The sequence below is a fragment of the Lactuca saligna genome, chromosome 8, assembly GCF_052625555.1.
Source record: "Lactuca saligna cultivar CGN05327 chromosome 8, ASM5262555v1, whole genome shotgun sequence".
NCBI classification, from domain to species: domain Eukaryota; kingdom Viridiplantae; phylum Streptophyta; class Magnoliopsida; order Asterales; family Asteraceae; genus Lactuca; species Lactuca saligna.
Genome location: NC_136424.1, coordinates 78,764,589 through 78,836,677, shown reverse-complemented (window position 1 = coordinate 78,836,677; position 72,089 = coordinate 78,764,589). Strand labels below are relative to the sequence as shown.

Genomic DNA, 72,089 nt, shown 5'->3' with positions numbered 1-72,089 from the left:
TTTCTGAGAGGTTTCAACCAAACAATCTTTGGCAAAATGGTTACCAAGACCACATTTATGACAAACTATATTGGGTTTGTCTGATTTCAGAATTTCTTGGGGTTCTGAGGAGTGACTTGAGATGTTGGGTCGGTATGCAGGTGGGTTTTCTTTGGGAAATAGTTGAGGATTATTTTGATGAGGAGCTTGAAATCGGTTCTGATAAGGTTTATGACTGGGATTCTAGGCATGTTTGTACTTCATGGACAATAGTGTGAATTCTTGTTGAAAGTGCAGTCCGGACTCAGCTGGATCGAGATCATGATTTTCTTCAAATGAATGGTTCTAAATAGGTGGAGTGGGTGGGGTAGGAATTGTTGGGTGAACAAAATAGGTGGGATAGTTCCAAAAGGATCTCGCACATGTTTCATCGTAATTAGTGGGTTAACACAACTAATCAATGCAAGAGGACCTCCTGACAGTTCTCTTAACATTTGAGCAATGTTAGATTCACGCACTTATAGTTCATCAAAATGTTGATAAAGCTTCAGTTTCTTTAGAGATTTGTAACTCTGAAGACATGACTTGATGTTCCCACATCCTTTTTTGAAACTATTGATAAACTTCAGATTGTACTAAAAGAGGAATCATGACTATACCGTGTGTTGTTCACATCAATTTTGTACCTATTTGAAGCTGAGACTAACCGAAGTTAGATGCTTATCCTTCATGCTCTCGGACCCTTCGAACAAGTCCTAAAGAGTGTCCAAAATCTCTTTTGCAGATTTGCACAACTTAATGTTCTCAAAAAGAGACAGAGGAGCACCAAACACTGAGGACCTTCATGCAATATGTTCTGCATGAAGTTTTTCAATAATTGAATCAGTAAGAGGTGTAGGATGTTGTTCTTCCTTACCCATGAGAGTAGCAACAACATCTCTTACTATTTGTCTCACTAGAACATGAGGACCTTCTTTCACAGATCTCCATATTTTTTCACATTTTTCCTTACCAAGTAAAAATCTTTCCATCCTAACTTTCCAGTGATCATACTCTTCAACAGCTAGCAATAGGGCACGAAAAAGGAATCCATGCTATTTGCTATTTGAATCGAATACATTTGTTGATTGTGATGATAGGGGCAGCCATCAAAGTTAAAGTCTTGGGGCAGAAGCAGTATATAGAAGAAACTTTTATCCTGAACATAGAAATGATTGAGATATGAAGGTAATCTCAGATCAAGTATAATCTATTCTTATTGATTCAAAGGATAACCACTCAAGCTCTGATACCAATTGAAAGTATGAAATTCGGTGCGCGGACAACTTTTGAAAAATCAAACCTTGAATTAACTTAAGATCAATGTCTGATGCTAATATATTGTTCTAGTCAAGTCTGGTAACCCAATCTTGTCTTGAATTATGAAAATCAACAAAGTGTTGAACAAAATATTTTAGTAGTGTAAAATGAGCATGAGCAAAGTAAAGACAATCTAAGAACAAGAAGAAAGATGGTGAAAAAGATTTGACTTGCAAGGGAATTGGTAATTGATGTGAAGAGAATATTGCTACTTCTTGCTTACAATGCATGAAATACCATCTACTTAAATAGTAAAGGAAAGGCATCGTACAAATCGTGAACATTCTATCAACTAGATAAAACAACAAACTAACCAAATCTGACACATAAGATTTACTTGATTTTGTCCTATGATCTGTTCAATAAATAAAAAAGACAAGGAGCATTTAATGCTTGTACGTACTCTATCACATCATAAGACTAACTTCATAATGTCGTGGAAATGTCTTCATCTTGGAAGAAGACAGACTTCGGAACTCTTCACATCTCTGACTGGATTGACTTTGGATCTATTTTCACTTGGACTGCTGGAGGTTCACTTCTATGCATCAACAATCACCCAATGTGATCTCATGCGCTCTTCGTTACAATGTTTACACACAAAAAAGGCATGTGTGAACTTCACGTTGTCATCTTAAGAGGAGATGTTTTTGAATATAATAATGACATATATATATATATATATATATATATATATATATATATATATATATATATATATAGTAATGTCCGTGTTTCTCCTAAGCTTTATTTTGATTATTGAATAGATAGGGTCAACAATTGTAACATATTTTAAAGTAATGAAGAAGGTTTATTTTAGTATTATATAACTTACGTGTAAATTATATGCGATATACGTGCTTATAACAATATAATAAAATAGGAATAAAATACGCATCTAAAATAAAATAATAATTAGACCCAATATCTCTGAAGAAAGTTGAAGTAGTCGTAACAAGTATTCCGGAGATATAAGGAACGATGAAATCGGACTTATAATGAAGAAGTTATGTCCGATGAAGTTACAAGATTAAACCGGCAAGACTCGGTGTATAATAAAATGTAATTTTTAACAAAATACTTTTAACCATAATGATCTACAAAAAGTCATAGTAGACGTTAAACCAAGAGCGTACATATAGAGAACGTCCAAATCTGACTTCATTTGAGGAAGGTATGATTTGTCTATGAATCAACATAGTAGTGTACAACTTAGAAATCGAACTTTAGATCGATTGATTATTAACCAACACAATCTAAACAAGAATTGAAGATCTTGTTAGTAAGTGATCAACGATGTAAAGATAGTTCAAAATGGATGTTGAATGACAAAGTTATGAATTTTTAACAGACTTTAACTGTCTAAGACTGTTTAAATATAACTTTAAAAATAAAGTCAAAATTAGTTGACGAAGACTAAATAAAAGTTATAGATCATGTCGATAGCTACACGTGGATATAAAAACGTCAAAAAGGAGCTTATATGAAAAAGTTATGGATTTTACAAGAGAATTAATATTCGGATTAACATGAGGGAGACATGTGTCACGATCGGCACCACACCTTCTTCCCTATGACATGCGATCTAGTGCTAACACATAGACCACAATATATGCAACATAAGTTGAGTACACCCAGTGTATTAGGCACCGGCCAACCTTTAAATAGAATTCTATTTGCACTCTTTTCCTCACACCATTCCATTCTAATCTGTCCCCCTCCCCTCGAAGGCCTCAATGCCTTTATCTAACACTTCCTAGGTGTTATCAATGAAGCTACGGAGTGCCATATGCTTACCGTACATTACGTATAAGATTTGTTTAAGTTCATTATCATTATTATGAACCTATAAAAAAGATTTATCAGTGATTCCAAGTTGTTATACTGATTAATCTAATTATGGGAGAGGTGTCTAGATTGTTCATGTTGGCTTGGTTGTTGGATTTCAGAAAGGTTATACGCTAAAATGATCCTGCCTCCCAACTGTCCTGCTTGGCTAATCCTTACTTGATATATATTGAAGTAGACTTTGAATTAATGATGAATCTACACTAATAAATAGTCTCAATAAATATTAAACTAAGACTTAGTGATAAATATACTAGGTTACGTCAAAGTAACAGACAATTTCTAGAAGCGATGTGTTGTCCGAATTTTGAATCATCACCTTAACAAGTGAGTGCATAGTTACTTTCATCTTACACATAGATATGAAGTATTTAATATAAATTACATACTATATGTGCCTATTTTCTATGTTACTGATATCTATGTTGGATGAACGATTTATACATGTTTGACTTGATTTAAAATGTATATATGTTTTATACCTATAATTATGTTGGGTAAAGATGGGTAGATGAAAGATGATGTAGATGATGAAATATAAAAGAAGAGATAAATGATAAGAGGCCTTGAATTTAAAGATGATATAGTCATCTAGTGGGGTATAGATGATGACCACGGACTATTCTAGACAGTCCAGTGAAACACTAGCAGGCTTGCAACCTGTAGGTGTTTTTAAACTACGTGTTCACCAAGTGTACTCAATCCCCCTCATGGTTGCCTTACTGACATATATTGTCGGGGAATACCCTAAGCATTATTGTCTATCCTGAAGATAATCCATAGGACATGTCCCTTAAATTAGATGATTTAGGGACAAAAAGTGAGGATAACGGGAATGGGTAATCAGGTAGAATGATTTGATAATGATAAAGAATTTAATTATTGTGGGTTAAAAATGTTATGTGCTCACCATGATCCCAAGCCTGACACACTTAGCTTCTTATATTATAGGTAGTGGCATAAGAGAAAAGTGTGATGATCGGATGAGAGATTTATAGATTATAGGCCAGTAGAATAATAGATGTTTGTAAGGACTATGTCCTTTCCGTTTATGTAATGTCCCAAAATAGTAATAAAATTTTTCATTAGAAATCCATTCAAATAATTCATTAATTGTTTAGAACCGATAGCAATCTAGGTATTAATCTTAAGAATATAATTTATTTCAAAGCGAAAACCATGAAGGGAGGATGTTGTGCCATCACATTGGGCCCTTCCCTTTGGAACTGGAAGTACCTGAAACCATAAACACAAATTGTAAGCATAAACCTTAGTGAGTTCCCTAAAATACCAAATACCACACCTGAAAGAAGATATACGCTACTAGCCAAATCATAGTATTTCCGCTCAGTGTCGAGTCCCAAAATCCCGATGTTTCATACAAATGCCAAGGGCCAGATCCTGGTCTTTCATATAACTGACAGGGGTTAATCCTGATCTTTCATACAAATGCCAAAGGTCCAATCCTGCTCCTCCACATACTCAATTCAAGGCATTCAAAATTATAAACAACAAACAATAGGATGGCATTGGTGCCTTCGACCCATGGATCTAGTGAGGAAACTCACCTCAATTTCTGAAAACCCTTGGAAAACGCTTGGGCTGTTGGACTGGAGAAATCCCTATGCTAACTAAACAATAGAGTCCCAATTAATAATTAAGACACATCCTAAATAAAAAAACCTACAACACTTGCCTAATGTCCAAGATAAAATGGGCCAATCTAATCTTTTTAGGCCCATAAAATCCTAGAACCAAACCTAAGGCCGATCCAAGGTCCAAAATGAGCCAATCATCTGAAGTGGCCCAACAGAAAAAAAGTCTGTGGTCCAGCCCAACTAGAAAGCCCAACAACTAAGGCACAAAACACACCTCGAGATGGACTGGTGTTACACTCAGGGTACCAACTAGTACGCACAACCTACTCGGTAGAAGTGGATGGATCATGACTGGGATGCAGTATGCGCGACATACAGGAAGTTATGCACTACATATGTACCCCTCATGCAAACCATGAAAAATGTCTTAAAGCCATAAGAATCAATGACCAAAACTTAACAATGAACCACACTAAGACCCCTAAGGCCATAAAGTTGCAAACTTTATGCCTTAGAATGGCTACAAGAAGCCCAACACTAAAATCATAACTTACTTCACCCTTTTCTATGCCCTAACTCACGGATTGGGACAAATTAAGGTTCAAGCTTGCAACTTTATGACTTGAGATGACTTAAAACATCTAAAAGGACACCTTTTAGGCTTTGGAGTACCTTCTACTCACCAAGCACTTGACATTGGGACAAAAAGATGAAAAACCAAGGCTTATCCAAGATCTAATGAAACATAAACCAAGTTTGGTGATTTATACCTCCAAATAGTGCCTAATCAAGAGGAGATGATGGATCCAAAGTCTTTAGAGAAAAGCTTACACCTTGAAGGTAATTCTTCACAATGAAAGGAGCACACAACTCACTTCAAAGGCTCAAAATTCTAAAAATGAACGAGGGTTTGCAAGGAGGGTCGATATTGGGATGGAGGCTGATAAATGGAAATGCCTTGAGATAACGAGGTTTAAGTAGTGCACAATACCTAAATATTAGGGTTTTTGGTATGGACCGCTTATGCCCGGCGTACAGGAGTACACACAGCGTACTGGCACGGGACGAAGTACGCTTAACGTACAAAGGCGTACGCTGCGCGTACTCGAGAAATTCTAAAAGTCACGGATTTTGACATCGGGACCCTTCTTGAAACAAATAAAAACTCAAGATTCCAAAAGCAAACCTTGAAAAATAGATGCTACAAATCTCCCCCACTTGAACTACATTTCGCCCTTGAAGTCTGTTATCGTGAATAAATCTTGGTGTCGCATCTCCGCCTAGAGTTCCCTTGTCCATTTGGAATCCTTCCGATGTTGCAACTAGACCTTAACCAATGACACTTTCTTGTTACATAGAACATTCGAATTTTGGTCTAAGATCGCCACCAATCTCTCCACATATTTCAGTCGATCATCGACCTGAATATCATCTTGAGGAACAACTGTAAACTCATCGGCCGCATACTTCAAAAAATGCAACACATGGAATGTGTTATGTATCTGACTAAGCTCATCAGGAAAATCCAGCCGGTTTGCTACCTTGCCCACTTTGGCCAAAATCCTGAAAAGTACGATAAATCTGGGGCTTAGTTTTCCCCGCCTCCGAAAGTCGATAAAAACTTTCCAAGGTGATACTTTCAAGAGCACCAAGTCTCGTACCTAAAATTCGAGGTCTAAATGCCACCGATCAGCATAATTTTTTTGTTGGCTTTGCATGACTCGCAACTTGTCGCGCACCTGCTGAATCAACTTTGTGGTCTTGAGTAAAACTTCTGTACTCCCCATGACTTGATGCTCAGACTCCTCCTAAAAAACTGGGGTACTTCACCTTCTTCCATACAACATCTCTTATAGCGGTCGGTCAATACTCGCATCCTAACTGTTGATCTAGGAGAACTCGACCAGTAGAAGGTAAGTGTCCTAAATTCCTTCGAATTCCAACACACAAGCCCATACTATATCTTCGAGTGTCTGGATTGTTTGCTCACTCTGGTTATCAGTATGAGGGTGGTATGTGTTGGATAAGGTGTCTAAGTCCATAACTATTTCTGGTATGTACTTGACCCGACTCGGCATGGTCCATTTGGGTTGCATGGCACCATGCAATTGGATAAACTAAATGAGAGAAATAACACTTGGAGATTATTAATATATTATAAGTTCTAATATATTAGTAATATTATTTGATTAGTTTGATCAAGAATTAATTTAGAATTAATAAAGTGATCAAAAAGAGAACTAATTAAATATATGGGTTGATTATGTAAATCATCCATATCTTGTATAGTGGGCTAAGAGGCTCCATGGATTATCAAGTTGGGTTCCACCCATAGGATGCTCCATGGGAGTTACAAACCCATGGGTCATGGAAATGAAGAGTCATGACACATTAGGGTTTACATGGTGTAACCCTAGATGTGTCAACACTATATAAGAATCATATTCTCCACCAAAAATCGGTTACACTAAGGAAACAAGAGGGCTTGGCCGATTTCAAGAAGTGTGCATTCTCTCAAAAGTCTTTCCAAGAGCATTTGGTGTTGTGTGAAGCATTTGAGGCATCACACTTGGGGTGCTAGGCTCATAAGGTTTCAAGGAACATAACCAACAACAAGGTAAGTTATTCTATCTATCATTCAAGTTAAAATTGTTCCCCATGTATGCTAGTTAGGAATATAGCCTTGGAATTCAACTTTGCATGATAATTAGACAAACATAGATCCAAGGTTATTAGGGTTGCATGTACACTTAGGAAGTGTTAGAATGCTCAAAACCCAACAGTAATATCAGAGCCTAGGCTTGTTTGTTTGTTATTTGTGCTAAAAAGTTGAAGAAAGTCGAAAAACTTGTTGTCTGACTGCTGGACTCGTCGAGTTCACTTGTATCTTCAACCTACTCATCGAGTAGGTTAATGCACTCGGCGAGTAGGGTCGACAGAGTGCAGATTTTCGACTTTAGTTGTTGGAAATGGATTAGAGACATTACCCTAAACTGTTTTGGTACTTGAAAACTTGTTTTAGATGGTCTAATGTCTTTGCTAATTCATTTACAACAACTAGTTATCAAAATTACAAAGTTTTAAGTGTAATTTTGATTTATGAATGTGTTCATATTCATGTTCTTGTTCTTATGATGTTTTAGATGATCATAGGAATTATTTGTAACCTATGTGGTAGATTAATTCTTGATCATAATGTGTTTTAATGGAGTCCATAACTTGTCCTCAAGTTATGGAAAACCAAGAGTCACACTTGAATTAAAACCATTAAAAGAACACAAGAGTTAGGAAAATGAAGAGTCTTCATTTTATTACTCTATTAAACTCATAAGTTACAAGAAATGAAAAGTTTTGAAAGTTAGAAAACTTGCCCTCAAGTTTTGGAACAAGTAAAGTCTTATTAAAACTTTAGTTCCAACCCTTGGAATTTTAAAAGTTAAAATTCAATCCTTATACTTATATTATGATGATTTAATAATTATATATATATGTATAAGAACAAAGTTGTCTTACCGCTAGTACGCCTCATTCACGAAGCCGGTCTATAAGGTGGGTATAAGGTTGTTGCCTATAAAATGGTGACTTAATGGGTGTCTACTCTCACCCACCGCTTGCTTGACTGGTGGAGGGTCGTTAGCCGAATGGGTAAGACAAGGACTTATAAATTCTCATTAAAAGTATGATAAATATTGTAAAGTAACTAAATGTTTTATTAAATTCCCAATCTTAGTTACTTTAGGAAAATGTGAATAAGGTGCTAATCCATGAAATTACACTTTACACTTTGTCTAAGTCGTTGGTGGAGCGTGTGTGGTTAACCGGCACACTAACTTGGACTTAACAAGGTAGGTAAAGGGTGACTTAAGGTTTATTATAGTACCGGTGGAGCGTGTGTGGTTTACCGGAACATCGATTGAGTGATAAACTTTAAGGGTACCAAGTGATTTGCATGGTTACTTCACACCTCGTTTTGTGATCCTCGGTATCCCAGTCACAAAACTTGGAGGGCACACTCGAGATTGAAACATGCCTTTGAAAAGCTCATTGAATCTCAAAGAATCTAGGAATTTCTAAGAACCAATCAAAAACCTTATACTTAAATGTTTCAGTTTTCGTGGTGGAAATTGGTGAATCGTCATTCACCTACCTTTCAAATATGTTATAGCTTGGATTACGGCATACCTCTTCTAAGTTATAATATATTGTGATTGGATCCTAGCCTTAATATTACATTTGGGTGTTTTATTAAGGACTCTCTTAATATCTAAACTAATCTTGTCCTCTTCCTTCAGATGTCTTCAAACAATGCTGCGTCTGGCTCTAATCCTAATGACTCCTTTACCCTTATGAACTTGTGTGGGAAAGTCACTTTTGATGGATCCAACTTCAACGAGTGGATCAGAAACATCAGGATGATTACCCGCTACGAGGACAAAGAATATGTCCTTGACAAGGAGCTTAAGGAGATTGATGAGACCACTGCAACTCCTCAGGAGATCGCTGACTTTCAGGCACATGAAAGGGATGCTACAAAAGTAGCATGCATCATGATGGCCACGATGACAGCGGAACTCCAAAAGTCCTATGAGGATTTCTACCCTTATGAAATGCACCAAGATTTGATGGAAAGATACCATCAAAGTGCACGACAAGAGAGGTACGAAATCATTTGCTCCATGATAACAACCATGATGAAGGACGGGGATTCCGTCACGAGCCACATGCAGAAAATGCAAAGGTATGTGGATCGATTGCTGAAGCTTAATGTGAACTTCCCTGAGGAGCTTGCAATAGATATAATTTTGCGCTCCTTGCCATCGTGCTATGATCAATTCCGCATGATATATCACATGAATAAGGAAGAGGTCACCCTCAGCAAACTTCAGGGACTTCTCAAGACCGCAGAATCAAGTCTTAAGGGGAAGTCGGTTGTTAACACTCCTACTCCAAACTCCACTCCGGTTTTGGCAATCGGGAAAAGTCGAGGGAAGAAGAGAAAGAGTTCTTCGAAGGGTACCAAGGTTAGGACCCTTGATGGTTCTTCTTCAAGTGGAACCAAGAAAGGTTTCGTCACTCCTTCTTCTAACCCAAAAGAGGTTGAATGCTTCTATTGCCATGAAAAATCACATTGGAAGCGGAACTGCCCAAAATACCAGCAAGATCTTAAGGATGGGAAAGTTAAACCCAACCATGCAGGTATTTACACTATCATTTCTAATAACTCACCCCATTCGAAATCTTGGGTCCTTGATACCGGTTGTGGTATTCACATTTGTTGTGACTTGCGGGGACTAAGAAGAAGTGAGAATGTGGAGCAAGGAAGAATAAACTTAATCATGGGGAATAGGAAAGTTACACCTGTCACCAAGATTGGAGTTTATACTTTATCGCTAAGTAGTGGGTTAAATTTAGATTTGAATAAATGTTGTTATTCGCCAGAAATGGCAAGAAATATTATTTCCTTTCATGCATTGTATAAACAAGGTTTCACCTTTTCATTTGATAATGAAGTTGGTTCTATTAATGCTTTCTTTAATAATGTTCTTTATTTTAAAGCATTACCTTGTGATGGTGTGTATGAAGCTGTATCTGTTGTAGATAACTTAGGAAATAATGTTTTGTGTATTGATTCTCCTAATAATAATAACTTAGATAAAGCATCATTATGGCATTGTCGTCTTGGACATATAAGCAAGAAACGCATAGGCCAACTCCAAAAGGATGGAGTCTTGGAGTCGTTTGACCTAAAGTCAAATGATAGTTGCGAATCATGCTTACTTGGAAAAATGACGAAGTCACCCTTCACAGGCTCGTGTGAGAGGGGTGAAGGTTTGTTGGACCTTGTACACACGGATGTGTGTGGACCATTCAAACATGCCACAAGGGATGCTAATCGTTATTGTTTGACTTTTACTGATGATTACAGTAGGTATGGATATGTCTACTTAATCAAACATAAGTCAGAGACTTTCGAGAGGTTTAAGGAATTTAAACAGGAAGTCGAGAATCAATTGGGCAGGAACATTAAGATGCTTCGATCCGATCGAGGAGGTGAGTATCTTAGTTTAGAGTTCCTCGACTATCTTAGGGAATGTGGGATTGTCTCACAATTGACACCTCCCAGGACACCGTAGTTGAATGGTGTGGCTGAGAGGCGTAATCGAACCTTGTTAGACATGGTTCGTTCCATGATGAGTCGAGCTACGCTACCAATCTCATTTTGGGGGTATGCCTTAGAGACTGTCGCCCATATTCTTAATCTAGTCCCTACAAAGAAAGTTGCCAAAACTCCTCACGAGATGTAAACTGGTAAAGTACCTAAACTAGACCACATCAAGATTTGGGGTTGCGAGGCTTTTGTGAGACGCGAGACTCAGGATAATCTCGAACCTCGAAGCGAGAGGTGTATTTTCATCGGCTACCCACAGTAATCCTTTGGTTACCTCTTCTACAGACCTAGTGACAATGTGGTCTTTGTAGCAAGAAGAGGAGTCTTTTGAGAAAGAGAGTTTATAAGCCAAGGAGAAAGTGGGAGGAAAATTGATCTTGAAGAAATTCAAGAGTCAAGTGGTGAAGGAACTTCAAACTCTAGCCCTCAACTTGAGGAGGAAACTCCTGTTGAACCAATTGATGAATTTGTACCTCTGAGGCATTCCACGAGAGTTAGGAGTGCACCTGAGCATTATTATGGATTCCATATTACTGCAGAAGGTGAGACACTTATTAGTGATAGGACACTAGTAAGTCAAGATGACCCTAACAGCTATGAGGAAGCCATGGCAGGCCCCGAGTCTGCTAAATGGAAAGAGGCTATGGATAGTGAGATACAATCCATGTATGACAATCAAGTTTGGAACTTGGTTGAAAATGTACCAGGTTGTAAGACGGTGGGGTGCAAATGGATCTTCAAGAAGAAGACCGACATGGATGGTAATGTACACACTTATAAGGCTAGACTGGTTGCAAAGGGGTTCTCACAAATTCCTGGAGTGGATTATGATGAGACCTTTTCTCCGGTAGCCAAGATTAAGTCTATTAGGGTTATGTTAACCATAGCCGCATTTCATGACTATGAAATTTGGCAAATGGATGTCAAAACCGCTTTCCTTAATGGAAAATTGGCTGAAGATGTTTACATGAGTCAGCCAGAAGGTTTTGTCAGTAGCGAGTACCCTAATAGAGTGTGTAAGCTTGAGAAATCCATCTATGGATTAAAGCAAGCACCTCGCAGATGGAATCTTTGCTTTGATGAAAAGGTCAAGGAATTTGGCTTTTCTAGGAGTGAAGATGAATCTTGTGTGTATGTCAAGGCTAGTGGGAGTATAGTTAGCTTTTTGGTTTTGTATGTGGATGATATACTACTCATAGGAAACGACATTCCAACCATGCAGGAAGTAAAGTCCTGGCTTGGGAAGTGTTTCGCTATGAAGGACCTTGGTGAAGCTGCCTATATTTTAGGGATAAGGATCTTGAGAGATCGGAGTAAAAGACTAATTGGACTTAGTCAGAGTACCTACTTGGATAAGGTGCTGAAGAGATTCAGCATGCAGGACTCCAAGAAAGGAGAGTTGCCCATCCAGAGTAACGCCAAATTGAGTAAGACACAAAGCCCTAGCACTGAGGCTGAGATAGAAGAAATGAGTCGAATACCTTATGCTTCGGCTGTAGGATCGATCATGTATGCTATGACGTGTACTCGACCTGATGTAGCTTTTGCCTTGAGCATGGTTAGCAGGTTTCAGGGGAACCCTGGCAAGGCACACTGGACTGCGGTAAAGAATATTCTCAAGTACCTACGAAGGACTAAGGACTGGGTCCTTACCCTCGGTGGGAGTGATGACTTGAGAGTTGCAGGGTATAGTGATGCTAGCTTCCAGACTGATAGGGATAATTTCCGCTCTCAGTCGGGCTGGGTCTTTACCCTAAACGGAGGAGCAGTTTCTTGGAAGACTTCCAAGCAAGAGACAGTGGCTGATTCAACTTGCGAATCAGAGTATATTGCAGCGAGCGAGGCGGCAAAGGAGGAGATATGGCTGAAGAACTCCATTGGAGACCATGGAGTTGTACCAGCTATTAAAGAGCCAATGGAAATTTTCTGTGATAGTGAAAGCGCTGTTGCCTTAGCCAAGGAACCAAGGGATCACGGGAGATCCAGACACATCGACAGAAAATACCATTTCATCAGACATCGGATCGAAGAAGGACTCCTCGTGGCAAAGAGGGTATCATCAGATGAGAATCCGGCAGATCCCCTCACAAAGGGACTGACTCGAGTTAAGTATCTTCAGCATGCTCGGAGCATAGGGCTGAAGGATGATATTAGATTTAGTAGTTAGATAACCTCGAAATTTGTAAAGTGTAATTGACATTTGATGATGAATAAAAAGTGTTTTATTCATGAGTAAAGTGTTGCTATCTCTTGTCGATCGTTAACTATATTTGTTTTGCATGTTTTGACTTCCAGAATAATGTATGTTTGGTATAACATATTATTCAAACCTCCACAGTCGGTCATATGTCGGAAGTAGGTATGAATCAAGACTGTCATGTTTGGTTGTAGAGGTCTTGGACAAGGCTACAACAATCATGAGTGCTCATAAGTTCTGAGCATTGGACTCAACCCACGCTCACTGGAATCACTTCATGGAACTATATCTCGAGTGATCGTGAGATGGTAATATCATATAAGTCTTCAAACCTAGAGATATGATTTGTTACTTACAAGTTGCTTATGCATTGATTGTACGAAAATGCATTGGTAACTCGATGTTATAAATCGTGCTCTTGTGTGTAATTCAATGAGTGGTAGAACAAACATATGAGTCGAAGTTTATCTGTTCCTTCTTGGATTAGAAGCTGATATCTGGGCCCCTCGATGATTTTGTTTTGACCCATGTACCGGGCCCGGTCAGAACTAAGTTGATGTGTTCAATTAAGTTCTTTGTCAAACAAATCGGAAATCGGGAAACAAACTGTTGGACAATAAGTAAGACATTGTTCCATGTATTTGTCCGACTGATATCTAGAACAAAGGATTATATGATCACTTATCTTAAATGGCATACCATCATCTTCTCAGTTCCGAGAAACCTTGAAAAGAGCTATGATTGCCGATCGGTTCCTGAAGTCATACTTGCAGTAATAGTTATTAGACTTATCCAAGTGGGAGACTGTTGGATAAGGTGTCTAAGTCCATAACTATTTCTGGTATGTACTTGACCCGACTCGGCATGGTCCATTTGGGTTGCATGGCACCATGCAATTGGATAGACTAAATGAGAGAAATAAAACTTGGAGATTATTAATATATTATAAGTTCTAATATATTAATAATATTATTTGATTATTTTGATCAAGAATTAATTTAGAATTAATAAAGTGATCACCAAGAGAACTAATTAAATATATGGGTTGATTATGTAAATCATCCATATCTTGTATAGTGGGCTAAGAGGCTCCATGGATTATCAAGTTGGGTTCCACCCATAGGATACTCCATGGGAGTTACAAACCCATGGGTCATGGAAATGAAGAGTCATGACACATTAGGGTTTACATGGTGTAACCCTAGATGTGTCAACACTATATAAGAATCGTATTCTCTACCAAAAATCGGTTACACTAAGGAAACAAGAGGGCTTGGCCGATTTCAAGAAGTGTGCATTCTCTCAAAAGTCTTTCCAAGAGCATTTGGTGTTGTGTGAAGCATTTGAGGCATCACACTTGGGGTGCTAGGCTCATAAGGTTTCAAGGAACATAACCAACAACAAGGTAAGTTATTCTATCTATCATTCAAGTTAAAATTGTTCCCCATGTATGCTAGTTAGGAATATAGCCTTGGAATTCAACTTTGCATGATAATTAGACAAACATAGATCCAAGGTTATTAGAGTTGCATGTACACTTAGGAAGTGTTAGAATGCTCAAAACCCAACAGTATGATGTACTGAAATGCAACCGAGTACCTAAATCCTCATGGAACTTCCTCCAAAACCTGGAGGTGACACGTACATTCTGGAACAAGACCATCAAAACTTGCATTGCATTCCTGACTACCACCTCCTAGACATAAATGTCAACTAACTTCTCTACGAATATGTTCTTGAAAATCGGAATAAAATGCTCACTCTTGGTCAGTCTATCCACAATGAACCAGATAGAATCAACACCACCTCCCGTCCTTGGCACTTTCGTGATAAAACCCATAGTGATATCCTCCCATTTCCAGATGGGAATGGGTAAAGGTTGCATCTTGCCATGGGGTCTCTGATGCTCGGCCTTGACCTTCCGGTAGGTCAAGCAATGTTCAACAAACCAAACTATCTCCTTCTTAATATAGGGATACCAATAGCTCAATCTTAGATCCCTATACATCTCCGTGGCCCCTGGATGAATAGAAAACTTTGACTTATGCGCCTCCTCAAGAACTGATTGCTCACTCCACCCGATGCCGGAACCCAAACCCTACCACACTGAGTCAACAAACCTTGATTATCTCTGACAAATAAGGGAATTTGTCCTCTGGTCCGCTTGGTGTTCCAATTTTCCTTTTTCAACCCCTCCACTTGAGCCTTCTTGATCAAATCCAACAAAGGTGAAGCACCAGTCATCCTCAAACAGATATCTTGGATAGACAACCATACGGCCTTGCAGCTCAAGGCATCGACCACCATATTGGCCTTTCTAGGGTGGTACATGATTTCATAATCAAAATCATTACTACATCCAACCATCTCCGCTACCGCATATTCAGGTTCGGATGGACCATCAAATACCTCAAACTCTTATGGTACACCAAACAACATAAAAAAAATGCCTCTCGATCTTGAGGGAAAACACCACGGCCCCCAACTCCAAATAATGCGTGGGTTAGTTTGCCTCATGAGGCTTCAGCTGCCTCAAAGTGTAAGCAATCATGTGACCCCTGAGCATAAGAGAAACTCCCAAACCCATAATAGAGGCATCACAGTAAACAAAAAAATCATCCAAACCCTCATGGAGTGCGACAATCGGGGCCTCACACAATCTTTGTGTAACATCCGGAATCCCAGGTATATTATTCTAATATTTTCTTTTTTTGAAATTTGTGAAGGAACTTGGAGAGTTGATGCTTAGAGTCGTCGAGTAGGGTCGCGTTTGATCATCCGGGTTTGCGTTGGACTCGGCGAGTCCATGCTGTTTAATGAAACCCTAATCCTCCGGGGTTGGAGCCTATTTAAGGGCACTCTTAGCCTTCCATTGCAGCTACCAGTCCCTTGAGAGCACCCTAAGTGAGATAGATCGTTTGGGAGGAAGGAGAAGCCATATTTGACCTTTCGATCTTTGGTTTAGCAAGAAGAAGGTGATCAAGAGCAAGAGGAGACTGAAGGAGGTGTGGTTCTAGTGGTTTCAGAGTTAAGATACTTCAACTTGAGGTATTTATTTGGAGCTTCTTCAGTTTTGGTATTGATACCTAGAGTTAGGGTTTTCTAACCACCTTTGAGGATGTTTATGTGGTGCAATTGGTCCCTTATTGAGTTTATGCTTTGGATCTGGACTCAAAGAGGTCCAGAGACCTTAACCCTTGGAGCTTTATGAGTTATCTTGGGAGTTATGAGCTTAGGATGCCATTTTAGGGCTAAAATCTCCAAATGATACCATCTAGATGATATATGAGTGTCAAGGTCTGGACTTTACGTGATTATTATGCTTGGGAAGGACAAATCTATGGATTTGAGGAACAGATCTGACCTCAGGAGGTCAATGGAGTTTGTGCATGGCATGTACTCGCCGAGTTGTTCTTGAGACTCGGCGAGTTGAGTCTGGGTAGCCCGCGATTCGTACCTGGGGACTCGTTGGGTAAAGGGAGGGACTCGACGTGTTAAATGGGACTAAAGAGTTAAGTGGACACAGGTGGACTCGCCGAGTTGCCCAAGTGCACTCGCCGAGTCGAGTCAAAGTTTGACCGTTGACTTTGGTTGACTTTCAGGGTTTCGTCAACAAGGGCCTTTAAGCCAAAGGAGGGGTAAAATGGTCTTTTACCCTTCTGAGGGAGCTTAGAGAAAGTAGACTCTAGTTCTGAGAGTTATATTTATAAGAATATTACTTTATGTGTTTAGGCGGAGGCTAGATCGTATTTCTACCGAGTCAGTGATTTACCGAGACATCTGAGGTGAGTCTTCTCACTATACTGTACCTGGAAGGGTACCGATGTGTGACCGGAAGGTCTGGTATGCTATAAGATATATGCATTGTATGTGATTAGCTACCTGTTTTGTATGTGTTATGTATGTTATGCTTGATATGGGCCAGAAGGCATTATGTTATGGGTCGGAAGGCATTATGATGTAAACCGGAAGGTCAGGGAGTCATGGGCCGGAAGGTCGACACGGGTAAGACCGGAAGGTTTACCGAGCTGGGATGGAAGTCCCCTGAGACACATGGACCGGAAGGTCATGGCCTGGAAGGGCGTATGTGTGTAAGTGGTATATTGGGGAACTCACTAAGCATTTATGCTTACAGTTGTTGTGTTATGTGTTTCAGGTACTAGCGAGGACCATGGGAAGGCACCGACGTGATTCGTACACACTAGAGAAAGGATTTGATTTTTGTGATCTTGGGATACGATATGTTTTGATAATTATTATTGGATGTTTTTGGAAATATTTTATGTGAAAATGGTTGTGACAAAAATAAAATTTTTGTTTTGAAAATTACGTTGTTACAAGTTGGTATCAGAGACTTGGTTTGAGGGATTCGGATGCACCTTCGGGCGTAACTGTACTCAAACCGAGGATTTGAAAAAAAAATTCCAATAATAAAAACATTAAATTTTACAAGAGGTTTTGAGATAACCAAAGTGGAGCAGTGTGTATGGTCATCCAACGCCCGAACGGTAAATCCCCAAAATACCCTTACAATATGTGTTATGAGATATGCTATGATATGTTATGCATGCTAGAGTAGGCTAGGTATTCATATTAGGTCTAGAGTGGCATGATTTGTGATGCCTTAGTCTAGGAGAATCCTACTGCTATGAGATGCCTTGAGAGCGAGTAGGTAGCCAATGCATAGTGAGAATAGAGTACTTGCGCTCCGGGATCCAAGACGAAGGACTTGGGGTGAATGCTGATGCTGCGTAGTCAGTAGTATAGGGCCCATACTACTGAAGACACCGGATCAGTGAGCAGCCCAAGTAAGAATCCTTTGGGTATTGGAGGAAGAATAGGGTTGCGTTATTGAGTGCAAGTATGCTCGATCGAGTCCCTGATATTTTTATGTTGTATTTCAGAGGCATAATGGATGGGACACGCCAAAGACCTGAGGCGAGCGGTGTGAGTGATGAGGAGCTTCGTCAGATGATCCACGATGAGGTGGCTGTGGAGATCAGGGCCGAGATTCCAGAGATGTTTGGGTCTATCAAGACCACACTGTTGGAGAATTTTGATGAGCGGTACGCCGCGGTGAATGAGACTGCAGCCGCTGCAGCTACAGTAGCTGTGGCTGCTGCCAGGCCTCAGGGAGGTGACTCATTGTTGTTCCGGGAGTTCAACAACACGAAGCCACCCGAGTTTGATGGGACGCGGGATCCGATCGCTGCGATGAGATGGATTGCTGACATTGAGGGATTCTTCTATACGTGTTCAAGTCCGGAGCATCTGAGGGTACGGTTCGCTTTGAACCAGCTTCGTGTGACAACCCGAAATTTCCATTCTGAACAAACCATATCAAACCAATAGAAGTTAGAACACTTTCAGTGATATTCCAGACTTCGGGTATAAGTTTGGTAGTTTTTTAGGATTTACACTTAAAGAGATATCAGGAGAGTGGATGCACTAGGCTTTTGTGCAACACTGTTATTCCAATACTCTAGGATATTAGAGTTCATTCCGGGAATACAAATATTTTCTGCCAAAAATCTCAGGACTATATATAGAAATCTAAACCATATTTATTCATTAGTTACATTTCCAACTAGAGAAAAGCCAAATTCTCTCTCACGGATCTTCGGGTTTTTATCCCAAATCGTGAGTACTTCAATCTAGTTGTATTATATAGCTTAGATTGTGCTTAATTACATCAAAATCACGGCAGAACAACAAGATCTGTGAGTTTACCGCCCAAGAACACTTGGGGAGTAAACTCCATTTTAAGGGCCAAAAGTGTCCCAATGACCCTCAAAGCCTTGGAACTCAAACTAGAAGCCTCCATTACGTGTTTAGGACACCAAAATCAATTAGAAACAAGGATGAAAGTGAGTTCACGGCCAAGAAAGTTCTTGGGCCGTGAAATCCATGTTTAAGTGCCAAAATGCCCTAAATGCCTTCATTAAGCCAAGAAACTAGCATAGCACAATACCTTGATGTATCTAGGACCCATAAAAATCAAAATACCAACACCTAGGGGTGTTCACGGCCGCAAACACATGGCCAAATGGTTCATGGGCCGAAAACATAAGTTAGGGGTGTTTTGATGCCACAAACACTTCCTAAGGCTTAGGCTTGAATTTATACATGTACCCTAAAGTGTTTATAGCCTAGAAAACATGAGGAATCACAAGTATTAAGGAGTTTACGACCAAGACAAGTCCTTGCGCCATAAACCCTTATAAAGGGGACAAATGACACCCTACCTCCTTCCTTATGCCTAGAACCCAACATAGATCATAACCTTAAAGTGTTAGGAACCTCAAAACATCAAATGGTACTCCTTACCATGATTTTACGGCCGTAAACTCATGGGGGAGTGGTCCCAGGGCCTTGAATATCAAGCAAGGCCATTTTAAGGCCTTAAACCCACCTAAACACTTGTTTAAGCCTTAAAGCAATTCACCACTTGAGTTATAATAAAGTTAAGCCTCATTTAGTGACCCAAGATAGAGTTTACGACCAGGAGTTTACTCTCCAAGGCCGTGAACTCCAAAACATGTGGTCATTTGACCATAAACTCCCATTTGAGGTCTTACACTCCTTTGTCGCAACCCATTAGCCTCCTAGCACTTGACCAAAAGTGTTTTCCTCGCATTAGGACTTTTATACATGTTTAATTAGTGTTATAATCACTAATTGTTTATATACATATGACTTCATATGTAATTAGGACCATTGTGTGTGTCTAAAGTTTCCACTTGACACCTAGCAGTCCTACCTCTTCAGTTCATCCGTATCACCCACAACAGGTGAGTTCATACCCCTTAATCAATGTTTTAAATGATTTTTATTGCTTTAATGGGGGGGGGGGGGGGGGGAATACAAGTAGAAAACAGTATGTTATTAAATCAATCTTATGTATTTTATAACTGTGTTTTCACTCATTATATTTCACGTACTTCAAAAGGGGACATATGAAATGGTTTTCTATCTTAAAATACCTTGATAATAAAAGTATTAGTTTTGAAATGTTTATTAAAATGACATCAAGTCACTCTGAAATATTGTTCAAAACTCCTAGATATCTTGCAAAACCATTATTTTTACCTTCTTGAGCAAAAGTACACTTATACGCATATGTTCTTATATATGTATTGATGTTTAGTTTCCACACCCTAGTGTAATGAGGGTGCATAAATCTACTTGAACAACCAATTACTTTCCAGTTAATTATCATAGGGACAGTTAGAAGAAACAAAACATTATTCCTATTACAAGGAATCACACAAGAGTCAGTTCATTCATGAGTCTATACCAGTACACTTACATATGCTTACATGATACATGTGTACATTTACCTAGGATTACATGATACATGAGTACGTTTACATAGATAGATTTATCTGAATACGCTTACATGAATACCATACACGATTACTGTTACATAGATACATTATCCTGTATTCACTTACCTGGATACTTGTACCTAGAGTTACGAGGACGATTTATTCATACCTTCTGTGTAAATTTTCCTGCCTATCCATGTTCGACGAGATGTCTAGACGGGACTAACCATTCCGGAACCCAACTGTTAGCACCAATGGGTGATGAACATCTACGGATGTCTAAGGTTATTACTTATAATAGGTATATTGATTTCAGAACTAACCCTTCCTCCATCCTACTGTTGCAACAGAGGATGAGATGAAAATCTTCGGGTGTTCATTAGGTTACCACTTATATTAGGAGTCGGTTACGGGACTAACCCTTCCTCCAACCTGCTGCTGCTACAGAGGACAATTGGACAATCTTTGGATGTTCATTAGGTTATACATATCGCTTACTGCGATGGCGTGTTAGTCCTGGTATCCAGGGATAACACTTACATGGTTATATTTTTCCTATTTACTTTATTTTGTGATATATTCACATAAACGATGAGTTAGACAAATTACTGTTTGTAATAGTCAAATAGAAAGGAAAAACTATCATTTTGACTTACAAAAACATTCGGGCCTTGGTAGAAGACTACATTATCATAACAAAACATTCGGGTCCTGGTAGAAGACTACATTTCATATGAGTAGGAAATAAGGGATTTCTTAGAGTTTTTCATACTTATATCAACTGTTCCATTTAAAGATTTACATAACATTCATAACAGCATTCCAAAAAAAGACAATAACACCTAAATACTTATGAATTCACCAGCTTTAAAGGTGATACTCGCTTTCAAAATTACTTATATTCTCAGGTCATTAGTTAGACAGGTACGATGGCCAGGTTTTGAGAAGACGGAGCACAGAGAAGACTCACCTTATTTTGATTTTTCATTTTATTGTTGTACATTATGAAAGAGCACACATGTATTAAAACTTTACTTTTAATGCAATGGATGATGTTGTTGCTTTGTTTACTACTTTACACTGTTATGATACTTCACATGACGTCCTCCACCCCGGAATGTTTCCGCCGTTCTTGGTTTTGGGGTGTGACACTTCGCTTGGGAGCGAAGGATTGGTGGAAGTTCGTGACAACGAACTTCACTCTTGCAGAGATTTCAACGGTGACTTGGGAGAGGTTCACCACCATGTTCAGAGACGAGTATGTTCCCCCGGTGGAGAGAGAACGGCTGGTTCAGGAGTTCTTGACCCTCAAGCAGGGTAATGATTCGGTTACTGTGGTCACCCGAAAGTTTCATGAGCGAGCGATGTTCTGCCCTGAGAAGGTGTCTTCTGAGTAGGCACGGATGAGCCAGTATTTGGGTATTCTGAGGAGGGACATTAGTGAGTTCATATCGAACTCGACGTACCAGACATTTGCTGAGCTCCAGGAAAATGCCCGGAAGAGGGAGATTGAGTTGGAGACTCAGGCCAGGGAGGAGGCCAAGTCTCAGAGGATAGATCGGCGGCCGGCACAGTGTCAGTCGGCAGCCAAGCGGACCAAGTCCGCTTAACCGAGGACTGGAGGCCAGAAGGGCCGCACTTGCGGGAAGTGCGGCAAGGGTCATGAGGGGGTCTGTCGATCGAGTGCTTGCTACAAATGTGGCAAGGAGGGGCATATCGCCAGGGATTGCCCCAAAGGATTTATGGTTTGCTTCCATTCCAACCAGACCGGCCATCGGAAGGTCGAGTGTCCTCAGCTACACCAGGGATCAACGCAGGCATCTGCGCCTGCTGTTAGGGTTACCGAGGTTCGATCGGCGAAGGCCGAGGCTCCGAAGGCTCGTGGGAGAGCTTTCCAGTTGACTGCGGAGGAGGTCCATGCGACACCCGATGTCGTGGCTGGTATGTATTCTTTCGTATATTTACTTTTATGTTGAGATAGTGTGCTTATATTATGATATGCGTAGGTACTTTTCTTGTGAATTCTGTACCTGCCTTGGTGTTATTTGACTTGGGTGCGAGTTGGTCTTTTGTATCTTTGACTTTTAGTCAGCACATCAGTATTAGTCGGGAGGTGATGAGTCGACCTCTGAGAGTTTCCATAGCTGATGAGAGAGCGGTGTATGCCACCGAGGTGATTCGAGGATGTGTACTCGAGATTTTCGGCGTCAAGTTCCCGATTGATCTAGTTCCTATCACGATGGGAGATGTCTGTGTCATCGTGGGCATGGACTGGTTGCATAAATTTGGAGCAGTTATTGACTGCGAGAGACAGCTAGTGACCATACGAGATCCTAGTGGGGGAGTTCTTACCGTGTACGGTGAGGGTACGCGTTCTGGGTTGGCATTTTGTTCAGCCGCTAGAGCGAGGCAGAGTCTACAGCAGGGTTGTAAAAGGTTTGTAGCATATGTGATGGATACGATGATTGATTCAGAGAGACCGAGGTCAGTAGATGAGGTTCCGATAGTGTGTGAGTTCCCGGATGTATTTTCGGAAGAGTTACCGGGTGTGCCTCCCGAGAGGCAGGTTGAGTTCAACATCGATTTGGTTCCGAGAGCTACACCTATCGCCAAGGCACCTTATCGCCTTGCACCTCCAGAGATGCAGGAGTTATCCTCACAGCTTCAAGAGCTGCTGGGGAAGGGATTTATTCGGCCGAGCAGTTCGCCATGGGGAGCGCCTATCCTTTTTGTTAAGAAGAAGGATGGCTCACATCGAATGTGCATTGATTATAGGAAATTGAACAAGCTGACGGTCAAGAACCGTTACCCGTTGCCGAGGATCGATGATTTTTTCGATCAGTTGCAGGGAGCATCTTGGTTCTCCAAGATCGATTTCAGGTCGGGTTATCATCAGGTGAGGGTGCGAGATGAGGACATCTAGAAGACAACGTTCATGACTCGTTATGGGCATTACGAGTTCGCAGTGATGCCTTTTGGGCTCACCAACGCACCGGCGGTGTTCATGGAACTCATGATAAGAGTATGTAGGCCGATGTTGGATCACTTAGTGATCGTGTTTATTGACGACATATTGGTGTATTCGAGATCGAAAGAACAGTATGAGGAACACCTGAGGTAGATCCTCGAAGTTTTGAGATCGGAGAGGCTTTATGCTAAATTCTACAAGTGTGATTTTTGGTTACGAGAGGTCCAGTTCCTAGGCAGCTGATAGCATATGCATCTAGGCAGTTGAAGCCTCATGAGGCAAGGTATCCTATCCACGATTTAGAGTTGAGGGCAGTGGTGTTCGCCCTCAAGATTTGGCATCACTACCTGTATGGGGTCCGGTGTACCATATACACGGATCATAAGAGCCTGAAGTACTTGATGGATCAACCCAGCCTGAACATGCGGCAGAGGAGATGGTTGGATGTGGTAAAAGATTATGATTGTGAGATCCTGTACCACCCGGGTAAGGCTAACGTGGTAGCCGATGCCCTGAGTCGTAGGACAGAGAGCGTCCTAATGCGAGACGTTTGTATGAGATTGACAGTGATGACTCCGGTGTTGGACACTATTTGAGGGGCCCAGGCCGAGGCTATGAGACCAGAAAACCAAAAAAGGGAGCGAGTTTTCGGGCAGGTATCGGAGTTCGTTACTAATAGTCGGGACTTATGACATTTCAGGGTCGGATTTGGGTACCATTTGTGGGCGGGACGCATACCATTTTGATGGAAGAGGCACATCGATCGAAGTTCTCGATCCATCCCGGGGCCACTAAGATGTATCTGGACCTAAAGAAGGAGTATTGGTGGCCCTGTATGAAAAAGGATGTTGCATAGTTCATTGAGAGGTGCTAACATGTTGTCGGGTTAAGGCCGAGCACCAGAGACCGCATGGTAAGTTGCAGTCGTTAGAGGTTCCCGAGTGGAAGTGGGAACAGATTGCTATGGACATTATCACCAAATTGCCAAGGACTACGAGGGGTGTTGATACAATTTGGGTGATTATAGACCGGTTGACGAAGAGCGCTCACTTCCTTGCCATTAGCGAGAGCTCTTCTGCGGAGAAACTGGCAGAATTGTATGTGAGAGAAGTGGTCTTGCGGCATGGAGTTCCGATCTTGATTGTCTTGGATCGAGATGTGCGTTTCACTTCTAGGTTCTGGAAGAATTTCATGAGGAGTTGGGTACGTGGTTGCATTTTAGTACCACATATCACCCACAGACTGACGGGCAGAGCGAGTGGACAATTCAGACACTCGAGGATATGCTCCGAGCATGTGTTTTGGATTTTGGCGGGAGTTGGGACACATATTTGCCCTTGGTATAGTTTTCTTACAACAACAGCCATCATTCGAGCATTGGTTTTCCACCCTTTGAGCTGTTGTATGGGAGGAGGTGTCGGCCCCCATTTGCTGGGGAGAGGTGGGGCAACGTGTAATGGGTAGTACGGAGATCATCCTCCAGACGACTGAGCAGATACAACAAGTCAGGCAGAGGTTGTTGACCGCTCAGAGTCGTCAGAAGAGTTATGCGGACAAGCATTGGTCCAAGCTCGAGTTTCAGATTGGTGACTTCGTACTCTTAAAGGTCTCTCCTTGGAAAGGAGTGATCTGATTTAGGAAGAAGGGAAAGTTGGGGCCTCGATATATTGGACCTTTTGAGGGTAATTGCGAGGGTAGGCAGGATGGCCTACCGTTTGGAGCTACCTGGGGAGTTGGGTCAGATTCACGACACTTTTCACGCGTCGCAGTTGAGAAAGTGTATAGTCGACGAGTCGGCAGTGGTACCATTAGAGGATATTCAGGTGGATGTAGGCCTAAACTATGTTGAGAGACCGGCAGCAATTAGGGATCGAAAGGTCAAGGTTCTGAGGAACAAGGAAGTGCCTCTGGTGCAGGTGCAGTGGCGGCATAGGAAGGGGTCAGAGCTGACTTGGGAGCCGGAACGCGAGATGCGTGAGCAGCATCCTGAGTTGTTTGCATAATGAGACTTCGAGGGCGAAGTCTGATTCTAGTGGGGGAGAATTGTAACATCCAGAATCCTAGGTATATTATTCTAATATTTTATTTTTTTGAAATTTGTGAAGGAACTCGGCGAGTTGATGCTTAGACTCGCCGAGTAGGGTCGCGGTTGATCATCCGGGTTCGGTTGATAATTCTTTCATTTGGGAACTTACTTGTGCTAGCAAAAAAGCAATCTCTTGTTAAGCAGCTTGCCAATGAGGTCATACTATCAACATTCAAAAATAATAATTGGTCACAAAATATTGTTAAAATAACTAAAAAGAACAACCATATTTGAAATGGATGGAGTCAAAATTGGTTTGTTGATAATGTAAAGCCATATTTGAAGTAAGAAGTACCGTGTTGTTGGGGCCCCATGACTTGCGACTCCCCCCAATACTGATCCAACTCGGTTTTTGAAGTAAGAAGCACTGTGCATAAAGAACATAACCATACACATTCCTCATTTCATACTCTTCCAGAAATCAGATATGACAAGGAAAACATAGGCAACTTGATACATCAAAGGTGCATCAAGTATAAAAAAGAACAGGGAAACTGATATTAACACTGTCATATAGTAGTTTGGTGCACTGAACACTGTCACCACATTCTTGTCCTAATATCAATCAGAAAATTATTAATAAGCGTAATAATTATCATCAAAGAGGGATAGAGGGATGGAGGGCTAATTAAGTAAATATACATGACACCAGTTGAAACCCTCCATGAAAAGCTGGTGAGCTCTGGAGATGAGAGTAAGCCCATTTGTATAGTCGAAGTGAGACGCGATGTCTTGTCCGAATGTGTACCCAGACCCATGTGGAGAGAACCCCTACTCGCATCTATCATCTGGATCCGACCTTAACAAATCACACATTGTTCCTTCACGTGGGAGCTACAAATTCTTAAACACACCAATTTAAGTATTACAATTTAAGTATCACTATCATCTAAGATTGTAGAATCCAGTGTTTATGATATGTGTATACTAACTGGACCGTGCTTTTTTATAGCAAACATGGAGTCCCAACGACCTGTTGTATTAGTTCTAAGTGGAAAATCAAAAAGCGAGAAGGAATTTGCAAGGTCTTTAAAAGAAAGTTCATCCCTTAAAATCACAGATGATGTAAAGTTCCAGACCTATTTGCATTCTGAGATGGAAAAGCAATCGGAAAAAGATGAATTCAACATTGATACTTACATGGATCCTTAAATCACTAAAGAAGGGCATTGGTCCTTCAGAAAAAGATGAAAAATCTGACTACTGAAGAAGGGCTTCGTGGAGAAAATTGCAATCAAGCCCCAAATTGAATGGTTCTCCATTTAAAGAAAACACAGTATAGGGCTAGAGTTGATAATTTGAAAGAAAAAAGACGAAGAACAGAAGAATATGAGGTCAAAGTAACTGAATGGAATAAATAAAGGAAAATTCTTACCTTTTTCTTCGAACGGAGGGTCAATTGACTTTCAATTTTCGGTGTTAGGGCTTAGCGATTGTAAGAGGAAGAAGACAGACGTACTCTCATAGATGATGGTTGTTTGCGCTTGATTTTGCGAAGACGAGTTAAAGGAAAGAACTAGGGTTTTCTTGTTGTAAGTCAGGGGAGAAGCCGAGAAAGTAATTAGAGGAGAAGGGGGGAATCGCTGAAGAAGAAAAATAGGATGTCTTCGTAAGATGGAAGGGAAAATTGGTTTAGAAGCTGGTCAAACGTAATGAAATGTTGAAACGTTTGGAAACAACTTCTCCCAAATGGTTGGAGAAGATGGTCGGAGACAGTTGGCGGTGCGAGATCGGAGGTTTGGTGGTGGTGCGATGCTGCTATGAAGACCAACGCCCTAGGGCTTTTTTGTGCTAATCGGAAGAGGCGGGGGGGGGGGGGGGGTTAATTTTTGGGATCCAATATAGGCGGGTGAAATCCCGCTTAAAACGCGTGTTTCATTAAAAAAATTATGAAGCGACACTCTTAGATGACACACGTTTTATGAAAGGTGCCCTCCGCATTTTCTTTTTTCCTTTTTTGACACTAATTTTAGGGCACGCACAAATGCGGTGCCCTCTATCCTTCATATTTTGCAAAACGGACATTATTTTTAAGGGCACGCACAAATGTGTATCGTCTATCAGCGCGTGTCATTGTTTGTGCGTCATTAAAGGGCTTTTTTCTAGTAGTGAGGGAGTTATGCACGGCGTACGCACCCCTCATACAACTTATGAGAAAATGTCTTAATGCCATATGACCCAACAACCAAAACTTATATATGAACCCACTAAGACCCATAAGGCTATCAAGATGCAAAATTTATGCCTTAGAATGGATACAAGAAGCCTAACACTAAAATACTAGCTTAGTTCATCCTTTTCTATACCCTAACTCATGGATGGGGACAAATCAAGGTACAAGCTTGCAACTTTATGATTTGAGATGACTTTTGAAAGGACACCTTATTGGCTTTAGAGTACCTTCTACTCACCATGCACTTGACTTTAGGACAAAAAGATGAAAAAGTAAGGCTTAGCGAAGATCTAATGAAACATAAACCATGTTTGGAGCTTTAGATCTCCAAATGGTGACCAATAAAGAGGAGATGTTGGATCCAAAGTCTTGAGAGAAAATCTTACACCTTGAAGGTCCTTCTTCACAACCAACGGAGGACAAAAGTCACTTCAAAGGCTCAAAATGAACTAGATTTTGCATGGAGGGTCGATCTTGGGATAAAGGTTGATAAAGGGAAAAGTGTTAAGCTTATAACGTGGTTAAATAGTGCACAAGCCCTAAATATTAGGGTTTTTGGTCTGCACCACTTACGCCCAACGTACAGGAGTACACACATCGTATTGGCACGGGACATTTTACGCTTAGCGTACAAAGGCGTACGCCCCGCATACACGACCAACTCCAAAGCCATAGATTTTTACATTGGGGAACTTCTTGCAACAAATCAAAACTCAAGGATCCAAAAGCAAACATGTAAAAATAGATGTTACAGTTTATGCTTGTATACTATATTAACGATGATAACCCAACGTTTTTAATATAATCATTTCTTCATAAATGCTTTGATAATATCTTTACTCTGCTTTTAAATTAAGCATAATATATCCATCTTTTATGACCGTGAAATTGGGTATATCACACACACACACACACACACACACACATATATATATATATATATATATATATATATATATATATATATATATATATATATATATATATATATAAACACACACACACATACTTGCCCCTGCCTAACCCACCTTCAAAATCTCACCTATACATATACCCCAAGCCTCAATTATGTTTTTCATATTTTGGAAAGTTGTGTTTGTTTATATATGTTTACAACCTTAAGCAAGTTTCTTTAATTATGTATGCCGACACGAAACCTATTTTAAAAATCAACTTCGGTTAGCTAAAAATCACATCATAAACCTAGAAAAAATGTATTCAATACATAAACCAATAGAGTTTGAGTTAGAAATACATAAAAAAAAAAACATAGTTTGAGCTACAAATAACATAAACACATAAGCATCAGATTAAAAATATTAAGAATTAGAGTCTCCAAAGTTGTAGTCTTCATGAAATCGAACAACTAGAGGTCTTCTAATTATTGTTGAAGATGGTAGAGCTAATGTTTTGCTTGGACACTAAAGAATGTGAAACCAAGAGGTCTTATTATTATTCTTGAAGAATGAGAAACATTAAAAAAGGATGTTTTTAAACCTTTAAAAAATCAATGAGGAATGTCACACCCCCAAACCGAAACGACGGAAACGTTCGGGGGTGGAGGACATCATGTATAGTATCACAACAATGGCATCATAGTAATCAAAGTAAACACAACCATTACATTGAATATATATAAAAGGTATTTACATCTACTTGATTTATATTCATATACATTAAAAGTAGAAAAATATAAAGACATGAGTCTATATGCTCCGTCTTCTCAAAAGCTGTGCGAGTACTTGTCTACTGATTTTCTGATAATACAAGTTATTTTGAAAGAGTGGATAAGCATTTAAGCTAGTGAGTTCATGTTTTTGTAACGAAAACCTGTCATTAAGTCAATGAAAATGTTTGTATGTTCTCAAGAAAATCCAATATTTTCTTAGTAATCAAAAGTAGTCTTAAACTCTAAGACCAAAGTGTATGTTCGTTACTAAATTCTGTAGTTGTATATGAAAATCCCTGAATACCATTAGTAATGTAAAGTAACATATTGTATAAAAACCATGGCTAACACCAGTAATGTATATCTTTTATGAAAACACTGCCTACCACCAATTTGTATAGTATGTCCTTGTATGAAAACCCCTGGTTACCACCAGTATGTATAGTAGTTTCATTAATTAAAATAAAACCATGTATTTTCCATACTTATGTCATATAAGCATTGTTCATGTAAAGTATATTACTATGCAAATATATTGTTGATATATACTTGTGAGTTTTATGACCATACTAACTGATACGACGTGAATCGGACGCCAATATCCTTTATGACTTTGTCACCCTTAGACCTGTCGGTCCTACTGTAGCTAACAACAAGGTACGGGAATGTCAATCCCGTATAGATCTTTACACAAACTCACGCTCTCCCTCGAGGAGTCTCTGGCTCATAAGGGTAGTCTTCCATTAGATTAACGACTTTACAAGTAGTAATTCTAAAACCATTTTTATAAATAACAAATAAGTTTATAAACAAAATGCTTTCGTTCCCTAAAACTGTATACTTATAATACTTTGTGTGACCGTGTATATAAAACCATGTATTAAATTCTCAAACTATACCTATTATAGTTTGTATGTATGTTATGTACTTGATTTATGTATTGGTCGGAAAAACATGCAATTATGCTTATAAGTTGAAAACGTCCCTTATGCCCAACATGTTACAAAAGGGATAAAAATATATAAATATTTTTATAAAGATGTGGAAACCGTATGGTTATAATATTTGCATCAGTTTTATGTGTGTTGAAATCTTTTTGTATAAATTCACAAAATCATTTGTGTTTGGCTTGTATTCTCCCCCTGAAAACATTAAAAAATGATAAAAGCATAGAGGTATGAACTCACTGTTGGTTGCGAGAAATGTCGAACCATGAAACTGGGAGTGAAGACCCTCGAGTTGATGTACACGACACTTAACAGGATCCTAATATCAATTAATACATATATGCATTTTATTAGCAAAACCATTATTTATAGTGTTGGAAAAACACTTGCTTTAGGTTTAGGAATGTTATCGGGACTTGATTGAATCGGAAAAAGTGGGATTTCAGCCACGATTCACGGTTTTGGGAGGGTTTATGGCCGTGAAGGGGATTACATCATGAACTGTTTACGACCGTGAATGGTTCACTGCTCTTGAAGGGTTCACAGTCTTTGAAGATTTGAAGGGTTCACGGCCGTGAACTCAGGAACACAATGTTGAATCAACGAAAAGTGGACGTTTGATGCTCCAAAACGAGTTCCAAGGTGGATAGAGTGATAGATGAACAGAAATCTTATATTTTCTTGTGTTCTTGGGTGATGATTTTAAAGAGAGAAAGAGTTTTCGCGGCTAGAAAAGTATAAATGAGGGTAGGGGTCACATATATATAGGCTGGAAGTATGGTTGGTGGTGGGGTCCACCTGCCGTGATCGGGTTTACGGTCGTGATCGGGTTCACGTTAAATGATTTTTCTCCAAACCATAGGAATTTGACGAAACTAAATAAAATTCAAAAATTAATTAATGAAATCGGGCTAATATTAACGAAAAAAGGTTTGGGTTGTCACGAGCATTAGGATTTAATGGTAGAAATCCAAATGTTATACATACTACCTTTGCATCATTTTGTCATTTAGGCTACCAACTTCTCTATGTTGGGTGCTCTTTTTATGAAGGACATTGGTTCTTGATAAGATTAACCAACTTGTGTGGAAAAATATTTTTTTTATCAAGTTTTATGACTGTTGCGATGTTTACAATTGTTTCCTTACATCCTACATTTCTTATTTCAACCATGTGAAATGTGTTTTTTGCTATACGGTGGCTTAAAATCTAATAAATATTTTAAAAAATCGTTGATTAAAAAGATAATTAGGTTGATAAAATCGGTTAAAAAGATAAGTATGCGGCTGATTTTTGATAAAAGGATAAAGATAAAATGTACACTACCAAAATTTCCAGAAATAGAAGCACTTAACAAAAGTTATGGAATACAAAAGTTTACTTTACAACAATAGCATATATGATTTTACATCCATATTCAAGGAACTCTCGGTTTCAATCCTTACTTTGTTTTTGTAAGATTGACAAAAATAGATTTATGACTATTTATTAGTTATGAAGAATTTGGTATAATATTGATGGTAGAAAAAAAATAGAATGATTAAGTTTGATACTATACTCATTGTAGAAAATAACAAAAATAGATTTATGTTCGTTGATTAAGCATTTATGTTAAAAAAAACATATTTTATAAATAGTGTTGTACCTTTTGTTATCTAAATATTTTTAGTAAATAAGTTTAAAAGTACAGTCAGTTCGTAAATATACTTCTTAAATACAATAATTAAGTTAAACTTTAGAAAAAAAAAAGTAATATATTTGAAAATAGGATGCTATAATAAACAAATCAACAAATTTAAACGCACTATGTACAAAAAATAACAACTTTTATACAAATGACATAACTATAATTTGGAGTATTTGTGTGACATTTCCATTTTCATTGCGAGAAAAGACCAATTTGTTTATGCTTATTCAAAAATCAGAGTATCAATTTTGAGGAATAATATTGTAGAATTTGTTCCCAAAGCATGATAATTATATTATCTAAGCATTTCCGAAGAAATGCATTTTATTTATACTAAAATATTGGGATGTCATTGTCAATAAAGAAACATAAGCATAATGAAATATTACAAGCCTTATAGTAATTAAACTAGTGGCCTAATACTCTTCAAATCTCTGAACCACATGTATCTTTCATATCGCTACGTGTGATACAATAAACCGAGCGAGTCAGGTTGGAAAATCTGGTGAGCACGTAAGGTTTTCAAACTACAACAATATAGTTAATATTTTTAATCATCAAACAATTAACCAAATTTCATATCTTCTAAGGATCATTTATGCTGGCAATACTAGTTCAGGGATTCATCCATGATACTTGTCAATAGGTTTCTTCTATATTTATTTCTAAGGATTGATCCTAAGGAATAAGCATGAATTCCATCGTTGCCAGGGATAATCTAATAGGCACTTAGTCTATAGCTGCCAGTGTTTATCTAATAGGCACTAAGTCTGTAGCTGCCAGTGTTTATCTATTAGGCACTAAGTCCATGGGATAATCTTATTTATTGAAAGTATTGTTTTAGGGAGTCTAAACACAATACAAGTCTATGAAATTTTATAGTACATCTAATGAACACATGTTTCACAAACACCTAAAGGTTGCGAGCCTGCTAGCGTTCTATTGGATTGTCTAGAATAGTTTGTGGTTGTCATTTATACTCTGCTAGATGACATCATCTTTAAAGTCATGGCCTCTCATCATCTATTTCATCTTTCATCTCTCGTCACTTGTATCATCTTTCATCTCTCATTATCTTTATCATCTTTCATCTAACAATATTTAGCCAATATATTTATAGGTATAAAATACGTATGCATTTTAAATCAAGTAAAACATGTATAAATCATTCATCTAGCATAGATATCAGGAACATAGATAATAGGAAGATATATCATGTACTTATATTAAATACTTCATATCTATGTGTAAGATGAAAGTAAATATTCACTTCTTATTAAAGTGATGACTCGAAACATAGACAATGCTTTGTTTCTAGCAACTATCTTTTCCTTTGACGTAACCTAGTATCATTATCTGTAAGTCTTAGTCTAATATTTATTGTGACCAATTATTAGTCTAAATCATCATTAATTCAAAGTCTACTGATCTATAGTTGATAAGTGACAACCAGGTAAGATCATATTAGAAGTAGAGTGTGATTGATATACATAGTATATTGTTTGGAAAGCTCACTTTGAATACCTCACTAAATCTAGCCTTGTTATCATCCGTGTAAGTAGATCAATTAATATAACGACTTGGAATCACTGATAAACCTTGTTTATAGGTTCCTAATAACGATAATGAACTTAAACATAAGTTATACTTAAAGCACGGTAGGCATAACTCAACTTATAGGTAATTTAACGAAAAATCGGGCTTTGCACGGGCAGAACTTCTAAGCAGAAATCTATATTTCTCGGGGTTTTTTGATGCTTTGGAGCTAATCTACTAACATTTAGGAAGTACTAGAACAAGGCCTAGTGACATTTGGGGGGGGGGGGGGGGGGGGAGGTTGGGAGAGATTGGAAAGAAGAGGTGTGAAGAAATGGGTTAAATTCAACCTATATTTATAGATTTCCAAAAGCACAGTATGTGAGGCGTCCTACAAATTACGTTGGGTGTAACGGGTATGTTGGCTTTACATATGCATTATGTTGGGGGTAATGTTTCATATGTCACCATCTGATCGCAAGTCGTGGGGAGGAAGGGGGTGTGACAGATCGGAACATGTGTCACCCTCTTGTTAACCCGAAAATTAATTATCTTGTAAAATCCATAACGTTTGCATACATGTTCCATTTTTTACGTTCTTTATATCTACACATAGCTATCTACATCAAATTTCGTTTAGACTCCGTTAGCTAACTTGTAATTTATTTTTAAAGTTCTATTTTAATAGGCTTAGATAGTTAAAATTTGTTAAAAATTCATATCTTTGTCAACTGATGTCCGTTTTCGACTGTCTTTATATCATTGAACTCCTATGAATGAGGTCTTCAGTTCTCATTTAGATTGCTTCGGCTAATAATCGATCGATCTAAAATTTGAGTTATGAGTTGTACACTGCTATGCTGAATCATAGAAAAATCATAACTTCCTCTCATGAAGTTAGATTTAGACGTTCTCTATATGAACGCTCTCGGTTTAACGACTACTATGACTTTCTTTTATATCACTAAGACTAAAATGTATTTTATGAAAATTTACTTTTTATGATACGTAGAGTCGCGTTGGTTTAATCGTGAAACTTCGAAGAAGCATAACTTCTTCATACCACATCAGATTTCAACTTTCTTTATATGTACGCAATCTTTGTTACATATACTATAATTTTTGTTAAGATTATTTGTCCTAAATAAATTTCTATCAAAAAGTCATTTTTAACGCTTATTATCTCTAAATTGACTAGCTCGAATCCACGGGTGTTACAATTATCTCCCCTTAGGATGATTACATCCTAGAATCATCAACAAGACAATGCTTGTATAATGATTTTGCATGTTATCTTTTCATCCTAGGTAATGATCGTAACTCCTATGTCCTTTTAAATTAGTATCTAACTCTAGGACTTCTTGACTATTGGTGGTGCTCAATCTTGCACCCGCTCTTTATCTTATGTTGGACTTTCAATTGTAACCTTCAAGTTACAAAATCAATCATTATTGGAGACTCATACTCCTTCTTAAACAAAGTTAACTGAAGATAAGGTCTTTACTTCGATTATCATAGCAGACTGATGGGTTGTGTATCTAATGACCTTTTACTATATGATGAAATGGCTAGAATCAGATCTCTTAAGTTAGACTCCAATGTGGATGACACCTTCATTCATGTTCTAAGGTGATATAATCACATTACAACATGTAGAAATTCTAGCTACAAGCTACTTAGCTTTACTAACAGTTGCGACACTTATGTCAATTGCTTTGATTATCATTTCCTTTAACCTACTGGCTTGAGTTGGATACTACATCGAATATGGTTCTCCGAACTAATTAACTTATTTCAAAGAGTTATTCTCAATCCAGACTCAATTTGATATGACTATTACAGGGGGAATAACCATCATCTTCGTAGTCATTACCGAAATGATGGTAACGACGGAAACAAATGAAACAAACTAAACTACTAATGCCTTAGTAACCTTGTGATTTTCCCTGATCCAAGTGCGAGTCATATGATTTTGGTAGTATAGGCCTCTACTACCATTCACACATACTTGTACTCGTCCTAAGTATTTCCTCTCAGTCCTCCAAGTCACCACACAAGAAAAATCATATAGCAACGTAAGACATCGGATAACAATAACTAAGGTTTATATTATTTCTTGAAACGTTTACATAGATATTTTAATTCACCCTATACTATGCCTCTTATATTAGGCTACACCACACGATACTATTTATATGGCTACTTTATATCTTGATCTTCAAATATATATATATATATATATATATATATATATATATATATATATATATATATATATATATATATATATATATATATATATCCTTAATCTTGATCCCTTTCATCGCCACCTACTTCATCAAGGATCATTTGGAATGATCTTGCCTTTGGCTTTGATGGCTCATTAGGTTTTGCAACTTCCTTCTTCTTCGGGCAATGTCTAGCAATATGCCCTTCTTCATTACATTTGTAACACACCTTCTTGTTGGATGTACACTCATTGGTGTAATTATTAGTTCTCCCACACTTTAAACAGGTCAAATCGTCACCATATTTCCCAGAGTGTTTCTTCCTGCACTTCTAGCACCAATTTTCCTTTTTGATATCTCCGGACATTTTTTCGTTGGTTCCGAACTTTGAAAATATGCTCTTTTTATTATACCTTGAAGATCCCTCAAAAATCTTTTTCTCTCCTACCTTGGCTCTCTCCAGACCCTTTTCCCTTAATTGGGTCTCTACATTCTTGTCTGCCCAGATGGAAGCCTTCAAAGTGGTAGTTTGTTTGACCATTGGACCAAATTCCGCCGGCAGTCCATTAGGAAATTTTTTGACCTTAGAGAGTTCATTTGGAACCAAGTAAGGAAGAAGCTTCATTTTATCCGTAAAACTGGCAACATACTTGTTGACGCTCATTTTTTCCTTCATCAGATTCAGGAACTCATTGTTGGTCTCCAGAAGATCATGCTCAGAGCAATATTGCATTTTTAGTTGTACCAGAAAGTCTTCCCAAGACATCTTACTAGCTTCTCCTTTGGGCATGGTATCATCCACTAGCTTTCACCAGCTTAATACCTAGTCTTCAACTGTCTAAATGCGAGAACGGTCTTCTACTTGTTCTTGCAGTCACAACTTTCAAACATTATCTCCATCTCGGAGATCCAATCCATCACTTCCACCAGTGTTGGGCTTCCAGAAAGACTTGGTGGCTTGGATTCCATGAAATCCTTATACTTGCATCCACATCCATCATATTTTGCATTTGGTTTGTTCCTTCTAACAACTCTTGGCTTAGCTTGGCTAACAGCCTGTTTGTAGTTTCCCTCCTCAGAGCGTCCTTCATTCAACTCAAGTTGCACAACAAGTACAATATGTTCATCCATATTATTATGCAACATTTGTCTTATCACCTCCCTTTGTTCGGCCATCATAGCTCGAATCATTGCTTGGACTCCTGCGATCGTGATTGGCTCTGGTGAAACTTTTAGCTCTACTACATGCTCAATCACTCGTGGCTCAAGTTGCTGACTACCGTTTCCTAATCCGCTTTGAGTTCTCATCATGTTGATCTATACACCAATGGAGATGTTCAGTGTATAGTGACTAGAATTAAGATAGGGAAAGATTTATTTACAATAGCTTTATAAATCTCCTTATCACTCCAAAAAGTTACATGTCAGTTCTAATATCGTAGTTAAACATTTAGAAATATGATCACATAAAATTTCTAGATTCGATGGGCAATAGATCATAGAAGACACTCATCTCATATTTGTAACACACCTTTTAATATTGTGAGATGAGTGTCTTCTATGTTTAGGAATTATGACTAAAGAGACACAAGCACATGAAAGAAATTTAGGCATCTTCCTTAAACAAGCTAGTGCTTGTGTCTCTTCAGTCATAATTCCTAACCATAGAAGACACTCATCTCACAATCATCGCTTAGCATTCTAAGTATAAGTCTAGAAATCCTACGAATTCCTAGTTCGCTTAAACTAATGCTCAGATACCAACTGTGACATCCCCATTTTCACAGCGAGAAAAGACCGACTTGTTTATGCTTATTTAAAAATAATAGTATCCTTTTTGAGGAATAATATTGCAGAATTTGTTCCCAGAAAACATGATAATGATATTATCAAAGAATTTCCGAATAAATGTATTTTATTTATATTAAAACATTGTGATGTTATCTTCAATACATAAACATAATGATAACGAAATATTACAAGCGTTACTGTAATTAAACTAGTGGCTTAATACACGTCGAATCTCTCAATATAATGTATCTTTCATATCGCTACCTGTGATATAATAAACTGAGTGGGTCAGGATGGGAGACCTGGTGAGTACAATGGGTTTTCAAGCCACAATAATATAATTAATATACTTAATCATTAAACAATTAACCCAATTTTCCATCCCAATTATCTTCTTTATTCTTAAGAATCTAAACTAAGGATCATCTATGCTGATAGTACTAGTTCATGGATTCCTCCATGATACTTGTCAGTAAGTTTTCTTCTATATTTACTTCTAAGGATTTTCTGAAGGAATATGCATGAAGTCTATCATATCCATGGTTTATCTAATATGCACCAAGTCCGTAGCTGCTAGTGTTTATCTATTAGGCACTAAGTCCATAACAATGTTTGTCTAATAAACACTAACCATTCCTGCCAATGTTTATATTGTGCACTAGGTCCTTAGGATCATCTTCTTTATTGAAAATATTATTTTAGGGAGTCCACCCACAATAGATGTAAATGGGTTTTTAGAGTACATCTAATGAACACATGGTTCCCAAACACCTACGGGTTGTGAGACTGTTAGCGTTCCACTGGACTGTCTAGACTAGTTAGTGGTTGTTATCTTATCTACTAGATGACATCATCTTTAAAGTAAATGCCTCTCATAATCTATTTCATCTTTCATCTATATCATTTTTCATCTACCCATCTTTACCCAATATATTTATAGGTATAAAAATACATATACAGTTTAAATCAAGTAAAACATGTATAAATCGTTCATCTAACATAGATATCAGGAATACAGATAGTAGGCACATATATCATGTAATTATCTTAAATAGTTCATATATGTGTGTTAGATGAAAGTAATTATGCACTCACTTGTTAATGTGATGACTTGAAAGTCGGACAGTGCTTCACTTTCTACCAACTATCTTTTCCTTTGACGTAACCTAGTATTATTATCACTAAGTCTTAGTCTAATATTTATTTTGACAAATTATTAGTCTAGATTCATCATTAATTCAAAATATATTGATCTATAGCTGATAAGGGATAACCACGTAAGATCATATCGGAGGTAGGGTCTGTTTGATATACATAATATACTATTTGGAAAGCCGACTTTAAACATCTGACTAAATCTAGCATTGTCATCATCCCCGTAAGTAGATTAATTAGTATAACAACTTGGAATCACTAATAGATATTGTTTATAGGTTCGTAATAACAAAATTGAACTTAAACAACGATTAGCAAACCTCAACTATCAGGTGGTTTGGTGAAAAATCGGACTTTGTGCGAACAGAAATTCTAAACTAAAATCTCTACTTCTCGGGGCTTTCCGACGTTCCAGAGCTTCACTACTAACCCTTAGAAACTACTAAAACAATGCTTGTGGACCTTAGGGGGTTGGGAGATATTGGAATGAAGATGTGTGAAGAAATGGGTGAAATTCGGGCTCTATTTATAGGCTGCCAGGAGCCTAGTAAGTTGGGCGTACTACAAATTATGTTGAGCATAAAGGGTATGTTGTGCGTACATAAGCATTACCTTGGGCGTAATGTGCCACATGTTGCCATCTGATCGAAAGTCGTGGGGAGGAAGGGGGTGTGCCAGATCGCGACATGTGTCGCCTCTTGTTAATATGAAAATTAATTATCTTGTAAAATCCATAACTTTTGCATACGAGCTTCGTTTTTTACGTTCTTTATATCCACGCGTAGCTATTAACGAGATCTACAACTTTCGTTTAGTTTCCATTGGCTAATTTGGAATTTATTTTTAAAGTTATATTTTAATAGGCTTAAAAAGTTAAAGCTCATTAAAAATTCATAACTTTGCCATCTGATGTTCGTTTTCGATTGTCTTTATATCGTTGAACTCCTATTAACAAGATCTTCAATTCTTTTTGAAACTATTTTGGCTAATAACCGATCGACCTAAAATTCGATATCTAAGTTGTACAATACTATGTGGGATCATAGAAAATTCATAATTTCTTCTAATGAAGTTATATTTAGACATTCTCTATGTGCACGCTCTCGGTTTAACGACTACCACGACTTTCGTTTAGATCACTAAGTCTAAAAAGTATTTTATCAAAAATTTACATTTTACGATAGGTAGAGTTGTGCCGTTTTAATCGCAAAAATTCGAAGAATCATAACTTCTTTATACGAAGTCGGATTTCAGCGTTCTTTTTATGTATAGAATCCTTATCATGCATACTGTATCTTTTGTTAATATTATGTGTCCTAAATAATCTTCTATGAAAAAATTATTTTTTATTATCTCTAATTTGACTAACGTAAATCTGCAGGTGTTACAATTTGTCATAGTATAATGCTATAATGAGAACAAATGAAAGTAGAATGTTATATAACAAAAAAATCAATATATTTTCTTACATTGGTCAACCCGACCACTGGACGAATATAACTCTAGTTAAAATGCGGTTGTTTTACAACAAGTTGATTGAAGGCGAAAGCTAGTGAGAAAACATACAACCTATTGCAGTTGAATAATTTTGATCTCTACATCAACTAATCTTGAGGAGTTATGGGCATAGTTGAATAAGTCTATTATATTTTGACGCTAAACTTGCATGTACCATTTATGAGAAAGGCGCAAATAATATTGAAGAGTTATGACCCCCGAAGCCGAATGAGCTCGACATCGCCACCTTGATGTCCAATCTTTCTTTCTTTTTCCCCACTAACAGATTTATGTCCTGATCATTAATATATGATATTATTTAAGACCACTCATGTAATGGTCCGCATAATAATAGTAACAAATATATAGGAGCTTTTATATATATATATATATATATATATATATATATAATACCACATCTTTATCTGGATCGTCAAGGTTAACATTAGGATGCACCCAACCTGTTCGTATGGCCTACATATATCCACATGCCAAAAATGAATATCAAACAAGAGTACGATTCAAGAAAATGAAACTAAAAATTGCTTCCTTGCATTACTTGTATCGTTGCAATGGCTTCCACGGCACCTGCTGCTCCTAGAAGGTGACCTATCATGGATTTTGTCGAGTTCACCCTCAACTGTAGAATTAAAGTTCATGACTTATTCAATTACTGCATGTAATTGGCTTTGGTAATTAAGGATAAGATAGTAATAAATGTATCCTTTAATTCACCTCTTTGTTTTGGCCAAAACAATGAGTTATAGCAAGATATTCCTTGATATCTCCAGCTGGTGTCGATGTAGCATGTGCGTTTATGTAGTTCACATCTTCCCTGGATACCCTTGATTGAGATAAAGCCTTTTCCATGCATAATATAACACCAGCACCTAATAGTGTTACATAAAATCCACCATATATAATAGTTGTTAATTATGATATAGGATCAAACAGGAGGTGTATCCGCCTAACATGTCATGAATTAGATTATACCTTCAGGGTGAGGGTTTGTCATATGATAAGCATCAGAACTGAAGCTTCCACCCAAAATTTCTGCGTAGATATGAGCACCTCTTTTCTGTTAAGATGTATGTATATGATCAAATACGAAAAATAATCGCGATTACTTAGCATATGACCAACTTTTCAGTTCTTGGTATAGTAAGTGTCATCAACATACCTTAGCATGTTGAAGTTCTTCTACCAACAGAACTCCAGCTCCTTCTCCCATAACAAATCCATCACGGCCCTGATCATCATGTAAAGGTACTTTTAAAGAATTTGGCTATGTAACAAAAAAATTAAAGATAGAAAATAAAATATATATGAACCGAATCCCATGGACGTGAAGCTTTGGTAGGATCACTGTTCCTCTCACTTAGAGCTTTGCATGCCACAAAACCCCCAATTCCTGCATGAATGGTTGTGAATTTACTGTTTCTATTTTGATTTCAATGCTCGATGAGACTTGTAAGAGAAATAAGATCATACCTATAGGTATAATTGGAGCTTCAGAGCCACCACAAAGCATCATATCCTACAAGATTCTCAACATACTAAAAAAATGGACATAATGTTGAATTATAAAGCTGGACTTAGGACTATTGTTACTTAATTATTGTTGGATGGTAATTAATTAAGATGTTTGGGTTAGCTTATAAATTGGTTATATGGCAGTTAAGATTAGTTAATCTAGAAAGTAATTGCCATCTTGAAGGGTTGACACTGGTCGAATTGTATATAAATAAGTGTATATGTATATGTGTAATATTTATGATGTCATGTTAATAAAAATATACCCTAATCAACTAAAATTATTTTTGATAAATTTCATATTTTTATTGAATTTGTTACATATCATTTTCTTATAATTTTAGATTTTTTTTCATATGGCTAAAATAATTACACACCATATTTGTCCACAAGTGTTTTCTAAACAAATTTGATTTAAAAAAAAAGATATCTATGTTAATACTAATAAGCATTTAAGGCTTTTAATAAAGAAATCTTAAATATGTCATAAAAATTGATTCATGCTTCATGGGGATTAATTTATTGAAATGATTGGGTAATTTTATATGACTTTAAGTTATATTTTTTAAAAATAAATGATTTGTAGGAAAATAATCCGGAAAGTATAAACTTATGTTTAATTAGGTATTTCGGGATAATTAAAGGACATTTAATGATTTAATTACGTATTCCGAGATCGGCACATGAGCTATCTAACAAATATACAACGGAGGTGTGGAACAATATTGCTAGAATGAAGGTCATGCAGACTAAACAGAACATTCCAATGAGTACTGTTATCAAAAGAACTCTTAATTTTGGAGATAGACATGCTATTTTGGAAAGATGATTGGATTGGCAACAGACCTGTTCAACTTGTTTTTCTTGATCTATATTGCTTGGAGTTGCATAATAAATGCAAGATCTCAAATCCAATATATGATGATGAATTTTCATGGTCTTCATCTAGTCAACTTGATCCACGACATGTGAACCAACTAATGCAAATCCTTGGAACAACTGGTGAATACTCAAGCAGTGATTCATGGTCATGTGAACTAGATTCAAATGGGCAATTCTTAGTTGCATCATTTAGAAGGAGGCTGATAAAGTTTGACAGTGGATCAGATGGCAACTCCTTTATGTGCCTTAAAGAAGTTCCTACAAAAGTTTTGTGTTTTCTAGCCCTCATTTCAAAACAATATTCCCTTTACAGTGGCACTCAAGAATCGAGGAATAAATATTGCATCTATTACATATAGTGAATGTAATTTAGTAGAGGAGTCACCTGACCACCTACTATATATGCCCCTTTGCCAAAAATACATCTGAATGGATATTCACATGGTGTGATATTTTGATGCCCTTATTTGATAAGACAACTGAAGTTCTAGAATTTGCTGTGACATAAAGGAATTATCCTAAAAAGAAAAAGGTCTTGGTGGGTTTTTGCTATGGAATGATTTGATGTATGTGGAAAATGTGAAATGATAGAACCTTTAATCAATCAAGGATTACATCAACAAAGTTGGTAGACATAGTCGAGTCATCTGTGTTCTTGTGATTCAAACATAGAAGCAATAAGGAAATATATAATTGGCCAGATTGATGTATTAATCCACTTATGTAAAATAGTATAGGAGACCTTAAAGAGGTAATTGCATAAACTCGTAAACTTTATTATTGAAGAAAACTATCTCAAATACTCCAATTTTATTACAGGATCCTATCTCATTATATACTACACAAAACACAATAGAATATAACTAGGATTCTGTTATAGGAACGTCTACACTTTCCTAATATACGTTTCCTTATGACTCAAGGACTCTAGAACTTGGACAACACTCCAAGTAACTGTGATCTGGACCAAACACGCATAACTCGCCACATTGGACTTAGATATTCACCAACAATCACCCCCTGAATTTCTGAGTCAAGGGTAATTCTTGCACGCCAAGCAACGCTCTCATCTCTGCGAACCTTATTCGAGCTAAGGCCTTTGTAAGTGGATCTGCTCGTTGCTTATCTCCTGAAACATGATCAACAATCACTTGCTTATTTTCAACACGTTCTCGAATGAAGTGGAATCGAGTGTGAATGTGCTTGCTTCTTCCATGAAAGACAGGATTCTTTGACAATGTTATTGCTGATTTGTTGTCTATGCGAATCAGCACCTTCTGTTTCTTCATTCCTGTCAGCTCAGCCAATAACTCCCTTAACCAAACCGCCTGACACGCAATTGCAGTAGCTGCCATGAACTCTGCTTCACATGATGACAATGCTACTGTATCTTCCTTTTGGGAGCACCAAGTGATAGGTGAGTCACAAAGGTAGAAGACATGCCCTGTTGTACCTCTGTCATCATCAATATCCACATTGTGACTACTATCACTGTAACCTATCAAGCTCATATTTTTACTTCGTTTGTATACAATCCCAAAAGATGGAGTACCACGCAAGTAACGAAGAATTTGCTTAATAGCGCGTGCATGAGATTCTCTTGGGCTTTGCATATAACGACTAACTACTCCAACCGAATATGCTAAATCTGGACGCGTGTGTAAGAGATATCGTAAGCAACCTACTATTTTTCGATAATAGGTAGCTTCAACTTCTGGTTCATCTTCAGCTTTTGACAACTTTAGTCCTGGCTCCATCGGACATTGAGTTGCATTACACACTTGCATGCCTGCCTCTTTTAGAATCTTCATAGCATAACTCTCTTGCTTCACCTTTACACAACCATTTTCTTGCAATACTTCAATACCCAAGTAGCAAGTTAGTTCACCAAGGTCTGACATTTCAAACTGTAATGCCATTAGTCTCTTGAATTGGTTTATAAACTCTAAGCTTGTTCCCGTTACGAACAAATCATCTACATAAACTGCAACTCTTATGTACTCTCCATTTGCAACCTTTCTTTAAACCGCATTTTCTTGCATGCACCGTTTAAAACCCAAATTTTTCAACGTGTTATTAAGCTTCAAATTCCATGCTCTCGGAGATTGTCGGAGACCGTATAAAGCTTTTGCCAATTTGTAGACTTTTGTTTCTTCACCTTGCTTCACGAAACCTTCCGGTTGGCAAACGTACACTTCTTCCTTTAACTCTCCATATAAAAATGTAGTTTTTACATCTAAGTGATGAATCTTCCATCCGTTCCCGGCCGCGAGAGCAATCAATAATCTTATTGTCTCGAGTCGAGCTACTGGCGCGAATACTTCATCAAAATCAATGTCTTGCTCTTGTACATATCCTTTTGCCACTAGACGCGCTTTGTACCTTGTAATCACACCATTTGTATTTCTTTTAATTTTATACAACCATCTTAAGCCGATAGGCTTAACATCTTTAGGCGGAGGAACTAATTTCCAAGTATTATTTTTCTCGATGGAGTCAATTTCGGCCTTCATTGCATTGAGCCAATTCTTGTTCACTTTGTCTTCCTTAAAGTTCTTCAGTTCTTCATCGAATGACAACATTAAATGATCCACATCTAGCTCGTAGTCATTTAATCTTCTTGGCAACACTGAAGTTCGAGTGGACCGCCGAAGTGGGACAAAACTTGCATCATTATTTTAATCATCAACAGGTTGTGATGGGCTGCCATCATCACTATAAGTGTCATTGGTTTGGGCGGTTTGTGCCGGATCAGTGAACTGTTCGGTTTCTGTTGCAGTTGGTCTCGAACCACCATTATCTTGGGTTGCTTGACCATTACTCCACAAGACCGTAAATGTACCTGGTCCATTTCCATCTTGATTTTTGGGTTCATTATTCCATTGCCATGTCTTATTTTCATCACAAATTACGTGGGCACTAATAATAATTTTATTTTCTCGTGGGTTATATAACTGAAATCCTCCCGAATTGGGTTCCTTTCCAAAATATACCAACGGTCGTGACCTATCATCAAGCTTCTTCAAGTGTTTAGAGACTACTCTTTCATATGCAACACAACCAAATACTTTCAAGTCTTCAAGATTTGGTTTTTCACCATAAAATTTCTCGAATGGTGTAGCACCTATCAATGCTCGAGTAGGTGTACGATTTATGATAAACGTTGCATGTCGTACCGCTTCGCCCCAAAAGTGGTTTGGAATATCTTTTGCTTTCATTAGGCACCGTGTCATCTCGTGTAGCGTCCGATTTCTCCATTCGACTATACCGTTTTGTTGAGGTGCATAAGGAGCCGTCAACATACGTGAAATCCCTTCTTCATCACAAAAACGATTCAACTCGGTTGATGTGGATTCTCCACCTCTATCCGTATGGAAACTCTTGATCTCTTTACCGGTTCGTTTTTCAATTGATATCTTGAATCTTTTAATAATCCCGGATGCATCACTTTTGTGCTTCAAAAGAAAAGACCACATATATCTAGAATAATCATCAATAAGAACTAGAATATAAATATTACCCGCTTGGGTGGGGGGATTAACCGGTCCACAAATATCTCCACGCACCATCTCGAGAATATCTGTAGCTCTATAATTAGCTTTCTTTGCAAATGACTGCTTTGTTTGTTTTCCAAACATGCAAGATTCACAAAGTTTGTCTTGATGTTGGATTGTCGGTACCCCTTTAGCTAGCTTGTGCATCAAGTTTATCGCGCCAAAATTAATGTGGCAAAGTCGCGTGTGCCATAACCAAGCTTCATCATTAAACTTGGCTTGTAAGCAATGTGGTTTTCCAACTTTTAACTTTATTTTGTAGAGTCGGTTTGCACTTCTCGGGACTTTCATAAGTAATCTTCCGTCTCCATCTCTCATGGTTAGGAAATCACCTCGCATCCGAATATCACAACCGGCTATTGTAGATTGCCCGAGGCTAATAACATTGCTACGAAGTGATGGGATATAATAAATATCTTTCATTAATTTTTGCTCACCACTTTTACCTTCGAACATAATTGAACCTTTTCCTTTAATGCTAACACACGATCCATATCCAAATCTCACTCTACCCGTTATGTTTTTATTTAAAGAGGTAATTGCATAAACTTGCAAACTTTATTATTGAAGAAAACTATCTCAAATACTCCAAATTTATTACAGGATCCTATCTCATTATATACTACACAAAACACAATAGAATATAACTAGGATTCTGTTATAGGAACGTCTACACTTTCCTAATATACGTTTCCTTATGACTCAAGGACTCTAGAACTTGGACAGCACTCCAAGTAACTGTGATCTGGACCAAACACGCATAACTCGCCACATTGGACTCAGATATTCACCAACAGACCTTAATTTATCAATGTTATGGTAAGGTCTTGTTTATTTCTCCCTGCCTTGTAATGTGAGGCTGAGTTTTCATATCCCTTCTTTCTTAATAAAAGTTTGTTCATTCTGAAAAACTCCAAACATTATTTGATCACAATTTATTGCACCAAAATTTATTATTAGATATGGTCTATTAATACATATTAGTTTTTTAGTACTATTTTCATTAATAAATTATGTTGGTTTTTAGGCCCTTATTTTCTTGAAATAGAAACAATATATAGTATTATATAAAATATTTAAGGCTCATCTAATAGATAACTATGTCGATACACCAATACAATTTTTTTAGTGTTTTAATAACAGTTGACCATAGTGAATTGTTTCACTAAGTGTATTTAAGTGTAATGGATTGACCTGTTGACCAAATCAATGTTGATGAACATTAAACAAATAAGAAAGGTTTGGAGTACACACTAGTTTAAATTTATACAAGATTTAAAGTAAGGGAAAATTGACTTCGAAACTGAATTGAAATCGGAACAAGATGATTTTGGAATAGAACTGATATTGGAACTAAAATTGATCTCAGAATATAATTGGCATCGGACCGAAATGACTTCAAAATTGAATGGATCTCAGAGTGAAATTGGTCTCGGACTGAAATTGATTTCGGAATGAAATTTATCTTGGGCCTATTGTGATGCAAATGTGATTTAGTAACTAGAACTAATTGCGATATGAATGAATTTTCGTAATGAAAGTTGTTACTGTTCAATTGTGATTGATCGTAACTCATTTGAACACAACGCACCGAATCTTTCGCATTGGATAGCATGTTACTATTCAATTGTGATTCATCTCAACTCGTTGGAACGATATGCATTAGAAATTTTTTGAATCGGATTGCATCAAAACTATTCACTTTGGATCGCATCGGAACAATCCACATAGGATCGCATCGGAACAACCCATTTCAGAACGAATCGCAACAAGCATGCGTCATGACACATGTTCGGTGTTATATCTAACGGTTAAAACAACAGTTTTGTGTCGGGTTTGTTTGTTGGTGGACATCTGTCAGTTAAACTAATTATCTAATTGTTAAAAGCCTATTTTGTGTTAGTTTTTTGAACGTTCTAACTGTATTGTGACGGTTTTCAACCAAATGGCATATTTAAGCAAATTTTAGTCAAACATTTTAAGTAGAGATGGTATAATACATTTAAGAACACAATGAAAAAAAACATACTTCTCATTCTCTTTCCTTGTTCTCAAACTTCTAAGTATTTTTCCATTGAGGATTTGGGAGTACCACCCAAATACTTCTATTTGAAAGTGTCAATCACGATCTCAAAATTTCCAAGTGCATTAAATCTAAAATCATCAATAGAAATAAAAGCATATCTCTAACAAATCTAAGTATTTCTGATCATGGCTAGTGACAATTTAGTGAAGGATATGACAAGAAAGTTCGATAAATTAAACATGTTTGATGTTAAGATTTTCATAGATGGCAAAACAAAATGCATTTTCTCATTACTACTCTGAAAGTGGTGTATGTTTTAAGTATATGTATCATAGAATTTGCTAAAGATGAAACTTCGGAGGAAACATGAAGAAGATCAAAGTGGGACAATGATGACTACATCTGTTGTGGTCATATTCTCAATGGTATGTCTGAGTCCCTGTTTGATATCTATCAAAATGTTGAAACTGCAAAAGAATTGTAGGATTCTCTTAAATCTAAGTACATGATTAAAGATGCTTCAAGTAAGAGTTTTCTTGTCAGTAACTTCATAGGTTACAAGATGTCTAAGTCTAGGACTGTTATGGAACAATTCCATGAAATATTAAGGATATTGGGACAGTTTTCTCAACACAATCTGAAAATGGATGAAAACATTTTTGTGGTTGTGATTATTGATAAATTGCCCATTCTTGGAAAGATTTTAAACACAATCTGAAACATAACAAAGAGTAATTAACTTTGACTCAACTTGGAACCTATTTACAGATTGAAAAGTCAATAAGGACTCAAGAACTTGATAAAAATCCGAAAGACAAAAATCAATTTAGTTCTTATTATGTGAACATGGTTGAAGGAGAAAGTTCCAAGAAATTCAAGAAGTCTAAGGGCAAAAGGAAGTTTAAAGGAAATGATGATAAGTCTTCCAACAAGAACGCAAAGCCGATTTGTTGGAATTATAACAAACATGGTCACTTCAAGAAAGATTTTTGTCTTTGTAAAGTGAATTAGGATGGTGCTAGACCATATTGATCCAAAGATCAAGAAAAACAACAAGGTCAGTTTTCTGTTTTCATGAAGAATTCTACGTATGTTCAGAATTATATTTTTGTGATTTCTGAAGCATTTTATGTTCAGAATGATGATGTTGCATGGTGGGTTGATTTGGGAGCAACAAGCCATATATGTAAAGATATTAATTGGTTTAAGGAATGTTAACCAATAGAAGATGGATTTGTGGTTAAAATAGATAATGTTGCTACTGAACCAATCAATGGTTTAGGATATGTTTTGTTTTATTTTACTTTTGGAAAGTGTTTTTTTTCCTAAACAATGTTTTATATGTATCGGGTATTTAAAAGAATCTCGTGTCTAAAATTGTCTTGAATAATTGTGGTTACAAATAAGTATTAGAAAGTGACAAGTATATCTTGTATATGGCTCTTTTATGGGTTTAAGATATATATATATATATATATATATATGTGTGTGTGTGTGTGTGTGTGTGTGTGTGTGTGTGTGTAATGGAATGGTTAGGCTTAATATTAATTATCCTAGTTATGATAATTCTATTTGCATGGCTTCTTCTAGTTTTAATAATCCTTTAGATAAATCTAATTCATGGCATGCTAGACTAGGACACATTCATTACAAGAGATTAAAAAACATGTCAAAAATGAATTTAATTCCTGCTTTTGGTATAAATAAAGAAAATGTAAAACATGCATGTTAACTAAAAGCACAAGACAACCTTTCAATGAAGTTTTTAGGGAAAGTGTAACGCCCGCAGATCCGGGCTAGTCAATTTAGAGGCAATATGGGTTGAAAATGACTTTTCGACAAAAGATTATTTAGAATAAATAATCTTAACCAAATTGTAGAATATGTCACAAGGTTTCCGTACATATAAATAACGCCGAAATCCGAGTTATAACGAAGAAGTTATGGCCCGTCGAAGTTTTACGGCAAAACCGGCACGGCACCGGGAAGCGTAAATAGTGAATTTACGATAGAGCGAGATTTATCCTTAGCAATCTAAACCAAAGTCGTAGAATATGTTAAACTAAGAGCGTCGATAAAAAGAACACCCAAATCTGACTTCGTATGAGGAAGTTATGATTTTTCTAAGATTCGGCTTAGCAGTGCACGACCCGAAACTCGAATTTTAGTTCGAGCGGTTTTTGGCTTACGTGACCTAAATGAGAGTTCAAGATCTCATTAATAGGAACTCAACGGTAAAAATACAGACGAAAACGGAGTCGGTATGAAGGAGTTACGAATTCTTCGCGGTCATTTAACAGTCTAAACGCCTCGTACTGTTAAATTTAAGATCGGTCGAGAATTAGCCGACGGAGTCAAAATGAAAGTTGTAGATATTATTTTTACCTACGCGTGGATATAAAGAACGTCAAAAACAGAGGTCGTACGTGAAAGTTACGGATTTTAGAAGTCGGAAGTGTGCTATGCGAAAATGGGTGATGTGGCACAATCTTGGCCATTGCTTTCTCCCCAAGTCTTGCCACTAGATGGTGACATGTGGCACCAAGTTCAGCCATTTTTACCCTATAAATACCACCTCTCCCACCCTCATTTTCTTCACACCTTTCCCATTCTTTCTTCTCTTTACTCTCTCTCTAGAACCTCTCTCTAGCCCCGAAATCCCCCGAAAAGCCTAGGGAACCTCCCTAGCACGAGGCGGAAGCCCCGGAGTGCTCGACGGCTCCGAGAAGAAGAGCTTTTCGGCTCGGAAACGCTGCTCCAAGCAAAGCCTGGTTTTCTATAAAACCCGTTGTAAGTGAGCTACGCCTACGCTATTTTTAATATAGTTTTTATTTAATTATATTAACGTTATTAAGAACATATAATAAATACTTGGGCTATTATTATGGGTTATATAAGTATTTTTTTTAACGCTTATATAATAGTAATAATAGCTAGACTATTAATTAGTCTCGGCGAATAATAGACTAAAATCTATTGGTGATAATACTAGGTTTCGTCGAAAGAAATTATTTTAAAGTAAACGAAGCGCTGTCCGAGTACCGAGTCACCACCTTCTCAGGTGAGTGCATGGTCCCTTTCATCTTACACATAGATATGAAGTATTTATTATATAATTTACGTGTTGTGAGTGCATGGTCCCTTTCATCTTACACATAGATATGAAGTATTTATTATATAATTTACGTGTTGTGAGTGCATAGTCTCTTTCATCTTACACATAGATATGAAGTATTTTATATAAACTACGTGCTATGTGTGCATATTATCTGAATACTTGCTGTCTATGCTGGATGAACGTTTTATACATGTTTTAAAGGATTTAAACTGTATACGTATTTTATATATACGAATATGTTGGGTATGATGATGGGTAGATAAATGATGATAGATAGAAGATGATGTGAGTATACATTCGCAGCTATAGACTTAGTGCCTATGGGACAAACACCGGTAGCTATGGACTTAGTACCTGTTAGACGTTGGTAGCTATGGATTTAGTACCTGTTGAACATTGGTAGCTATGGACTTAGTACCTATTAGATAAAGACTGGTAGCTATGGATTTAGTACCCGATGAATAGACTATAGCAGCTATGGAATTAGTGCTTTATGAACGAACATTGGCAGCTATGGATTTAGTGCCAGTCCTAGAACCCTGGAAGTAAGGGACTTCGGAATAAACGAATGAAGAATAGATGACTCTTAGGATAAATCCTTAAAGAGTAAAAAAAAAGATAACGGGGATGGGTAATTGGGTCGATTCTTTGATTGAACATAATAATTATATTATTGTGGATTGAAAACCCTATGTACTCACCAGGTTTCCCAACCTGACCCACTCAGTTTATTTATATCACAGGTGTTGATACGAAGTCACTTTACACTGAGAGATTTAAAGAGATGTAGATCACTAGTGTAAATACATGTAAGTTCTGTTTATGCTTATGTTTCTGTATTAACGATGACATCCCAAACGTTTTAAATGAATAAAAATACGTTTCTTCGAAAATGTTTTAATAACGTATTTATCGTGTTTTTCTGGGAACAAATTCCGCAACCTTTTTATAAAATGAAGTACTCTGATTTTTATAAAGCATAAACAAAATCGGTCTTTTCTGGCCGTGAAAATGGGGATGTCACAGAAAGCAAGGTGTTGGAACTTAAACATAGTGATTTATTTGATTTCCATGAAATACCTTCCCTTGGAAACAAAAATTATGTTGTTACTTTTAATGATGGTGCATCTAGATATTGTTATGTCTATTTTCTACATTCAAAAGATGAAGTTCTAGATACATTTAAGATTTATAAACAAGAGGTTGAACTTCATAAAAATGAATTGATAAAAGGTTTACGTAATTATAGAGGCGGTGAGCATTATGTTCCAGTTTATTTTGAATCAACTGGAATAATACATCAAACCACATCTCCTTATACACCACAACAAAATGGTGTTGCTGAAAAGAAAAATAAGACTTCGAGCAAAATGGTTAACTCAGTGTTGTCTTATTCAGGTTTCGGTGAAGGTTTATGGGGTGAAGCTATGTTGACAACATGTTATATTCTAAATAGAACTCCAAACAAAAGGAGTAAGAATACTCCTTATGAACTTTGGTGTAAAAAGGTACCAAATCTGAGTTACCTCAAAGTTTAGGGTTGTTGAGTAGTTGTACGGCTCACTGAACCCAAATAAAAAACATTAGGTGAAAGAGGTATAGATTATATCTTCATTAGATAGGATGAGCATTCCAAAGATTATAGATTCTATATTTTAGAATCTAATGACTTTGTGTATATGAACACCGTTATAGAGTCTAGAGATGTTATCTTTGATGAAGAAAGCTTTACATCTATTTCGAGACCAAGCGACATGATTCAACAAGAGTGCAACTCAAGCTGAAGATGTTTATGATTTTACAAGTTCTGTGCCAGAACATTGAAGTAGAAAAACTAAATCTTTTGGATTTGATTTTCAACTATATTTAGAAAAGGGATGAGACTGTGTCTCAACATCAAAAACATTTTGATATTAGGGAGCATCCACAAACTTTTAGTGAAACTATGGCTTCTAGGGATGTTCATTTTAGGAAAGAAGAAATACAAGATGAAATTGATTCTATCATGCATAACAAAACTTGGGTATTGTTTGATTTACCTCCTAATTGCAACACATTAAGATGTAAATGGATTCTGAAAATAAAGATGAAGGTAAATGGATCAATTAATGAGTACAAAGCCAAATTGGTTATCCAACGCTTTAGACAAAAGGAAGACATTGATTTCTTTGATACTTATGATCATTTTTCCAGAATTTCCACTATCAGATTAATGTTAGCTCTTGCAAATATAGATAATCTTGTGATTCACCAAATATATGTGAAAAATGCATTCTTGAATGGTGACTTGGATGTGGAAATTTATACAAAACAACCTGAATGTTTTGTGATGCCTGGAAATGAACACAAAGGGTGCAAGTTGAAGAAATCATTATATGGTTTGAAACAAGCACTGAAACAAGGGCATCAAAAATTTGATGACGTTGTCTTGTCTAATGGTTTTTCATCTAGTTTTGAAGTGAAAGAACTGGAGGAGGGAGAGGTAATTCTTGGTATAAAAATTAAACAAGGAAACAATGGGATTTCAATTTCTCAATATCATTACATTGAGAAGATTTTGAAAAAGTTTAACATTAAGAATTTTTCTCCTATTAGCACTCCTATAGATCCTCGTATTAAGCTTATACCAAATAAAGGATCTTTAATGCCTCAACTTGAATACTCAAGGGCTATTGGTTGTCTTATGTATGTTATGATTAGCATTAGGCTAGATATAACATATGTTGCCGGAAGGCTTACTAGATATACTAGTAATCGTAGCTCACATCATTGGCAAGATGTGATTAGAGTATTTAAGTACTTCAAAGAGACCATGAATTATGGCTTAACTTATAGTGGACATCCTTCTGTTTTCGAAAGTTATTCTGATGCCAGCTAGATTAGCAACCTATATAATTACTCATCTATAAGTGGTTCGTTGTTTCTTCTTGGAGGAGGAGCTATTTCTTGGGCATCCAAGAAATAGACATGCATGACCAACTCAACCATGAAATCATAGTTTGTAGCTTTATTTGTTGCTGGTAAAGAAGTTGAGTGGCTAATGAATTTGATTTATGAAATTCCATTATGGCCCAAACCGATATCTACCGTTTCTATCAGATGTGATGGTTTTGCAACCTTACCTAAGGCTTATAGTCAAGTGTATAATGTGAAATCTAGACATTTAGGTGTTAGACATATCATGATTGGTGAGCTCATCATGATTGGTGTGATATATGTGGAGTTTGTGAGAACTCAGTTAAATTTGGCTGATCATGTAACCAAAGTGTTATCAAGAGATCTTGTGCACAAGGCGATCAAACCTAATTCCCATCTAATGTAATATCAGATGTTGAATTTAATGTGGAAGCTTGATATTTAAAGATTGAAACACATTATTATTATCATCCCAAGGTATGTGTTTAGTACTACAAGTTAAGGAGGTCGAAATTTTATTTCTTAATAGTTCTGTGAAAAATTGCATTTACAGGTGCTAAAACAAAAGAACGACCTATATAAGCATGAAGTTTAGCTGCTTCAAAAGGTTGAGACTTGACTTTGATATGATTATTGAAGGATGGGTCACAAGCTAGTAAAATATAGTGTCGAGTTAGAAATTATGAGAATGTAAATTATTGTATATATTATCTTCATGTATTCACTTGGATAGAAAGGGTTCAATCCTTAGTGACACCCTAATATTCGAATATTTTGAATGAATGATATACTAATGTGAAATTCAATCGGCACAACATTTTATTTATGCATAAGTTTGTTGTTGTTATGTTTTGTTTTAAGCTAATCAAGATTACACTTAATTTAGGAGGGGGGGGGGGTTGTTGGTGAATTCTTTCACTGAGTGTATTTTAGTGTAATGGATTGACTTGTTGACCAAATCAATCTTGGTGAATATTAAACAAGTAAGGAAGGTGTGGAGTACACATTTTTTAAAATTTATACAAGATTTAAAGTAAGGGAAAATTGAGTTCGACATTGAATTAAAATCAGAACAAGATGATTTCGGAATAGAACTAATATTGGAACCAGAATTGATCTCGAAATATAATTGGCATCGGACCAAAAATGGCTTCGGAATTCAATTGATCTCAGACTGATTGGTTTCGGATTGAAATTAATTTTGGAACAAAACTGATCTCAGGCCTGATTATGATGCGAATGCGATTTAGTGACTGGAACTGATTGTGATGCGAATGAATTTTCTTAACGAAAGTGGTTACTCATCAATTACGATTGATCGCAACTCGTTAGAACACAATGCACCAAAACCTTCACATTGGATAACATGTTACTGTTCAATTGCGATTGATTGCAACTCGTTGGAACACTATCCATCGGAACACTCACATCGGAACGACCCACATAGGATCATATCAGAACGCCCCGTATCGGAACGAATCACAACAAGCTTGCATCAGAACACGTTCTGTGCGCTGTTATATCCAATGGTTAAAACGAGACACTTTTGTGTCAGGTTTGACTGTTGGTGGACATCTGTCAGTTAATCTAATTATCCAACGGTTAAAAGCCCATTTTGTGTCAGTTTTTTTTTAACATTGTAACTATCTTGTGACGGTTTACAACTGAGTGACATATTTAAGCAAAATTTGGTCAAACATTTTAAGAAGAGATGGTACAATACGTTGATAAGCACAACGGACAAAAACATACTTCTCATTCTTTTTTCTTGTTCTCAAACTTCTAAGTGTTATTCAATTGAAAATTTCAGAGTATCACCCAAATAGTTCGCTTTGAAAGTGTCAATCATGATCTCAGAATTTCCAAGTGCATTGAATCCCAAATCACCATCAGAAATAGAAACATATTTCTAAGAGTCCAGTCTAGTCCAATCTTTGGTGTTCTTGTGGTTTAAACATAGAAGCAATAAGAAAGTATATAATTAGCCAAATTGGTGTATTAATTCACTTATGTAATGTAGTATACATGAGTTCAATTTATCTATGTTGTAGTGAGGTCTTGTTTCTTTCTCCATACCTTTTAATATGAGGCTAAGTTCTCATCTTCCTTCTTTTTTTAATAAAAGTTTGTTGGTTCCAGAAAAGAACAAACATATCATAATTTGTTGAACCAAAATTTATTCTTAGATATGGTGTATTAATAAATATTAATTTTTAGTACTACTTTCATTCATAATTTATAATTTATGTTGATTTTTAGGCCGTTATTTTCTTGAAATAGAAATAATATATATTGTAGAATTTAAAATATTTAAGGTATATCAACACACTAATACGATTTATTTTAGTATTTTCATAACCTATTGACCCTAATGACTTTTATAAATTTAAAAATTTAGAATATATATATATATATATATATATATATATATATATATATATATATATATATATATATATATATATATATATATATATATATATATATATATATATATAGTAAACATAGATAATGCTATAAAATAAAATTTTATTTTTTCTAAATACCCTCATAAAAATGTTATAAACAAGTTCGACTTATACAATATTGAGTTGGAATTTTTTTAGCTAAAGACCGTGAATATTTTGACGATTTCATCAATATTGTAATTATTAGTTAAAATATTTTTTACGATTCTCATAATTTTTGTAATTAGTAAACTTTATTGGATAATGATCTAAGGGTTGTTTGGTTGAATCAAGCAATATATAATAAAGAAATAAATTTTAAACTCAGTGAATTAAGAATTATAATTCTTAAAATAAATATTTCATCCTATTTTTCGTATGCTGTATCTTTTTATATATGTAGGTAGATTTGTTTCTTTTAAACAATAATTTTGTGCAACCACTTCGTTGTTTTTAACTTTTAAGGGAATATATTTTCTACAAAATTACATGTTTTTTTTTTTTTTTTTTTTTTAATAAATTCTTAGAACAATATTCTTTTTGTAGTAATTTGAAGTCAAAGTTTATTTGTCTATATTGTTTTCCATTTTTTTTAATTTTATATTTGAGCATACAACATGAACACTTTATTATTAATTTAGACATACAGAACGTTACTCGTATTTTCAAAACACATTGTGAAATTAATTTAAATTAAATTTCAACAAACAAAACATCTAAGTTACTAAAAAATATCCGTTTAAAAATATATTATTAATTAGAATGCCTCTTAACTTTCAAGGTTATTTTATGTTGTCTCAAAATTAAAAATATAAGATTAAGTGTTCAAACATTTTATATTGAATAAACGATATTTACAAACTAGCATTTGGATATATATGACAATGAAATGTTGGAGGTTTTGAATGATGATCTTCTAATTAGTGAATCATTTAATCATATTGTTTCATTAACTGAATTTTTATATCCTTTTATTCTTTAAAATGCCAAGAATCATATTTTTTTTTTTCAAGAAACAGCAATCCTTTGCACCAAAAAATAAAGTTGTTTGAGAAATGAATGATCGTTTGTTATCACTATTTTCGAGAGCTGAAAATGAATACTTAAGTTCAAATAGTCTTTGCTATTCATAATATATTCACGATGACTTTGATGAAAGTTTATACTTAGATAATGTTCTAAATGGTCTTAACACGTAAGATTTGTCAATTCATAAATTGATATTAATAATCGGTATCCCATTTATGTTACTATGAAATATTGATCAAAAATGCAGTTTGTATAATGGAATGAGGCTATTGGTTATATCATTGAGTAAAAATGTTATAGAATTAGAGATATTATCCGGGAGTAGTATATGATCGTTTTTATTCCAAAAATATCTTTGATGCCTTCAAATAAAATGATTCATTTTACATTTAAATGAACACAATCTCTATTGATTGTATGTTTTATGATAACAATAAACAAAAGTCGATGATAATAGTTATCGCAAGTGAATTTGTTTTTAAACAACCAATGTTCACTTATGAACAATTGTATGTTGCATTTTCCAGTATTAAAATAGAGCTTGATTAAACATATTAATTTTAGAAAATAACAATAAACTTACAAATAAGACATTTAATGTCGTGCTAAAAAAAGGCTTTGAAAATTTATGATTTAGTTTATTTATTTAAAATATATTATTAGTTTTTCTATTATTATATATTAAATGACTTATTTATTTGTAATTTCGTTTGTATTTATTTATAAATTTATTTTTTAAAAATATTTAATATTTACACATTACTATTTAATTTTTGGTTTAACAAACACGTGTATTACAATTTTCACCTGTTGTATGTTTTGCGATAAGTTAAAATAGAAGTTAAACATATTAATTTTAGACAATAACGATAAACTTACCAATAGTACATCTAATGTAATGTTCAAAAAAGTCTTTGAAAAATTGTGATTTAGTCTATCTATTTAAAATGTCATTATTTTTTATTATTATATATTAAGTTACTTACTTATTTGTAATTTCGTTCGATTTTACTTTTAAATTTATTTTTTTAAAATATTTAATATTTACACATTAGTATTTAACTTTTGTTTTAACATACTTGTGTTATTGAAAATGAGTTCAATGTTCATTCATAAACCGTTCGATTAAACATATTAACTTTAGATAATAACGATAAACTTACCATAGGACATCTAACGTCGTGTTCAAAATAGTCTTTGAAAATTTATAATTTAGTCTATTTATTTAAAATGTCATTAGTTTTTTATTATTATATATTAAATTATTTATTTATTCGTAATTTCGTTTGTATTTATTCTTAAATTTAGTTTTAAAAAATATTTAATATTTACACTTTAGTATTTAACTCTTTTTTAACAAATACGTGTATTACGTGAGTCTAATACCTACCTCTTGTTTGGGTGGGAGGAATTCGAGGGAAAATAATTTCAGTTCTGTTGAATTCTTATGTTTGGTTCAAGTTTAAAGATGGAAAAGGAATCCAAAATGAGAAAACATTCCTTCATCGGATGGAAAATACATTCCTTGAAAAAATATGGCATGAATTCAAATTTGACAATTATCATTATAACCATAAAACCATTAAGTAAAATTGGTACATCGTAATTAATCTTCTTGGGTGCTTTTGTTGGAATAAAATATATCTATCTTAGATGGAATCATACTCAATTCACCATTTGATCCAAGTCAGTAGCATCCGTCCATGTAGGGCAGATCCATGTGGAGTTTTGTAATCAGACCCATTTTCTGTATATACATTTGTGCGATCCCATTTATCTAATATTGATTTTTTTAGAATTAAAAACAAATATCTGGAACATAGTTGAGGTTGCTACAATCGATGATTACAAAAGTATTCGGTAAATGAGAAAGCACTCATGAAGGCGGCGACCAATTAATCTGTGAAAGTTGTAACCTTAACATCTGGAAAGATTTTTCACTTATACTAAATGATAAGTTTTTATGACTCTAAATATATTAAATATTTCCATTTCTTACAAAACAATTGGAATATAGTTGGGTTTACAACAAATATGCCTCATTGGATAGTTTTAGGCTTGACTAATATATCTCTCCTGTGTAGTATCGTATTATTGTTAAATATTGGCTCACGATCCTAGTATTTCTAGATGACGATATATATGTCCGATGTGCTGCAATGCATGTTTAGATTCTGTTGAAGAGCATGCAGTTTATTGTAAAAAAACTCACGGGGTTAAAATATAGGCACGATATGGTTAGGGACGTATTGTTTGACATATTTAAGCGTTTCGGGCTTCCCACCAAGAAAGAGGAACCTACGATTTTTTTTACTAACCTAGCAAAAGGAATGTTAACCTTTAAACCGGTTGACGTTTTGATTTTTGGATGAGTTAGAGGGAAACACACTTGTGTGGACCTTATAGAGATATCCCCTTTTCGTAGGCTAGAGGGATGTGAGTTTCAAGATGGGACATGCTGCTTTAAAAGCCGGTACATTCAAGGTCACAAAACATGAGAAATTATGCATGAAAGATCAACACGTATTCATACCATTTGCATTGATATGTTTGGTTTCCTCGTGACGAATGTGATGAAGCTTCTTAATAGAGTACAATGGATCATGCAAATCAATATTATATCTCTAGATCTATGGATGTAATCTTAAAAGGAATTGATTTTGCCATACAAAAAGACATCACAACGTACCTGGTTGCCCATTTTCCTTTTTCGCTTGTTGTACTGTGATAACTAAGTATCTTTGAAAAAATTACCTTTAGTTTTCTCAAAAAGATTTTTTATTTTTTATTTTTTATTTTTTATTTTTTATTTTTTGTATAGTGGAATATGATTTTGATAAAAAATAGTGCTCGATTAAGTTTTATTAATGCAAAAGATTTATATAAATTTTCCAAACACGATTCCTTTTAGTTTGTCCTTGTGCAACTTATGTTATTGTCTTATTAAACATCATTATATCTTGACATGCATAGTAAATTTCATGAAATGTCTCAACTAAAATTGAATGTTAATGGGATAGAGTTTTCCTATACATTGTTATGTTTTGGGTAAAGTACACAGATGGTCCCCGTGGTTTACGGTAATCTGCATGTTTCGTCCCTAACAACTATTTTTTTGAACTTAAACAATCCCTACTACAAGTTTTTTGCATCTATTAGATATAAAAAGATAGTTTTTTTACCCTTATAGTTTTATTATCATATTTATTATAGTTTTTTTTGTTATTCAGAAAAGATATTTATTAAAAAATTTCATATGGGTCCCACCACCAAAAATCACTCATTTTACGTACAAGATCGACGATGGGTAAAAGATTAGAAAAAAAGGAAGGTTACAGGTTGTTCTTTGATATTGGTGGTATATAGCAAGAATGAGAAGGATAAGGGGATTGTGGGGTAACATTAATAGTTGATAGTCATGGTGGCTATGGAGATGATGTAGGTGGAAGAAGAGACGAAGTGAAGAAGAAGGGGGAAGAGTTGATGTTGTGCTTAGGCTTTTAGGATGTTCTTGAATAGTTTTTTTTAAGATATTAATAATATGAAAATAATAAAAGAATATTATAAAGTATTTATTAAGGGCACTATAGTCTATTTAGCGTTCAACAAAAATATAAAAAATATAAAATAGGAACAATCAGAATTAAAAATAAGTTGTTAGAGACAAATTCTCCTAAAACACAGAGACCATCCATCTAATTTACCTTTATATTTTCATCACCTTGGGACCTTCCTCACATAACGTTTGATGTTGCAATTTAAGGGTAGTTTATATATGTATATTTTTGTTAATTAGCAATTTATTTGTGACTTTGATTTGTTCACATCTTGAACACATATTTTAAGTCCAGAAGTAGAGCAGATCAAGCAGGAGATGCAAGATAGGGTATGAAAAAAAAGTGAACAAGCACGCATAAAAAGTACTCACAGCATCCCCGTCGATGATATGATTTGCTGCATTTAATATGCAGAAATTGCTAGTAGCACAAGCTGTAGATATAGAGTATGTGGGACCCATCCAACCCTAATGTGTAGCACTAAAACAATCAGTTACAAATATCATGATGATTGCTTTCAAGTGTTGTAAATTCAAAGAAGACGAGAGATTTGAGCTCACCAGGTCAATGGCTAGCAATGATGATCCAATGTTAGTACTTGCAAAGGGTACGCAGAAAGGATTCATCTTCCTAGGTGAGACCCTCAGTGCTTCTATAGAGTCGCTTACGACCTAAATAAATGGAAACAAACAATAACGAATCTCTCGAAAAATATGCGATTTTCTATACACCCGTAGTTAAACTAACTACAAGAACTTGTCGACAACACTTTCAGTTCCAATTTCGTACATGATTGAAACAACTAATTAACATACCTTCATACCACCTATACCGGATCCGATCAAAACCCCACATCTACTTTTATCTATCTCCTCCATTCGACCTTCTGTCAACCCACCATCTACCAATGCTTTCTTGCCAGCTGTTAGCATGTAAAGCATAAATTTATCCAGCCTTTTGGAGAGCTTCGGAGCGACCCATTCATCTGTCGAAAAACTTTTGATCTCTCCAGCTATTCGCTGTAGTTCGAACTCATGAGTTATGTCTATGTTAATCAACAACGTAATTAATTATGAGAGATCAAGCTAGAACTAATAATGACATATGTACGTACAGTAGGATAGTCTGAACAATCAAATGCCTCTATTTCAGTAATGCCACTAACTCCTTCAAGCAGGTTATTGTAAAATTCATCTGGATTCCGACCAATTGGGGTCTCTACACCCATCCCAGTCACAACAACTCGTCTTCGGTCACTTGGAGTTTCCGCTTTCATGGCGTACTTGACTACAACTGTTTCTTAAATGACATAATTATGTCAAAACATAATTACTGTAGTCCCTTTCTAGTTTTTTAATTATGGTAAACCTAATTACATGTGTCCTAAGTGGACGAAGAGTTAATCAATTATGCACATGTTTGAAAATATTACCAGATCTGTGTGGATGGGAACAATGATAGCGACGCCTGCAACGGTGGACGGAAACTCTCGTGAACCGGAAAAAACAAGCAATAGCATGCGCATGGAGAAAGCAAGAAGAAGAAAGAGAAAAGCCATTAGAGGTGGATGGAGATATAGAAAAGGAGTTCATATTAGTACTTGCACTAAAGGGTTTGCAACTGAGTCGCAATCTTGATGAGAAAAGGGATGCAGGGCGTTGGTAGTCGTGCTTGGAAACATACGCAAAAGCAGAAGCAGAAACCGCCATGTTAATTTATGAATGAATGAATAGCGTCTGGTAATATGTATACAGAAAGTACTGTACGTACGTAAATAAAACTCAAAGATCGATCGATGATAGCTGCCAAACTTATTTCACCTAATTAAACAAACAGACTGTGAAATTGATTATAAATATAAATATGTCATACGTACATAAATTATGTTTAAATAGATGGGTCTTCCATTATCTGTTTACATAGATACGGCTAAGGGGTTCCAGCACGAAGGCAACGTGACTTCACCAAACAACATAAATATGGAATCCGTATTTAGGTGACGTGAAATGAAAGCAAAGAGCGAAAAATAACGTATATAAGTAAAAAAAAGTTAAGGTTACAATTTACAAAGGTTGGGTAGATAGACGAACTTCCGTAAAAAATATATAATTAATAAAAGACAAAATTTTATATATGGTACCTTGGTTTATTAAATTTCACAAACCCAGTCTTTGTTAATATTTTTTGATGATCATGATCTCTTTGTTAATATTTTTTGACGACCATGAACTTTATGGTTTTCAAAACTTGCGTGAATAATTTTTTTTTGCTAGGTTGTTACTGTTCATCCGTAAGTGTGAGATTATTTTTGTTTTTTCAAGTACAGAGATTAACTTTGTTACTATTGATAAACCATGAGGATCATTTATATAATTTTATGTTTATAAGTTTGTGGTTTTTTCATAATTTTACTTTTTAAAATATCATTTTGATCATTCATTTTAAAATTTGAAAAATATTACATTCACCCCTATTTTTCTAAATATTTGTATTTATCCACCGTATTATATTAATATGATTTTCTTTAATAACTTTCGTTCATTAACCTAAAAAAAACTAATTTTAGACGTATAAAATTAAACAATGGTCCATATAGTTTATCAAATGTCACAAACTCAATCATAACTAATTGTTTTGACGAACATGGTCCATGTGGTTTACAAAACTTGCATGAACGATCCCTTTTGTTGACGTCGTTATTGTTCATCAGCTACTATGAGGGCATTTTAGTCTTTTCAAATGACAGTGACTAAGTTTGTGACTACGAGTAACCATAGGGACCATATATGTAATTTTGTCTATATTTTATGTTTATGAGTTTTTGGTTTTTCTATCCCTTTACTTTTTTAAATATCACGTTGAACCCTTTACTTTAAACTTTGTAGAATATTACTTTATATATTTTTCGATATAATTTTGGTGATCAACGTTTCAACATTAATTTAGAACTTTCTATTGTTACCTTTGTTTTTTAATATATGGTTTTTTATACACTTATTGGTTTAAGTTTGAGTTTGTCTACTTTTCGATATAATTTTTTTTAATGTTTTTGTGTTTAACTTTATGTGTAATTCCTAAATATAAGACAAATCACATGTAATAATTTTTGTTTGTTACTTTTAATAAACAAATTATTTTTAAATTTGTCTATATTTTGATGTATTTTTTTAAACATTTTTGTGTTTAATTTTATGTACATTCGTACGTACTGTTCGGGTCACATATAAGAACCTTCATTCATCAACTTTTTGTGACTTTTGGCAAGAATAAAAATGAGCTGTTTTAAAAGTCATAAATTAGTGATTTTTTGTGACTTTTAGGATTTTAGCCTTTTAACTTTTTAAAAGATAAACCAAACATATTTTAAAACTATCTTTTATAAAAAACCAAAGTCAAAAAGATCTTTTGTCTAAAAGAACTTTTTAGCTTAAAAAGCAATCCAAGCACCCATTATTACAGCAATCATCGATTTTCGATAAAAACATTCGATATCCAGACCAGTTCCATTAACACCAAAATTATATTCTCCAAATAATTTTTCATATTAAAGCACCAACTCAACCAAATTTATCGTCATCTTCATCTGTTTTTGACCAACTTCATCATCAAGTTGTTGAATGTCCTTTATCAGTTCCTCAAAATCGTATATTCACAACGATTTCATTCAAGTCACCAAATCAGTTCATTCACACACCAGACTATTACGATTCAAGTTCATCACAATTCAATGGAATTGATACCAATACCAGTGAAGAACAAGAATCAGAATAAACTCGAATTTAATTATATTATTGAAATTATTCCAACTCGATTCAAAGAGGTGAAAGAAATTAGGGTAAATGGTACAAAAAACACTCTTTTTACACAGAAATTTGATTTTGACACCGTGTTATTTTTTGTGTCAATTTTGACACTGTATTTTTCAATTTGTTAAAATTCTAACCAGTTAACCGGTTAATTAGGTTACATGCTGACGTAGCATGATGATGTGTCAGTTTTGATGATGTGACATGCGGACATTATATGCTGACGTGTCAAAATTGATTTTTTTTCTCACAAAAAACACTAAGTTTTCATTTTTTTCGATTTTGACACTAAGTTTAATTTTTTCTTTCAACTTTGACATTATGTTTTTTTCTTCCAAATCGAACATCATTTTTTTCAATTTTGTTAAATGTTGACAATTTTCTATTTCAAACCGTATAAATATTTTTTTAATATATTTAAACCGTATAAATATATTTTTTTCATTTAAAAACCATAGTTTTGTATAAATACATTTTTTTACACTCAAACCATATCTTTATATTATATAAAAAATGTATTTTATATTAAATATGTAACTTTAAAATGTGTTTGGAGGTTTGGAGGCGTGTAGTCGATCAAAACTCAGATATCAAGTTTGCAACCCATCAAATTTTTACATCTTATTAGAAGCTTATGGTTAGTTTGATTCTCATGATATAACTAATGCTTTGAATGTAAGAAAAAAAAACACATTGTATTTAAATAAAAATATGGTTTTTAAATGAAAAAATATGTTTATACGGTTTAAAATATAATAAAAAAATATATATATTTATACGGTTTCAAATGAAAAATTGACAAAATTGAAAAAAAATTTGATAAATGATGTTCGATTGGAACAAAAAAAACATAGTGTCAAAATTAAAAATAAAACATTAAAATTAGTATCAAAATCGAAAAAAGTGAAAACTTAGTGTTTTTTGTGGAAAAAAAAATCAATTTTAACACGTCAGCATATAATGTCAGTATGCCACGTCATCAAAACTGACATGTCATCATGCCACGTCAGCATGTAAGCTGGTTAACCGGTCAAGTGGTCAGAATTGTAACAAATTGAAAAACACAGTGTAAAAATTAACAAAAAAAAAACACGATGTCAAAATCGAATTTCTGTGTAAAAATAGTGTTTTTTGTGTAATTTACCCAATAAATTATCACAGATTCAATTAATCTTCAAATTGATTTCAAGAGATCAAAAGATATAGCAACAAATCTGTTGTCTCTATTCAAGATATCATTACAAAAAATCGAATACAACTCTGATTTCTCGACTACATAAAGAACGACATGAAAAAGAATCGGAATCAGTCAGACATCAACAAATCAAACATGATCAAAACCAACCAGATCGAATGGAATTATCGTCAGAAATATAACAATGATCGATTCAAAGATGAGATAAAATCGATTGCTATCGATGAAAATTGAAAAGAATCAATAAATTTGTTAATGTTGAAGTAAGATGCAAGAACCGTAAGAAGCAAAGAACGTAATCAGATGTTGAGTCAATTTGGGCTTGAACAAATGAATAATGAACAGCACCAAATCGATAAGATAATTAAACAAATCAAAATTTGGACTCAAACATATGGTTTATTCAACTGTAAAGAATCAAGGATATGAATTGGGCTTTTGAATGAACTAAATTGGATCAAATGATTATAATTTTTTTTGGGCTAGATCAATGAAAGAATTGAATTGGATAAACAAATTGAGCTTGAAACAAATAGATCCAACGGAAATCATGATAAGCACGAATTTCAAAGGAATATATACACGATTTAGAAAATTTGGAGAGCAAAAATTTTATCGTGAGTCGTTCAATGAACTGATGGTTTTAATCTTTATGGTTTGGCTCTTAAACCACTTGTTAGGACATGAAACTTGATTTGACATTGCAGAATGTAGAAGTGCATAATCGAAAGAAACAAATTAACGTTTAAGCACAATTGAAAAAATGAAGTAGAACAAAATTTATAGTAACAAGTGTTTGCTCCTACAATACTCTCTCAAACTAATCTACACATCTATACAAAATGGGAGCTCTCTCAACCTATAAAAAATATTGAACTACTATGTATAGGAAAGCTCAACCATAAGTCACAATGTTTGAATTCCATGCATGTCATAAAAAGGGTGAAGCCTTCAAGTCATCACGAAATAGAGAGCTTTGCACCCAACATGGTGTCCTTTCGAGCAACTTTTGGTTCTAGAAAAGGTCACTCTCTAAATTAAAAATACTAAAATACCCTTTATATATATATTTTTTCATTTTTCATTTTTTTTGTTTTCTCATAAATAAATAAAGAAAATCTCTCTCTCTCTCTCTCTCACACACACACGCACATCCATTGTCACTAAATCTCTTTATATCTTAAGATATTTGACTAAAGAGTCAAACATTCTACCCTATCAAAACCCTATTTGCCGCTTACCACTTGGTTATTGGAATCCATCTGTCTTCTGCTTCATGAGGGAATATTCATGTCTCACTTTCTGGATTTTATTTGAGACGTCTTTCCAAATCCACTCCCATGTATACAAAATCGGTCATGGATCTACAAATCCAACCACCTAATCCTAACCGAATTTAACACCAAAACAAGATCTAAAGCCACAACAAGCTTAACAACCTTGAAGATTGCTCAATTTCTACAAGATTAACAACCTTAATGTTATTCAATTTCTCAAGGTCGTCATCTGTGGGTTTACCGAGATGAACATATACACACCTACACAAATCACTTTTCAGAGATGAGGCTTGAATGTTTTCTCAGAAATCATTCTAAAGAATAGTGCTTTAGCGTTTTTCATAAACAATTTCAGAGATGAGGGAGGTCTTGAGCTTATTTCATTCTCTCAAAAACTAAATCCTTAAATTCAATCCCTTACTTAAACGAATCCATACTAACGCCTCAATGATGGCAGTGTGTCATCACAACTTCATCCTTCACTCTACCTTCCTCAATCAAAAAGCCAAAATCACAAGTGGGAAGAAGCAGGGAATGATTTTGACAATGATTTGGTGTGTGCACGTACGTGTTTGTGTGTGTGTGTGTGTTCATCCTCATATGTTGAATCTGAAATGGATTCTGGGTTTGATCGTAAAGTTTTTGGAGTTAACCATTTTTGTGATGTTTTTTGTGTTTTGATTTAATCTGCAGGTTTTTCTTAACAAAACCTCTCAACAAATGGGTCTTTGAATTTGATTTGGTTTTGAAAATGTAGTATGTTTCAGCGTTAAGGTTCTACGATTCAATAGGTTTCACGATTTTTGTTTCTACAACATAGGAGGATGCTAGATTTATGTTTCTTGACAAAAAAAAAATTGAAGATACCATAAACATGTTTTTTAGATATGGGTTCTTTTGGAGTTGAAATAAAAATGAAGATGGAAGGTGGGGCTATATATATATATATATATATATATATATATATATATATATATATATATATATATATATATATAGAGAGAGAGAGAGAGAGAGAGAGAGAGACCATATTTATTATTAACAAATCTTTAAATTAAATAGAAAACATATAAAAAGGTATCAGAATGGCATTCAACCTATTCAGTTTATTGAGGGACCAAAACCATAACTAGGGTTGCTCAAAATGACCACAAATCTAAAAAAGCTGGGATTTTGATTAAAATCCATAAAAAAAAATACATACCATATGGAGCATTTTTGCAGTTTTGTCTATATATTGTAAAGTACAAACTTTTGTTTATGAAAAAAAATTTGTTACATACAAATCCTATTATGTTTCTTTTTTGAATCCTCTCATATTTCTTTTTTGTAACTCGAAATTCAAGTTCATTAAAATTTATGATTGTTTAAAGATTCCAAGTCCTTTCCTATTTATGATGTTTTATATAATATGTATGAGTAAACCTATGTGGTTCACTTCATTCACATCATTATTATTGACACATTGTAACATCTGTATTTTAGGTACAAGTCTCTTTTTCATTTTAAGTTGGGAGTTTGGGATTTCGTTGCACCACGACATGGTGGTTGGCGTGGACCAAAACTATAGGTGTTGTGATTTGGGCCCTATTTAAAGGCTCTAACTCGTATGGTTTGCCTCATTTAGCAACCTCTACTCCCTAAAAATGTCTATGGATATATCCCTAATCCTTTGTGGTGATTAAGAGCTCATTTGGTGTCGTTGATGTGTTATTGAAGAAAGTTGTGATATTTAGTGTAAGAAAAAGATGGTTTCAACCTAGAGTTCCTTCATTCACTTCATATTATGGACCTTGGAAAGGTATCAAGTCTTGGCCTTTAAGATTATAATATTTGGTTCTAGATTATTAGTGACTTTTTTTTTGTCATTTTGGTCCCACAACCTTTGCGTTCTTGGGTTTTGATGAACTCCAAAACCTCTTGGTACATTATTGCCCTTCTGGACCATTATTGTTGAAGAAAAAGGGCTTTTATTAGGCATGCATTGAGTCCATCCACTTAGAATGACCTATTAAGTAGGTTTATGGACTTAGAGTTTTATATCTTCACTTGATGTGATGTCCAATTGGATAAAGTTGCAAACTTTATCTATTAAGACCCTTCGTGGAATCATATTTGAGCTTTTGAGCTCTAGAGATTAAGGGCTAACTGATGGGTATAATAGATTACATTAACTATGTGCTTGCGGAATTTCACTTAATATTTAAGGGCACATGCAAACTAAAAGATCTATGTCTTTAACACTTTAAATGTAACATGCAATGAGCAACAAAATTTACTTGAACCCTAATGAATCCTTAGTAGAATCAAATAGAATAATTAGGGTTACATACCTTTGATTTGTTTTAGTAAACAAATCACATCAATCTCCTTCTTAGAAAGCAAGCACCAGAAATCTTATGCCTCTAATGGCTCACACCAAAACCTAGAAACCATATAATGAAAGGAGAGACATAATAGTGGTATAATTTTCGTTCCTAAGTCTAACGAGAAGAGCATGAACGAAAATATAGCTATAAGGGGTCCTTTTATAGTTTAGGTAACTTAGGGAAAAGCAATATTTGAATAATTAATTAACATATTTAATCCATATTCAAATCCCTTTCCTTATATGCACATATGAGGCTTTTGAAAACCCTCAGGAGGCTCCCAAAACCGTCCACCCCTTGATGATTCTAGAATTGCTTCTGTTGTTCAATTATTGAATAATTACAATTCACACCTTGAACCTTTATTTAATTCCAATTAATCTCAAATTAATTCTAGATTAATAGTTAATTAATTGTAACTGATTTCTTATTAATTTATTAATCATATAAATTAGAAAATCAATTATATAACAACTGATCTCATGTCAATCTATTAATTACAAAATAAATTAACATATCAATTATGTATTTGCAATTAATATATAAACAAATTATTTATCTCTCTTTCTCCTAATATCATTTCTAGCTATTTCAGGTTATAAGGGCAATCCAAAAAGAACTTTGCTAATAATTCAAGATTATACTAACTTATTTATTGGCTTAGACACCTAATCCAACAGTCTCCCTCTTGGATAAGTCTAAAAATAAATTACAGGTATAACTTCTAAATCAAACAGCAAAGTGTACTTTCCAAAACAACCGTCGAACTTTGATCCGATGAGACACTGGTCCTAAGATAAGTGATCAAATATTCCTTCATTCTGCAAGATATCATATGGATGTGAGACATTGATCATAATCAATCTCTTAGTCCAAGATTTTGTTCCCCGATTTCCAATTTATGATGACTAGATTCAGACAACCAATTGAACATATCGATTTACTCCAGGCAAGGCCTTGCTGTTGAACCCATTTTTAACGATTGGTGGATGTGGATTAAATAATATCTTGAGATTTAATGAACATGAAAATATGAATGAAGAACATATGATGAGAAATCCCATAAAACTAGAAAAGAGAGATAAAATATTACAATACAAGAACATGGTTTGGAGAGAAAAATCTCCCTTGGTGGGAAAATCCCATCACTTTCTCTCTATCTAAAAAAGCTATATTTATGTACTCTTACAAATAAAATGATCAACTCTCTCTTTATATAGGCGAGAGAAAACACCAACAATACAATAAAGGGAAAATAATAAACCTAAATATCACTCATAATTTGTAGAGCATTTACATGCTCCAACATTCTCTCCCTAAATGCTCGCAAATAATAAGGGATACAAATGAAGTGATAAAAAGGATAAAATACAGTAACCGACTAGCAAGTGTGGCAATAAAATGAAAGATAATGAGAACCAAATGATGAAATGTCTCTGAAACTTTGAAGTGTCTGTGATCTCTGATGGTGGCCATGAATCTCTAAACAGTAAAGGTCTTCGACCTCAAAGCACCACCAATGAAGCAGCAAAATGAGATCAAAATCTTCAAACTAGTTATAACCCCAATGATCAAGTAGAGGATCCAATAAGAAAAACACTTCAACTTCAAGAAGTCTGAAAAACATCTCTAGGTCTCGAATCATAACACACCAAAAACTCTTCAAAGAATAACCTACTAAAAATGTGAAGCATCCAAAAGTGAAGTCCGAAAAATAAGTAATGTGAGTCAAAAGACTTAGTCCAGCAATGCAAAAAAATCAAAAGAAAGATAAAAAGAAAAATAAGTGTCATATCGCATCGCCAAAATAATCTTTGTCTTCAAAATATCGCAAATCTAAACTCGAGAAATCATAAAATCTGAACTGGATGCAAACACAAAATCATCATGTGGTAGAGTCCGAATAATAAATAATCTAGAACCAGGAAACATCTAGTAATGCCAAAAATTCGATCCATGAAGACCAAAAATCAGTGCCACATCACATCACTAAATAAATCATTGTCTTCAAAAGTCTCAAAAATCCAAACTCAAACAATCATAAAAACCATATTCGGATGATATCATAATATTCTCTCCCTATTTTTGATAACCAATGACCAGATATCAAAAATAAATATATTATCGGGATGGAGAGTGTCGGATACCAAGAGCTAAGAAGGCTC

General features: G+C 35.5%; 1 protein-coding gene across 2 annotated transcripts; it reads right to left on the bottom strand.

Annotated features, from left to right (window-relative positions):
• Positions 1-40,131: 40,131 nt before the first annotated feature.
• LOC145011232 (3-oxoacyl-[acyl-carrier-protein] synthase II, chloroplastic-like) lies at positions 40,132-63,144 on the bottom strand. Of its 2 annotated transcripts, none has more exons than XM_078969894.1 (13): positions 62,710-63,144; positions 62,392-62,576; positions 62,093-62,296; positions 61,838-61,948; positions 61,649-61,744; positions 41,707-41,752; positions 41,547-41,626; positions 41,396-41,464; positions 41,209-41,293; positions 40,951-41,105; positions 40,775-40,855; positions 40,630-40,689; positions 40,132-40,510 (listed from the first exon to the last, which is right to left on the bottom strand). In XM_078969894.1, exons 1-13 carry the CDS (start codon positions 62,984-62,986, stop codon positions 40,394-40,396), a joined length of 1,566 nt encoding a protein of 521 aa, XP_078826020.1. In that variant the 5' UTR covers positions 62,987-63,144; the 3' UTR covers positions 40,132-40,393. The 2 variants fall into 2 exon arrangements, with proteins under 2 accessions (XP_078826020.1, XP_078826021.1); XM_078969895.1 differs by having other exon boundaries at positions 62,392-62,570.
• Positions 63,145-72,089: the final 8,945 nt, after the last annotated feature.

Excerpts from the sequence above, each read along its gene's own strand:
- LOC145011232 (XM_078969894.1), bottom strand. The coding sequence starts at position 62,986 with ATGGCGGTTTCTGCTTCTGCTTTTGCGTATGTTTCCAAGCACGACTAC. Across the intron at positions 61,949-62,092 it reads CCGGTATAGGTGGTATGAAG|GTCGTAAGCGACTCTATAGA; the intron begins GTATGTTAATTA and ends CCATTTATTTAG. Across the intron at positions 41,753-61,648 it reads ATATCATCGACGGGGATGCT|GATATGATGCTTTGTGGTGG; the intron begins GTGAGTACTTTT and ends AGAATCTTGTAG.